Below are 72089 nucleotides of genomic sequence, written 5' to 3' on the forward strand. Positions count from 1 at the left end.
CGCTGCATACAAGGATTCCATCAGGCTCGAAAAATTCATCCAGTTATCCATCAGATTCGCCACTCGTATGCAGCTGTGTCTCGAAGACCACTATCCTCCGCCAGCCAGAATCCGATAGCCACCCAGAACCAGCCAACGAACCCATGCATGTTGTATACTCATGTCTTTCGTCCACTGAGCGACAGAGGAGGCTGCCCCAGAATCTCTGTTTGTATTGCAGCCGCTCTGGGCATTACATCTCTGAATGCCCCACGCGTCCAGTGCGGCCAATTATGAGTGTTATCCTGCCTCGTGGAATAAGCTGAAACCACTCACTATTGTTGTAAACCTTACTGCTGTTAATTTCTGTCTTTCAGTCAAAGCGCTCCTCGATTTTGGGTCAGCTGGAAACTTCATCTCCGGAGCCCTCTGTCGCCAGCTCAAACTCAAGACCATCGCCACGTCAAAGATTTACCAAATCTACTCAGTAACTGGAAAATGGGACTGTGCAATCAACCTCATCCATGGTGAGTCAGTGCCCAGAGGGAAAATTTACTCCCTCTCCATCCTGAGGAGAAGGCCATGGAGGAGTACATAAATGAAGCTCTGTTGCAAAGCTACATATGTCCATCTACTTCCCCTGCTGCTTCAAGCTTTTTCTTTGTGGCGAAGAAGGACGGAGGCTTGCGGTCCTGCATCGACTACAGAGCTTTAAATAAGATCACCATAAAATTCCGGTATCCACTTCCTCTCGTCCCATCAGCGCTGGAACATCTATGTGGCACCACTGTGTTCACCAAGTCGGACCTCCACAGCGCATACAACCTCATCAGAATACGTGAGGGGGACGAGTGGAAGACAGCGTTTGTGACCCCTACTGGCCACTATGAATAACTTGTCATGCCGTATGGACTTGTCAATGCTCCCTCCGTATTCCAAGACTTCATGCATGAGGTGCCCCCGGAGTTCCTGCACAGGTCAGTCCTGGTGTACATAGATGACATCTTAATTTACTCCCGGAGCATGGCCGAACATCGCCAACATGTTGTGGAGGTCCTCCAATGCCTGAGGGACTACCATCTCTACCTAAAGGCCAAGAAATGCACGTTCCATCAGCCCTCAGTGCAGTTCAGTGCAGTTGGGTTATATCATCGATCACAGTGGCATCCTCATGGAGGAGAGGAAGGTCACTGCTGTCAAAGACTGGCCCACTCCTACATCTGTTCAGCTAGAAAGATTCCTGGGTTTTGCAAATTTCTACCGCAGATTCATCCGAAGTTACAGTTCCATCACCAGCCCGTTCGACCAATCTTCTCAGAAACAAGCCCAAGTCTTTGTCCTGGACTCCAGCCGCCACCCAAGCATTTGAAGCCCTCAAGACCGTGTTCACAACCGCTCCGCTCCTGGCTCATCCAGATGCAGATCTCCCTTTCGTTGTCGAGGTGGAGGCCTCAAGATCAAAAGCGAACAAACGCGAACATGGCAAGTTTTACAAAATGTGTACCCCTGATGCAAATGCCACGGAACAAGCTTCCACGAGTAAGGAAAAACTTGAGAAAGCAGAAGAAACAGTTGAAAATTTTAATTATTTTTAATTTAAATACATATAAGTAAAAACAAAACAATACATTTAGAGTTTGTAAAATACACACTGATGTATATAGAACCGGCAATAACAATTATTTTCATTATAATTAGAGGACACGTTTTATTCATATCAGATACACATTGTGTAAGTAACTTTAAAGTTTACTCTATTCTTCCCCAGTTCACCACTTACTTCGGGAGAATTGGATGAATTCACATGTTGTAAATCCAACAGAACCTGCGGCACAAACTAACATGGCGGCGCACATAACGTGTATAGCTCAACTAACAAGATCATTATAAAGGTGCTCATATTTGAAAATCGGAATATCAGATATTTCATGTTATAGTTAACAAATTTGTGAATATTTTGAATAAAGGAAAACTGAAATAAAAGCAGATCATCAGTCATACAGCACTGCAGTGTGACATGACAAGCAATGACGCGTCACTATGGAAACAATAAAGTTATACGTTCTCAGGGTATATGCAGGAATCTTGAAGTTAATTTTAATACCTTTTAAAGACTTTTCCCAAGACCTTCTCAATATTTTTTAATACCTCACCGCCACTTCAAGCTGTAACCATTTACATCAGTGATACTTTTAACTTAACAGTTTTAGTTTGTGATAAAGACTATAGACCACTCTGATACAAAAAAATCAAATAGGCTGGGATAGTAAATCAAAGCAAAGTTTATTAAAAAACAAAACACACTCAACAACAATCATGCTGACATGTGCCTCAGTTCCTCTGATTTTGTTCCCAGCAGCTCTCGGTTCTCAGTTTGGACCAATTCGTTCCATTTTTCTTTACTACGTTTTCTGAGGATGTTGAACTTCATGATCAGTTGTGCCATTAATGTCCCAGGCTTCCCCTGCTCGGCTAACTTATCAGCATCTGTTTGGAGGGAGTCGCACACCTCTGTCAGAACCGTTCGTTTCCGTTTCAGGTCTTCTATCTCCTCTTGCACTGCTTTTCTTTTGAGGTCCTGTGTGGAACTCTGTTTCTTCTTCCGATCATCTCCCAGGTAACTCCTGTACCTTGACCTTGCACAGGCTACTGAAGCCATGAGCTCCTTTGTGAGAGGTACCTTCAAAACACCCCCACAGACACTGATCTTGTCACATATCAGCCTCAAAGCTTCCATCGACTTTTCAAGGATGTTGCATGTTTCAACCTCCTTGTTGATGGAAAACCCTCTTTCCACCGTGGCTTGTCCGTGGGACAGAAGTAGAAAGCTCTGAGAAAACTTATATAGCTCTGGATAAGACTTGCAGAGGGCTGAATGCAGGAAGACATCAAGTCGCTCCTTCACTGGCTGGAAGGAGGAGAATCTCTCATCTCTCGCCTCAAGAGAGAGAAAGCTCTAGAACTGTTGTATGATTACATCACCTGGAATAAGAAAAAATAAAAATAGGTAAAATATAATTCAAGTCATTTTATTAATCTTTCATTGGACAAATACACAGCACAGAGTCTGTACACATAAAAAGGTAAGCAGTGTACTGTAGATATCTTCTGTGTTGAAAACAATCTTAGACACTTTCACACTAACACAACAGTAACTTCTTCTCTCCCTAAGTTTTTCCTACCAGCAGAGACGCCTCCTGCCAACTTCTTGTCCTGCAGCATTGTCTGTACTACAGTCTTAATCTTTGTGAGGGATCCTTCTGCATCGCTGTGCATGCTTCTGGGGTCCAGACATCCAATGGCCCTGACAACTGGAATTTTCAGGGGACTTTTCACCTGCACTTTCTGAACAATCTTAACCAGGTCCTGCATGCACTCTTTCCTGAAGGTGAGAACTAAAAGCTCACCTCCCCTGCTTCCTGGCTTGCTCTGAAGTGCCTGACAAATAAGCAACATAGACTATAGAATGTAAATGACGAAGAAGGTAAACTTAATCGTCTAAAAATAAGTTTCTCCATGCCGGCAATAATAATAATAATAATAATACAAATTTTACTAGTTGCATTGTACAGAGAACAAAAATCCATCCCAGAAAAGAAAATAGTCAATATCAAAATTACCTTGATGGCAGATTCAGCACCCAGTCCTATGTCAACATTCTTGTAGGATACCCTATTCACTTCATCAGCAATGTCAATTTTGGTCAGCCTCAGGGAAGTGGCATCTTGCAGGAACTCTTGCTTTACAAACCACCGCAGGAGACTCTTAAAAGGATGTAAGTAATCAGTGACAGAACCATCCTACTAGCCTACCTTTAAACAGATCATCTTCTTACTGCTTCTTTCTAATCATGAAAAATGTTGGTTTAAAATGTGTGTTATGAATTTATGTCTTAATTTTATATTGTATTATTGTGAACAACAGGAACAAATAAAATGAAAGGAAGTAATTGTTGTGTGTGTATGTGTTTGTTGGCATCCAGGTTTTATCTCAAGTGAATTCTATGTAACAATCTATGTAAAACTGCACACATTGCATTGATTTTACAGAGTTGTGGACCACCACACATCCACAGGTAGATAGTTGAATTAGGCCCTATTGTAATGATTACCTTCAGCAGCTCACTCAAATCTTTGGCAAAGAAAGGCAGAACTGGCTCATCAGTTTGATAGTTGGTCAGGAAGAGGCTAAAGGTCCTGGATATTGCCAGGAAGAACTGGAGCTTGGCAATCATGAGGGGATCTGCTTGTGCTGCCTCAATGGTGTCGTAAGAGGCAGTACTGGGGTTTGGAAGCTTCTTCTGCTTAACAGCATCTACATACATCATGACCATTGGCCACACTTGAACTGCCCTCTCTGCCACGGGGACATTTTCAATCCACCTATGCAAAAATGAACAATGTCTGCTCACTCCAATTTTATTTCACTTTATTGTTGCAAAATAAAAGCAGACATTTTGGGCCAAATTCTTTTGCAATGTGTATGGCAAACAACTCTCAACCCACCTGTGGCCACAGAATGGTAGCGAAAAGGTGTAGGACCCAGTCAAGGCAGTCAAATCTTCCCTCCTAGCTGGAACATTATGAAAGAGGTAGTGGAGTGCTCGAAGGAGCTTGTCCATCTGCCACATGGTAAAGCCTGCCTTCAGTGCATTGTGGAGGGTGTGAAGCCCACAGCTTCCAACATTAACCAGATGAGCACCATACAGCTCAGCATGCTCAGTCTGGAGGAGGTCTGCAAACTTCAAGTTGACATTTGGGCCGTCCATACTGATGGAGAGAAGCTGCCTCATATTCAGTTTTGCAACACATTCCTGAGAATAAACACAAGTATATTAATGGCAATATTCCTTTTATGTTTGTTTTTTTTAATACACTGGCATTCAGTAAGGTATTAGCCTGATTTTCACTCATATTATATGTAAAATGGTTATAAGAAACAATGTTTTGGGTGTGCAAATTCCTGGAGCAAAAAATACAATATTAGCACACCAATATGTTTTTGTAAGTGAAACAAACAAGTGGTACTAACAAACATGAATGAATGTTCTTCACTGTACATCCAGGTAATGTGCTCCAATTACTTCCAAGCCATTCAAGCTAAACTGAACTGCTAGAACCAACTTCAGACAATTTGCTAGTCAAAGAACCCACAGCAACCACACACTCGCTTAATCAAATACATGTACGCAGGCGCATGCACACACACACACACAAGCACGCAAACACACACAAATCTCAGTTCTACACAACAGTAACCTTTATCACACCACTGTGTGTCACATTTATACATGTTTATACTTTCTGACAGACAACCAACCTCTTTATCATCCATGGCTCCTCCTCCCCAACCCCATCAACCTGTTTTTAGTCACTTGCCACATCCCACTCTCATCTATTAATCTACACTTTAGCCACACGATTGTCCATAGGCCTAAGTATCAAAAATTAAAGTTGAAATGCTAGTAAGTTAACTTACTTTGATGTGATGCAACAGGTCGATAGTTTTTCCGTGTCCCAAGAATTGAGAGCCAAGGTACCTAGACAGAACATATCTTTATTAATATGACACTCCTCAAAACACATAACAGGTTGAAAATGAAATATATAAAAATATAGTATATAGAGTATATATAATATATAGTACTAAGCAGGAGGTACCTAGATTGGACATGGTCATCTTCCCAGAATCGAATGTGGACATCAAGCTGTTTCTTTTTTGTTGGTTGAGCGACTCGTCAAACATTAAAACAAACTGCCCAGCCTTGTTGATGGTGTTGATGAGCTCCTGCTTGAAGTGTGGTGCTAACCCGAATCGTATGATGTATCCAGTTTTGTCCTTGCCACAAGTGAACGATTTTGCTATATCCGAATCTGGAAACACAGCCTTGAAAACTTCAGCCACATTTTCGTTTGAGTTCAGTGAATGGTGTTTCTCCGCCGTGTGGAGACACCACAACACCTCAGCACGCAGTGTTGCTGTGCCGCCCAGAGCCACTCTGATGTCGGCTGCAGAAGATGAGGAAGCAAAGATAGCCCGGGTCGTAGCTGTAGCTTCAGCTGCGACTGCCGTTGGTGTAACGACGTTGGCACTGGGTTGTGGTGGTGCAACGCGATTACCACAGAAGCTAGCGATGGAGAGCTGCCGCTCTCTGCAGCTAGCACAACACATGTGGGACTTTAACTAGTTAATGCCCATTGACACAATACTTATTTTTTTCTTGCATAATGTACAATATGCCTCCTTGACATTCCCCTCGACTGGCTGCAGCCACTCTTTAAAGTCCGGCATTTCCAGCCAGGACGCTGCAAATTTGCACTTCCCCATTCTGTTCATGCGTTCACCAACCTAAAACATTTTGTGCGTTGTAATACTCACTGGGAACGCCAGAGCGTACTTTGTGGTTTTGAACTTCGGCCCGCCTGCCCGCTCTGGTGCTCTCTCAGAGGCAATTTACGAACGCACCCACAATAGCCTAGTTTATGTACCTGTTCGTTTTTTAATAAAAATGACTAAATTCAAAAATGTAAGACTTTATAAAGCCGTGATAAGACTTTTTAATACTTTTAAGGGTCTTAATTTCCCCAAAATTGATTTATCACCTTTTAATACTTTTCAAGACCCCACGGATACCCTGGTTGCCAGAATATTTTAAACTTACGTGCGAAAGGGTTATTTTATTTCCCAACTAATGACTCATACAGGCTTTCCAATAGGTATGCCTGACACGGTATTTCCTAAGACTAACACGCTATGTCTCTGGCATAGACTACAGTATTTAAAATAGCATATGTTAATATGCTATTTTAATACCCCCCCACCCCCCACCCCCACTCCTCTGATCGTGGACGATGGAGCAGCCTACCTGGTCAAAGGAACTTTGCTGCCGTACCATTGCTGCAGCAGGCGCAATGATATTACGCAGCGTCTCTCACAAACGTCTCCATGGTTGCAAGGCACGTTCCCTGTGCAAGCAGGGGCTCACAGGCGCTGCGTAATATCATTGCACTGCTGCAGCCATGGAACGGCAGCAAAGTTCCTTGATTATTACGCCTGAATGAGAGTATAGTTCCTAGCCATATCAGCCTAGAAAATCACAACTTTTTATTTTCCGTCGGTCTTAGTACACGATTTAACTACAGAAGAGTCAAGTTTTAAATAGGAAAAATATCAAAACTCTTTGGTCATTTTTAAACGCGATGCTAACGGTCTAATCAGATTCAATGAACTATGCTAAGCTATGCTAAAAGTGGTACCGCCAGAACCGGAGATCGGCTGAATGGATTCGAAAACGGTAAAACTCAACTGTTTAACTCTAGGGGAGTTGGAAAATGAGCCTATTTTCAAAAAAAGTGGAGTGTTCCTTTAAGCTTTCTAAGTAAACTCAACTAATTACATTTTACAGTGTATGAAAGCAATTATATGTCCATTTGAAAAGAACTCACATGATCTGGTTGGCATGAAAACGTTTTATTTACAAAACAATTACAAAACTATATTACATCAAGTAACATTAGTTGTTATACAATTATTGTAACCACACTTTGAAAAATGACACACTGGTATTTACTTATTCAATTTTACACTCTGTGTATAAGTATAGACAAACTTAATGTTTTAAATACATTGGTAAATGAAAAAAAAAAACTGCTGTTGTACTTTGTACACACAAACATGGCAGATATCCCCCACCATCACAGGTACGAGACCCCTCCCCCGCCGCGCACGTGAACATGAATGAATCACCTGAGCGTGCAGTAAAATGCGTTTAAAATACATGAAAGCGTATAAAATAATGAATTGCTACATTACTTATAAATAGATTTGATATTATACATATTAGAGAATGTTCAATTACTACATGCTATCTGGGATGTAACCTCCCAGGAACTAACAGTCTTCCATCGCTATGCTATGCTATATAATCCTATGCTATAATCATCTATATTGTGTGCAAATCGACACTTTTGGAAGTAATAAATACACAATTGTGACGATATGTGGTTTATCTGTGTCCTTCGCACCTTGTCAGGTATTTATAATAGTAGATTATATTTATAATGCAATGCAAATCGAGATAGCTTTTCTCATTGTGCAGACTAGCATTAAATTATATATTTTCTGTCTGATATTTGATCCGAAGCCACATCACAGAAGGTTATGTAAAACACGCGACTTATACGTTTGTAACGAAAACGTGGTTTTAATCTTATACATTGTCGTGTTTTGTTGGTGTGCTAAGCTAACATGCTAACAAACCCAGAGATGCACTTGTTCTGAGCTAATGCAAATAAATCATTTTGAATTGTACAGCTCACTGATTTATTTATTTATTTATTTATTTATTTTCCAAGAAGGGCATTAGATACAGTTTCAAAGAAGGTGAAGTGAGAAGTTTTCTGAAGGAGACGAGGGATAAAATCATCTTGAATAGAACATCAGTAATTATAATAGAGACAAAAGAAAAGTATAATTAGAGCCATAAGCTGGCCGGAGAGGTGTGAATGTGTTCAGGGGAGACTGAAACTGAATGGGGCAGTTAGCACTACAAAACAATATAGACAATACACTTGAATAGATGTTTAGATGACGACAATAAACATCAGTTAGCACTTTAGAGTCTTTTCTAAATAAAGTCTTGTGACATGGTCTTGAAAAACATTTAATAAAACTCAGAGTTTTAAACTCATCATCTTCAGATTTGTTATGTAACATTGCCAGACATGTGGCTTTAGCTGCAGTGTATTTCTAGATTGCTAAAAGGCCAACTTCACTTTTATTTCAATAAAGATATTTCATAAAAATACATTTCTAATAACTTTTAAAAACTTTGAAGCTATTTTAAACTATTTTCTTCATTGTAACAACAATTAATTTTGATTTTACTGCACAGTGCTGATAAACTGCAAAGTGTCTGCTTTCAAATGAGACCTTACTTATGCTTTTAGTGCAAAGGGTTCATGAACTGTATCTGTTTTAGTTTGGGTATGTCATTTCTTAGGATTTTTCCAAAAGCGGGGGTGCAGGTTAACAGGTTAACACTTAACTATAAATATTTGAAATACTTAAAAATATTTAGCTAACATAACATTTATTCTACAGGCTCATCTTACCCCATTATCCTTTATTAGGATTTTATTTCTTGTATATATAAACTCTACATTTCAAACAATCACGTCATCCTCGTGACTATAAGCCCACACACACTTGACATTAAGTAAAGTATAAAAGCAGAGCTGTTTCTGGAACTTCACAAAATCTTCCTCTGAGATTCTTCAGGCAACAACCAAACCAAGGTGAGTTTTGGGAACAAAACCTACTAAATAACATTTCTAAATGATCTTTGTCTTTAAAATACACAGAGAATCCACAGTGTGCAGTATATGAGTGCAGACATCTAACTTTTTCTGCTTATTCATTTTTAGGTTCATTTCATGTTCATCATGGTAATGCTGAGAAGTCTAATGCTTCTTTTTGTCATCTTCTCCATGGGGAATGCAAAAGGTAACCAAAACATTTAATTGTAAAAACCCTTGCTATTCCATTTACTAATATTTACATGATTAATGAGGGATTTACAGTGTCAAAGTACATCTAATTTAGGCACAAAATCACACAAACATAAAATAATACTTTGCTGTGAATATTATGAAAGCCCTAACATTTATGTACCCGATGCAGTTGATTTAGTCATAAAATGCCCCGCTGGATGGTCAAGTTTTGGACTCCGGTGCTTCAAGTACTTCTCTCCGTCGGTTAACTGGATCACAGCAGAGGTAATGTGTTAAATTACAACAAGGTGATTTGGTCACACTTTACAGTAGGTGTCTTTAACTATATCTAGATAAATAAATAAATAGGGTACAATGTACTTATTGTGATGATGTTGTATTGCAAATCACTTTTGCTGCTATTGAGGTGGATACGGGTAAGGTTAGGGACAGTTATCCCTGTTGAAAAAAACAACATGATTAGGTATGTTTTGAAGAATGGAAGCAAGTGCTTAGGATCAGCATTAACCGGCTCATGACCAGCTGCCATGCTTTAATGACAGAAATTTTTGTATGTTAATGTATGTTTTAATCACTCACCTTTATGTCGCTCCAAAGCTGTAAGACCTTCATTCATCTTCAGAACATAAGATAATTTGATGAAATCTGAAAAGTTTTGCACAAACCCTGAACCACTATAAAATGTGAACCACTGTGGTCAAATTGACAATTTTAATCTAACTACCTAACTGTGTGTTCACACCGCCGGCAGCGAGAGCGTCAAAGTGACGCTAGTCATTAATTTTCAATGAGAGCCGGTGGCGAGCTCCGGCGAGAGCGGGGCGACGCGTCTTGGACGGTGAGAGCGTCGAGGAGAGTTGAAATCAAGTCAACTTTATGGTAATGAGCTATGACGCGGTTCGGCGGCAACCAATTGGAATGTAGAGGTCTTCGCTTGAGAGGCTTCCGATTGGTTGACGCGACTTGTCATTTACTTTGACCCTCCCATCGGTGTGAACGCACGGTAACAATTTTAGTCTAACTACTTTGTGGACCTTGAATGTGGTAATTTTGTTGCTTTCAATGGAGGATAAAAAAACCTCTTGAATTTTATCAAAAATATCTTAATTTGTGTTCTGAAGATGAATGAATGTCTTACGGGTGTGGAACAACATGAGGGTGAGTACTTAATGACAGAAATGTCATTTTTGAGTAAAATTACCCTTTAAATACACTTAATACAACATGTGGATGGTGATTTTTATTATTTGTAAAGTAAACCCTTTTATTGTAAATAAATAATACAGAAAACTGGTACTGAGCAAATGATCGATCAGACTTTGTTTGGAAATGACTTAAATGTTGTTTAAAAAGTCACTTATGCTTTATGCTAAAACGATTCTATTTTGTATTGAGAATAAAAAATCTGTCTATTTAGAGAAACTGCCAAAGTCTTGGTGCGAATCTCGCATCTGTGCATAATAAACTGGAAAATGAGTTTCTGCTGGGTCTGTTGCCGCCTTCTTCCTCACGTGGTTGGATTGGTGCTCATGATGGTGAACAAGTAAGTTAAATTGTGTGTACTAAAGAGATCTATTTATTTGTAGACTGGAATTTCAGTTTCATTTTATTTTGATGGTCCCTTTAACACATTGACTAGGGATGCAAAAATACAGTTAGTCCACGGTTCCTGTAACGTTACACCTACGTGTAAAAAAACTCTCATTAAAGTGTTAGTCAAGAATTATTAGACTAGTAGGGTTACAGTAAGTTGATATGTAGTTGCAAAATTACTTATATAACAAGTAGAATATATTTTGGGGACCATCACAATAAAGAGTAAGCAGATATTATAGTATTAGTTCAATTTCAAATGAAAATTTCCTGATAATTTACTCACCCCCATGTCATCCAAGATGTTCATGTCTTACTTTCTTTAGTTGAAAAGAAATTAAGGTTTTTGATGAAAACATTCCAGGATTTTTCTCTTTATAGTGGACTTCAATGTTGCCCAAACGATTAAAGGTCAAAATTACAGTTTCAGTGCAGCTTCAAAGAGCTTTAAACGATACCAGATGAGGAATAAGAGTCTTATCTAGAGAAGCCATCACTAATTTTCTAAAAAAATAAATAAATACATTTTTATAAATTTTAACCATAAATGCTCATCTTGAACTAGCTTTCTTCTTCTCTATTTGAATTCCAGCAGTGTAGACACTGCTAAGTGTATTACTGCCCTCCACAGGTCAAAGTTTGAACTAAATTGTCATACAATATGCTAGTGTAAGTATATAACAATTTTATTTTATTTTTTTTTTTGAAAATGAGTGATAGTTTTTCTAGAAAAGACTCTTATTTCTCGTCTGGGATCATGTAGAATGCTTTGAAGCTGCAATGAAACTAATTTTGACCTTCAACCGTTTGGTGCCCATTGAAGTCCACTATAAGGAGAAAAATCCTGGAATGTTTTCATCAAAAGCCTTCATTTCTTTTCGACTGACGAAAGAAGGACATGAACATCTTGGATGACATGGAGGAGAGTAAATTATCAGGAAATTTTAATTTAAAAGTGAACTAATCCTTTAAGTAGACAGTCTTCTGTTACTCTAATGAGAGTTAGTTGAGAAATAGGTGCAACATTACTTATAGTCAGCAGAATGTTTAAAAGGGACCATCAAAATAAAGTGTTACTGGAATTTCTACTCTATAGAGAAAATGCAAATGTTGATGGGTTAAATCTGAAATTAATTAGCTCTGTACTGAAGTCTGAGTACAGTAGTGCACTCTTATAATCATGTCTTTGCTCTTTAGGAAGGACAGTGGTTGTGGACTGATGGAACTGTGTATGACTTTACCAACTGGTGCGCTACAGAACCTAATGGTCAGAATGGCGAGAACTGTGTGGACATCAGCTGGTCCTGTAAGCATGCAATCTGGTTTTTTAATAATTTACAATACTTTAATTTCATATCATACTTAGGTTGAACATTCTGTTTTATTTTGATTCTACCACCACTATAATGATCAAAATAACTTACTTCATTTTTCCACCCTACAGCTAACCGTTGCTGGATCGATATAAGCTGTGCAGAGCAAATAGGCTATTTGTGTGTTACAGATGCTTGAGATCATATGCAGGCATGCTGCTCCACAGTTACATTGATTTTACACTTTCTGATCTTATCTTTACAAAAAAATATATATATATTCTAAAATTAAACTTTATTTGAATCTTTTCTAAGCTTTAATCTCTTCTAAATACATTATCTGAAACCCTCATCTAATCAATAAAAGCATTAATAAACAAATCATGTGTGTTGTGGAGTTAAATCAAATAAATGTATAAATAAATATAAAAATATTGTGTTGCAAAGTTTGAGGATATGGTTATTACAGGGGTGTCCAGTCCTGCTCCTGGTAATCAGGTTTGAGCCAACATCCAGTTTCATAGAGATACACTAACTAACAGGATTGCAGTCATTTGTTCAGTCATTTATTTGCAGTAACACACTGGATACATCAAAGCAAACTCTTCCATTTGTCCTGTTGCAGCAGGCACTCAAGCGTGTGAAGTACTGTATGTTAGACATTAAACAGGCATCTGTTTGCTGTCTGTTTCCTGTGTGTAGACAGTTCCAGAGATTATAATCACTCTCAGATCTATTTGCTTTTGATGTGACACAATGCTCAATGATTGTCTTTCAGAGAGAGTCAGTGAGTGTAACAAAGGTTAAAGGAACACTCCAATGGATTGGAAATTGGCAAAACTCAACTGTTTAACTCTAGGGGATTTGGAAAATGAGCCTATTAATAAAAAAAGTGGAGTGTTCCTTTAAGGGAAACAGTAGGAAACCATTGAAAGTGTTTTGTTTATTCTGGTTATCATATATCCTCCTGCCAGACCAAAGTCTCACATAGACAACATCTCCAACCTCCAGGATCAACTGCACGCAAATGTCACGTCTTTTAGTCCTGTTCTTTTTACTGTTGGACTTAACCTTTTTTTGAGGACGGCTGCAAAAGATCTCTCACATTCTGATTTTGATGTAGTACAGTCGTTTCAGTGTGCTGGGAGCACATCCTTTGATTTTTACTGGTTGGAAAAATAGTATTGAAATCATACTTTCCTTATTCACTATGCTGTTTTAATCACTACAACTTAAATGAAGGTGAATTGTCATTTTTATTTACAATATGTTTTCAAGTAAAAATATCAAGTTCCAATTCAGCCAGTTCATTTAAGCATCATGTTTTTGTTTATTTACTTTTACTTTTATCTGGTAATTTTTACCCTAATCCTGGGCCTGGTTATGTGAGTACTCCTGATGATTTTAAATCTAGATTTGGAATTGGTTTTATTCATTTGAACATATGTAGCTGTTACAACCATGCCTTCCCAGACTCCAGTTCCCACGATCCTCTTTGTCTGCACACCTGAACTCACTTCCCTCATCAGTCTTCCCACCATTTCCTTGGATTCCCTGCACCGGTTGTCCTTGTCAGCACTCCCTTTAAGTTGGACTCAGTCCTAGCACTCCCTGTTCAGTCTTGTTATTAGTTATTATTATAAATGCATTTCGGAGGGAATTTACACCTGGGGCCTGTACCATGATGGTAGTTGAACAAACTCAGGGTTATAGGATTAGTTTTGAGTTGACAAAACCAAACCACTCCAATCCGGCTTTGTTGGTACCATGATGCTGATCATCAACTTTCTCTGTCAACTCAGGCTTTGATCGTTAAGCTATGATTACTCCTCTCGCGCGTGCACATAAAAGAGTGACGTCGGCACCAAACAACCAATCGCGTTCAATATGGAAAGAGCGAGAGCGTTGTATTTTTCAGCGGAGGAGCAGGAGATAATAATGCAGAAATATGAAGAACATAAAAATGTTTTTCAAGCGCGAAGCAACACTGTCTCTGCTGCCAAAGCAAGAGAGGACTGTTGGAGAAAGATTGCTGATAGCGTTAATGCGTAAGTTGAAGAAATCCTCCCTCTCTCTCTCTCTCTCTCTCTCTCTTTCTTTTATTTTATATATATATATATATATATATATATAAAATGATATAAATCCTAAGAAAGATTAATATTTATTTATTTTTAGATGCAACCCCAACTCCAAACGTTCTTGGCAGCAGATCAAGACAAAATATAAAAATATAATACAGAGTGGTGAGTATTTATCACAACTTTTTATTATTTTTTGTAAATATTTTATCACAAATGCTTGCTTGCAGCCAATAGAAAAAAGTGTGAAATCCGTAAAACTGGGGGAGGGCCACCTCCTCCAGAATATACTGTGGCAGAGGAGTTGGCCCTGAGTTTTAATAAGGAACGGCCCATTATGGATGGGGTTACAGGGGCTGTACAATCAGACCCTGGTGCTGGCTCCTCTAAGCAAGTGACGCTTGGTATGTATGCAATACACATTATTTTTATTTTTTCAGTATAGGAGTTTTAAATGTGAATGACTTGTTTATTCTGCAGTAGAGGGAAATACAGTGTCCTTGATAAAGCCAGCACACATGCACACAGTCTCTCACACAGAGGTCAGTATACAGCAGACAGAACACTGAACACAACCTGCTTCACAACAGTTATGCTTTACATTGGCCTACTTTTATTTATTAGGGTGAAGTAAATGATGAGGACACTCTGTCTGTGTGTTCTGAGACTGTTGCTGAGGTGAACACTTTGGGCTTTTTATAGCACACACTTTTTTGTTTGGCAAGTGACTGGCCCTCATCATTATTTTTTTTTTTTTTTTTTTTTTTTTTAGGATTTTGCACAACCTGCCACTGAAACTGAGGCCTCTACCTCAATGGGCTTCAGAAGAAATGTGAACAAAGTAAAACCTTTACATAAATAGGAAGACATGCCATTTTGTGATTTCATTAACCTCCAGAAAACTTGTAATGATTGTTTGTGGTGGAATTATGTTTCAGGTAGAAACGGACTCTGTCAGGGCCCTTTACAAAAGGAGCCTTGAATTGGACTGCACACTGAAGGAGCTAGACTGTGAGCTTAGGAGACTCCAAATTAAAAAAATTAAACTGGAGATCAAACAGCTTGAAACGAATATCTCAGTATGTGAACTTTATTAACCATGTTACACTTTAGTATGAACACAATATATGAATATTTATTCATGCAACTTTCTTGCTCTTTTTCCCTCCCATAGCCACAAAACCAATAAAACACCTACACAAAAGACCTATGCAGTTTCAATGTGCTTTTATTAAGTGAAATATTGTATGGTAATTGCATCTCTGACAGCTGCGCCAGCTGGGTGGTCAAGTGTGATTGGGTCAATTTCATCGGGGAGATGTTGGTTCTGTGGTGGTAATCGCTCCTTTCTGATTGTAGCTATATTATGCAGAATGGCACATGCAGCTACAATCTGTGATGCTCTCTCTGGTGACACTCTTAAATGCCGAAGGCAGTTGAAACGTGCCTTTAGGATGCCAAAGGTCATCTCGATCTTGACCCTGGTTTTACTGAGGGCCACATTGAAGCGGTTTTGTGGCCCTGGCTGAGGGTCAGGATAGGGGGTTAGCAAAAACCTCTGGCATGCATAACCCCGGTCTCCTACCAACAGGCCATCAAAAAGCCCTGTCATAGAACATAAAATGGGAAAATTGTGTAGGATTTGCTGTCACAATTTAAATGGACACTTTAAGTGTACTGTACTGTACTAAATGTAGCTTACCTTCCTCAAAGCGCTGACACAACACAGACTCACGGAAAATTCTTGAGTCATGCACTGAGCCAGGCCATTTGGCATCCAAGCTTGTGATCATACATTCATGATCACAAGTCATCTGCCGATTAAATGTACAGTACATCATTTTCATATGTTAATGTTACTATTCATTTAAAGATTCATCTCACTGAAAATAAAGTCATCTCACATGTAGGCCTACCTGAACATTAAGGCTGTGAAAGGATTTTCTATTCACATAATCTGCCTCATGTTCTCCTAGAGCTGTGGAGATTGCAACATGTGTGCAGTCTAGTGCTCCTATGACTCTAGGAAATCCTACCAAAAGTTTAAAATAATAATCAACATTTAAAATCATTAACATGTACTTTTTTGTATAATACGTTTAGGTAGCTACTCAAAGTGATTTTTTTTTTTTTAAATGTAAAAGGTTAAATTTGTTAATGTGATGTCACTCTATCAATAACCTATATCTTACCGGCAATTTTATAAAAGCCCTCTTTTAAGGACATGGTCGATAAATGTCCGGGGAACACAATGAAGCTATGTATGTACCCCTGCAGAGCGAGGACCACCTTGCGAATGGTTCGACAAACCGTGTTTTTCCCTAGGTTCTCCGCATCACCGACTGCATACAAGTATGTACCACTCGCAAAAAAACGCAACGCAATACATACCATTTGCGGTACAGTAAGTGCATGAATTCGACGTGTTAAATTCTTTATGTGCGGCTCAAGAAGTTCGCAAAGATAAGACATTCCTTCCGCGGAAAATCTGTATCTTTCATACAAATAACTATCAGGAAAGGCAAGGGGATTTTGTCTGGCTAAAAACTCTTTCTCTACGAAGTGCTCGTCAAACAATTTGCGCTGAGATGTCCACCGGATTTGGAAGAAAAGGTGAAGTCATTGCAACAGACACTGGGAATAAGTTACGTCACCTATATGTTTCTTTGCTCTCAGCTGATTGGTCAAACTTCAGTCTGAGATCTTGAATCCAGAACATAACCTGCCCCGGAGCAGGTTAGCCGTGCAGCGTAAGATACCATGGCAACGAAGACTGATTTAAGACGAGCAACTTTCATAGTACCTTAAAGCCAGGATTGGCGCAAACTAATCTGAAACTTACCTGGCTAGCCAGCTAATCCAGCTTCATGGTACAGGCCCCTGGTCTTTTAACAATCTGATTTGAGAAAAGTGACCAGGTGTAAACAGGCACAATGTGTTTAAATGTGGTGTACTAAAACAAAATTACAACACTATTGCTTCCAATTTGAATGAAATAGGATTGAATACGTTTATGGATCGTTATTTTTCAGAATTGTATACAGTTGATTGCTCTAGTCTAAGGCGATATCACATGGAAGATGCGGAAAGAATTTCCACCAGCCCTGTTTTGTGGTGATAAGCAAAGTACCACAGAAATTAGGAAAATTTTTGTGACTTCATGGACTTTCGGGAGGAAGGTTGTTACGGCCAGCTCATTGCTGCAACAATAAAAGAGATATCCAAAACAAAATGTTGTTATTATGAATAATGTTTATTACAGAATTGTAGGAGCTTCACAGAATATGCTAAACAAAATTATTCCATGTGAATGATTCCAATAAGAAGACAAATCGACGAGCTGCCAACAGAGAGCTGTAGTGTAGCTTTTCTCATTTCTGCTTGCCTTCAGCATTCTACATTCGCGGCAGATAGACGCAAGAGACGTTATGAACAAAACCAACGGTTCAAAAACAAAAATAGAAAAGTGAGGAGAGCAACGTTATGCATTTTGCCGCCTTCTCCTGTGCTATTGTTACTAAGCAACGTAGTAAACAGCTGCTGGCTTGATGACGCAAACGAACCGCGGTTCGGACCCAAATAATATAATGTGAACACAGTCCAGTGGGCACAGGGGGAGGGGGGAGCAATCGAACTCGGGTTCGGTCCAGGCAATCGAACCAAGTGTGAAAGCACCCTAAGAGGCCAGCCCCCATACATAAGTGTGTAACAGGAACACTTCTCTACATCCTAATTTGGACCAGGTGTTGTCCATCTCTCCTGCCACCTACAAGACAACAGCACAAAGGCAACCTAGAGAAAGCAAAAACATAAAACAAAACACACCCACACACTGTAACAAGGTCTTGATAAAGGACACACCCTGAAGTTTTTTAAAATCTTTCTGCACTCAAGGAAGCTCATTCTGCATATTTGGTTTTGAAATGATGCTTATCACTCCACTCTTACTTATCAAAGGTAAGATTGGTTTGTATTGCATGATATATCAATAAATGTAAATACATGATTTTTTAAATGTTTTTAATAAAATAAAAATGTTGGGATTCTGTTATATTTAAGCTGTTTATGTTGTTTTTATGCAATTAAGGAATGAATGCATCATATTGTGCAATGTCTTTCAGATCAATTATAAAAATTATCACATCAGTTAGAGGTTTGCATGCATGATTCTATGTCTCAATACATGTTGCACTGGACAATACTGAAGCTCCCAGAGGCGGAGCAGAAAATTCAGGACTTGCAGCGGTGGGTTAAACTGTCATTTGCAATTGATTTCCAAAATTCCAGATACTGGATATATTTTATATTAATTTTTAACTGTATAACACCATAACATCATAAGGTTGTACTTAACACTATTACTTAATTATTAATCAAATATTATTTCATTATTATTTTATAGAGCTACTATGTCAGATTTGGTAAATCCCTATAATGATGATGATCGCTCCAGCCAAAAGGACATCAAAAAGCCTGAAGAAGAGGACAAAAACCAAAATGTGTATGTGGTTTCTAGAGAGTATGTAGACATATTGCCTGATGTCACAGCTAACAAAGAAGAAGAAGAAGAGGAAGAAGATTCAGACTCTCTTGGGTCAGAATTACAGGAAATGATAACTGGTTCCCCATCTATAGAAAAAACGGTAACACTTTACATTAAGGTTCCCTTTGTAAAGGGTTTATAAAGGTGTTTGTTAATGAGTAATAAGTCATTTACAAATGCATTATAAATCATTAATAATGCAGTTATAACTGCATGAATAAAAAGGCGACTTTAATGCAATACCTGCCAAATAGTGAGCCGTTTTTAACTCACATGTTATAAATGCTTAATAAATGTATTTATTAACATATTTAACTCAAAACCAGATTTCTGGTTTATTTTATGATGCAGCAAAAATTGACTATCATAATTAGACTGAAGGTTGTTGTATTTGTGCTTTCTTATTAATATCTCATGACTGCCACTTGTCTTACTATGTTGCTTACCAGAAGTTTTTGTCTTACCCATGATACTCTCCAAAAAGGTCATGATGCCTCTCCACAGCAGTGTATAAAAACAAAATTATTGTTTTTTTAAAGACAAAATTCCAACTTTATTTTGAAAATAAAACAAAAGATAATAACCATAACTTGATTAGATATTAAAGTCTGCGTGAACCGGAAGTTGCAAACGACTCTTCTCCAGTGTTGTGACGTATTTCCAAGTGAAACAGAATATTGAATAGAGGGCAGAGTTTTACTTTAGTGCTCCTCCTTTCCATCTCTCGCACTCCTCCTCTCCATATCTCACTCATAGCAGACGAACGGTTGCAGAAGAGTGGTTTACACGTTTTCAACCCAAGCCGTCAAACTGACGTTATCAGAGAAGGAACGCCATTCCAGACCAGAAGTAACTTTTCAGATTTTGATTAAAGATTACTGTGACAAACAAGTTTTTTCTGTGTTTTAACTTGCACGGATTCATTGTTCACCACAAGACCAGTAATATGACCAGTAATAATATTAATGTAAAGTGAAAACCTGTGAACCATTTATTAATGAGTTATGAACATTAACAACCTATGAAAAGGAACCTTAATGTAAAGTGAAAACCTGTTAACCATTTATTAATGAGTTATGAACATTAACAACCTATGAAAAGGAACCTTAATGTAAAGTGGAAACCTGTTAACCATTTATTAATGAGTTATGAACATTAACAACCTATGAAAAGGAACCTTAATGTAAAGTGAAAACCTGTTAACCATTTATTAATGAGTTATGAACATTAACAACCTATGAAAGTGAACCTTAATGTAAAGTGAAAACCTGTTAACCATTTATTAATGAGTTATGAACATTAACAACCTATGAAAAGGAACCTTAATGTAAAGTGGAAACCTGTTAACCATTTATTAATGAGTTATGAACATTAACAACCTATGAAAGTGAACCTTAATGTAAAGTGAAAACCTGTGAACCATTTATTAATGAGTTACGAATATTAATAACCTGTGTGAACCTTAATGTAGTGTGCATCGTGTTTATTAAAGCAGACGCAGATCTCTTTTGTTTTTTTCCTGGTGACATATTTTATTGTTGAAATATTAATAAGCAATTAATAATTATTCTTGATATCATGATAAAGGATACTGTAATTTTTTGGGAGTGCCAGAGCGGTTATTTATTTAATATAAAAAGCTAACACCGCGAATAAACATATAATATACAAACTAACACAGCGATTATAATATAAACACTTGAAAAACATAGTCTGCAATGTCACTTCAGTTAGCTTACCCATCAAATCAGTAACTTTAAACACAAATTTTACTTTAGAGCATGCCCTGGTAACTGCATGACTTCTTCTCATGATAGTGGCAAGGCTTTATTGGATGCTCACTAGCGCCAACTCCTGTCACACGCCAGAACACGCATGCTTAGTGATGTAACCCTGAAAGAGTATATAAGTATACAGAGTATATAAGTATATAAAGAGTATATATAAAGAGTATATATTAGTATAGCCTAATATATTATTGTCATGTCTAGTTTTCTATAACTTTCTTCATAATAAAAAAAAATGCTTCATCTGAATCCTGCTCCCTGACTGCTCTTTACACCAAATGTGACAATAATGTATAATGAGCAATGCATTCTTCTTCTATTTATAATTATTATTATTATTATTATTATACGCAGTAGTAGTAGGCTATATACTTTATTATTCTCTTTCGGGTTCTCATCACTATGCGTGTTGATTCTGGCGTGTGACAGGAGTTGGCGCTAGTGAGCATTCAATAAAGCCTTGCCACTTTTGAGAAGAAGTCACACAGTACTGTTCCAACATGCGTTGAAGGGAATTTGTGTTTACTGATTTGATGGGTAAGCTAACTGAGGTGAAATCGCAGACTTTGTTTTTCTAGTGTTTATATTATATTAGTAATCGCTGTGTTAGTTTGTAGTTATCTTAAACAAATAACTGCTCCGGCGCACCCGCGCATGTACTGTACGGATGACCAAAGCCAAATAACGTACTCAAGTTACAGTGGCCTTTATCATATCAGAAATATCTATTAAATGCATATTAATATGCTGCTAATGTTCTGTAATGGTGCATTAGGTCATTGATTTAATGGTTTACACAACTGTTAATTAAAAAAAATACATATTTAGGTGCCTTTATTCAGCTTGTATCAAATATGTTTGGCTTATAGGTGTGATGTTTATTATCTTTTCTGAATACTTGATTGTTTCTCTGAATGTTTTAATTTAAGTTTACCTGCATAAGCCACTTTTCATGAGAAGTCATGCTCTGTAACTTTGTGCTGTAAAAGATTTTTTATTTTTTTCAAGTTTAAAGTTGTGTTTACTGAGACATTCATCAAAAATAAAATATTTCATCTGAAAAAGATATTATCTTCTGTGTACATTAATAATTAATAAATACATGATTAACGTGTGTTCACACTACATTAAGGTTCACTTTAATAGGTAATTAATGTTTATAACTCACTAAATGAGTTCCACTTTACATTAAGGTTTCTTTTCATAGGTTGTTAATGTTCATAACTCATTAATAAATGGTTAACAGGTTTCCACTTTACATTAAGGTTCCTTTTCATAGGTTGTTAATGTTCATAACTGATTAATAAATGGTTCACAGGTTTCCACTTTACATTAAGGTTCCTTTTCATAGGTTGTTAATGTTCATAACTGATTAATAAATGGTTCACAGGTTTCCACTTTACATTAAGGTTCCTTTTCATAGGTTGTTAATGTTCATAACTGATTAATAAATGGTTCACGGGTTTCCACTTTACATTAAGGTTCCTTTTCATAGGTTGTTAATGTTCATAACTCATTAATAAATGGTTCACAGGTTTCCACTTTACATTAAGGTTCCTTTTCATAGGTTGTTAATGTTCATAACTGATTAATAAATGGTTCACAGGTTTCCACTTTACATTAAGGTTCCTTTTCATAGGTTGTTAATGTTCATAACTGATTAATAAATGGTTCACGGGTTTCCACTTTACATTAAGGTTCCTTTTCATAGGTTGTTAATGTTCATAACTCATTAATAAATGGTTCACAGGTTTCCACTTTACATTAAGGTTCCTTTTCATAGGTTGTTAATGTTCATAACTGATTAATAAATGGTTCACAGGTTTCCACTTTACATTAAGGTTCCTTTTCATAGGTTGTTAATGTTCATAACTGATTAATAAATGGTTCACGGGTTTCCACTTTACATTAAGGTTCCTTTTCATAGGTTGTTAATGTTCATAACTCATTAATACATGATTAACATGTGTTCACACTACATTAAGGTTCACTTTAATAGGTAATTAATGTTTATAACTCATTAAATGAGTTCCACTTTACATTAAGGTTTCTTTTCATAGGTTGTTAATGTTCATAACTGATTAATAAATGGTTAACAGGTTTCCACTTTACATTAAGGTTCCTTTTCATAGGTTGTTAATGTTCATAACTGATTAATAAATGGTTCACGGGTTTCCACTTTACATTAAGGTTCCTTTTCATAGGTTGTTAATGTTCATAACTCATTAATAAATGGTTCACGGGTTTTCACTTTACATTAAGGTTCCTTTTCATAGGTTGTTAATGTTCATAACTCATTAATAAATGGTTCACGGGTTTCCACTTTACATTAAGGTTCCTTTTCATAGGTTGTTAATGTTCATAACTCATTAATAAATGGTTCACGGGTTTTCACTTTACATTAAGGTTCCTTTTCATAGGTTGTTAATGTTCATAACTCATTAATAAATGGTTCACGGGTTTTCACTTTACATTAAGGTTCCTTTTCATAGGTTGTTAATGTTCATAACTCATTAATAAATGGTTAACAGGTTTTCACTTTACATTAAGGTTCCTTTTCATAGGTTGTTAATGTTCATAACTCATTAATAAATGGTTCGCAGGTTTTCACTTTACATTAAGGTTCCTTTTCATAGGTTGTTAATGTTCATAACTCATTAATAAATGGTTCGCAGGTTTTCACTTTACATTAAGGTTCCTTTTCATAGGTTGTTAATGTTCATAACTCATTAATAAATGGTTAACAGGTTTTCACTTTACATTAAGGTTCCTTTTCATAGGTTGTTAATGTTCATAACTCATTAATAAATGGTTCGCAGGTTTTCACTTTACATTAATATTATTACTGGTCATATTACTGGTCTTGTGGTGAACAATGAATCCGTGCAAGTTAAAACACAGAAAAAACTTGTTTGCCGCAGTAATCTTTAATCAAAATCTGAAAAAGTTACTTCTGGTCTGGAATGGCGTTCCTTCTCTGATAACGTCAGTTTGACGGCTTGGGTTGAAAACGTGTAAACCACTCTTCTGCAACCGTTCGTCTGCTATGAGTGAGATATGGAGAGGAGGAGTGCGAGAGATGGAAAGGAGGAGCACTAAAGTAAAACTCTGCCCTCTATTCAATATTCTGTTTCACTTGGAAATACGTCACAACACTGGAGAAGAGTCGTTTGCAACTTCCGGTTCACGCAGACTTTAATATCTAATCAAGTTATGGTTATTATCTTTTGTTTTATTTTCAAAATAAAGTTGGAATTTTGTCTTTAAAAAACAATAATTTTGTTTTTATACACTGCTGTGGAGAGGCATCATGACCTTTTTGGAGAGTATCATGGGTAAGACAAAAACTTCTGGTAAGCAACATAGTAAGACAAGTGGCAGTCATGAGATATTAATAAGAAAGCACAAATACAACAACCTTCAGTCTAATTATGATAGTCAATTTTTGCTGCATCATAAAATAAACCAGAAATCTGGTTTTGAGTTAAATATGTTAATAAATACATTTATTAAGCATTTATAACATGTGAGTTAAAAACGGCTCACTATTTGGCAGGTATTGCATTAAAGTCGCCTTTTTATTCATGCAGTTATAACTGCATTATTAATGATTTATAATGCATTTGTAAATGACTTATTACTCATTAACAAACACCTTTATAAACCCTTTACAAAGGGAACCTTAATGTAAAGTGTTACCGAAAAAACAAACAAACTGAAAAATAAACTGAAGGAATTGGAGAATGTTGCACTTAAAGGGTTAGTTCACCCAAAAATGAAAATTCTGTCATTTATTACTTACCCTCATGCCGTTTCATACCCGTAAGACATTCGTTAATCTTCGGAACACAAATTAAGATATTTTAGTTGAAATCCGATGGCTCCGTGAGGCCTCCATAGGGAGTAATGACACTTCCTCTGTCAAGATCCATAAATGTGCTAAAAACACATCTTAATCAGTTCACGTGAGCACAGTGGTTCAATATAAATATTATAAAGCGACAAGAATATTTTTTGTGTGCCAAAAAAAACCCCCAAAATAACGACTTTTGGGTTCACAATGCTCCGATGCTTTATGAAACAGTGTTTTGAAATCAGCCATCACTATATAAGTCATTATTTTGTTTTTTTGGCGCACCAAAAAAATTCTCGTAGCTTTATAATATTAATATTGAACCACTGGGCTCACATGAACTGATTAAGATGTGCTTTTAGCACTTTTGAGGAAGGAAAAAACTGTAGAGTCATTAATTAAACTTTGAGGCAAAACTTAACTTAGAACACAAGACTCAATGGAAAAGAAAGGAAACTAAGTACAAGAAAGATAAGTGAGACGAGAGTAGTTAGATGGCTTGAATGAAAATGTTTGTTCTTAACCCATTTTCATCTGATCCTGAAAAGCAGTGGCCATAGTTCTCCAAACAGACTTTCCTGCATTAATTTATAGATTAACTGATCTATAAATTAATATACATCCCAGGAAATGGGGGTTTATTATTGAAACACATGATTATGACTGTTTTGTGCAGCGTCTTCTGTATGGTATTTGTTTTATGCATATTTTATGATACAAACCAATGATTAATGTAAACTAACCTATACCAAGTTTGGTGCCTATGAGTTTGGTGCCAACTCTCTCGCTTCTTCGACAGTCTCAAGAAATCTCCTGCTGAGTTGGATCTCAGGGCTTAATAAACTAACTTTTGTAAAAACCTCAAATTCAACCGAAATTTTTGACTTGTAGCTCGAAATCAGCTCCATCCCATAATGACATGAGTTATTTGTTTCTTGCTTACTTAAGCCATAACTTACTGTTTACTTGGATATTCTGAAAGTTGGGAATTTTTGAGACAATGTCTGAATTTGTCCATTTAAGTGCAGGGAGACGTGAAAGAGAATTAATTTTATTATTTGCATGCTGTCTGTGAGTGTCACAGACACACCAGGCTCTAGTCTCACCCAATCACAATGCACTCCCTCACCAGAATACTAACCACGCACACCTGACACTCATCACCATCCTCATCAGCTGCACTACAAAAGACACTCACAGGCACTCAGTCACTGTCTGGTCTTGTTAACGCATACCTACCTGCTATGCTCTCCTCAAGGACTCGTCTAACGACTACTTACCTGTCTCCAGCGTTCTCCAAGATCCCTATCTCCTCGTCTGTTCTCCTCATCTCCTGTGAGTGTCTCTGTGTCTTGTTTGCTCCACGTCTGCCTCCCATCCATGATCCCTGGAAAAACAAGACTAGTATCACTTACAAGAATATCATCTGGCATGAACTTCACCTGCATTCACTTACCTGCACTCTACATTCCCATCTGGTTGTTCAATAAAAGACTCTTAACTTTATATCTGTGTCTCAGTCCCCTTCTGTACGTAACTGAGCTTCGGGTGTGCGCTTTAATATTGATAAATTATACATTCATTTTTATTCACACCTTCTTATCAAGGAAAAGCAATAACACTGCTAAGGCTCAACTTCCTGCTTAACGATACAGGTTCTTTGTACAGCTCTAAAAGTCTTGGCACCAAGGCATCTAGTCCATTCAAGCCATCCAACCCCACAGTCTGCTTTCGTCTCCACTAGTTTGTCTGCCTCAGCTTGGTGTGTTCCAGTCTTAAAAGCATGGTCTTCCGATTCACATCTGATGTAACTGCAGTTTATCTTTGGGTGAATTTAACAAGTGATGGATTTCTTCCTTCTTTAACTTCTTGACTGCCTTGCATCTTATGTCAACTTCAGGGCATCCAGCTGCCATCAACCTCTGACGGTAATTGCCCACCTTGAATCTTAAACTGAACACCCAGCAGTACCATCCTTTGATAGAAAGCTCTGGAGCTTTCCTACAAGAGCTTTGACTACATTTTCATAATGGTCTTTACTTGGATATGGAGTGTATTTTGATATCATATCCATATAGTTTGTCCGGTATTTCACTCTTAACACCCTTGAACATGATCCTCACTGTTCCATCTCTGGCATAGGAATCATTTGTTGCTCTCAGTTGAAGTTCAAGATCATGGGAGGAGTCAAGAATTACAAAAGGATCAGGCCAATCCACTGATGAAGCATCAGTCTGTGACCCGACGCAACTCATTCACTGTGTCTGGGCCAATACCCCCGCCTTTATCCAGGTCTCCTAGGAATCACAACCTCTATGAATGTTTCCAATCCGGCTTTCGCACTCACCACAGCACTGAGACAGCACTTCTCAAGGTTGTCAATGTCCTCCTTATGGCCACAGACTAAGGGCTCCATTAGCATTTCAATTCTGTTAGACCTTTCCTCTGCTTTTGACACAATCTCTCATAGTATTCTCATTTCACAACTCTCTGCTCTTGGTATTTCTGGTTCTGCTCTATCCTGGTTCATTTCTTACCTGTCTGAACATCAGCATTACATCTCGATTCACCAAGCCAAGTCCACTATTGCCCCTGTTTCTTATGGTGTTCCCCAGGGTTCTGTTCTTGGGCCTTTACTGTTTATCATCTACATGCTCCCATTAGGTAACTTTATCCGTCATCATGGCTTCAACTTCCACTGCTATGCAGATGACACTAAACTCTATATTAGTTTTCAACACAACTCTCATTTTCTCATCAATTCCATATCTGCTTGTATTCATTACATTAATACCTGGATGACCAGTAACTTTCTCAAACTCAACACAGATAAAACAGATCTACTAATTATTGGTTCACCAAAATATGTATCTCATTTCTGTCTTGACAGTATTAACATTGCAGGAGTCTTGGTTCAACCTTCCACCTCCGTTAAAAACCTGGGTATAATCTTCGACTCATCACTCTCCTTCCTTCCACACATCTCTTCACTCACTAAGTCTACCTTCTTTCACCTCCGTAATATTGCACGTTTACATCCCTTCTTACATACCAATGATGCTGAGACCAAGTTCACGCCTTCATTACTTCACGACTTGACTATTGTAATTCTCTTTTTCTCTGGTTTACCAAACACAACAATTAATAAGCTCCAGTACATTCAAAACTCTGCAGCTAGGGTCCTCACATATTCAAAGAAATCTTCTCACATTACCCCCATTCTACACAGACTCCATTGGCTACCTGTTTGTTTCCAAATTCAATACAAAATGCTCCTCATCACATTCAAAGCACTTCATGGTCTTGCCCCCCAGTACATTTCTGATCTCATTCAAACCTACTCTCCTATGCGCATACTAAGATCTTCTGATACTGGTCAGTTGTTCATCCCACGTCACAAACTCGCATCTTTTGGTGGTCAGGCATTTTACATCTCTGCCCCCACACTCTGGAACTCCATTCCGAAGCACATTCGAGACCTATCTTCAATACATGATTTCAAAACCCACATTAAAACTTATCTTTTTGTTTCTTGCTTCTCTGACTTCTGATTGTATGATGTTGTGTGTTACACCTTTGATGTTTTGCACTGTTTACCTGTCTGTTGTCATTTGTTATATTATTGTACAGAGTCCTTGAGTTTGTAGAAAGGCGCTTTATAAAATAAACTTATTATTATTATTTCTCCTAACCGTCTGGTAGGCTTGCAGCACAACTCTGCTCAGATTACATTTGGTTCCTCTCTAAATAGTGTTAAAATAACACTGAATCAGAGTTAAAGTTTGAGATAATTCGGCTATTAATTAAGTGATGATTAAACATTAATGATGAACACTTAGAGTTAACAAGCAGAATAGTAAAACTCTTCAACAATTTTTATTCATCCCAGCAAGCCACTACAGATTCTTATTTACAGGGGGAGCTTGGAAAACATTAAACATGTCAATAAATTAAAGTTACATGCAAAAGAAATCAGCCAAACATCATAAAAATCCATATAGATCTGTTTGAGTAACAAGTAAATTAAATAAATAAAAATGTAAGGGGGTTACTCACCGGTTGCAGTTCTCCAAAAGTCGAGAAGGAGGAATCAAGATCCTCCACAGGAGTCCTTCCAGTCTTGTTCATAGAGGACAAATAGTTATTCTCTTCAATAAATTAAAGTGCAAATACATCAAATAATTAACACTATCAATCAGCCCAACATCACAAGTTTCTACAGCTCTGCTTGAGAAACAATGAAAATCAGAGGAACTTACCTTTTGAGCAATAATGGCGAGGTCACTTTTCATTTGAGGGATTTCTAGAAAGAGGTTATATAAAGAAAAACAATAATTACAGTCACAGGATCAAAATAGCACCCAGCAACTCCATGCCCTTACTCTTTGAAAGACATTTCCTGCAGCTGTGAATGCAAGCTACAACACTCCAAAGCCCATTGATAAGGCTCTGCAGAGGAAACCTGGTTGTGAATGCAATTTTCTTTCTCCAATTTTTCTGAAATTCAAATTCCCCAGGTTTTTTTTTTTTTCTGGATCCAATTGCCTTCTTGAGCCATTGAAGGCAGAGAAGCATCATTTATTCTCATGCATTTTGTTCTCTAGGCCATGGCTTTTGTTAACCCTCTACGAATTCCTCCAGAAAGAGACAAATAAATATAATTCTAATTTGAATCTTATCAATGGCTAGATGTGCACCCACACTACCACACCAGCTAAAAACATAGCATTTATTTTGAAAACCAAAAGTTTTCCAAACACATGTATCCATCTCCAGAAATAACCTTGCTAATAAATATTAGGAATACTTACGATTGATGATAATGTCTTTCAGACGTGCATTTTCATTTTTAAGAGAATGGACTTCATTTCTCAACTCCTGCATTTGGTTGAGTTTCCTTCTCTCCCACATCTGTTCGTCCAGGTGTTTTCTAAATTCAGCAGCTGTCTATGAGAAAGAGACAGAGAGAAGAGCTAATTGTTACAACAGCTAATTGTTATGTAACTTATTTTGTAAAAGGTTGATTCTGATTGGCTGGGAGGATGTTACGAGAGGTGTAAGAGGAGGATGTTACGAGAGGTGTAAGAGGAAGGTGACAAGAAGTCTAGGGCAGAAATCCCTCCACTTGGCTATATGTAACTGGTTGTCCGGCCTCCTGGTGGTTATTCCCTACTTAAAAGGAAAGCTACACCGTTTTTTCAATTTTTTACTATGTTCTTACCTCAACTTAGACAAAATTATAAATCCCTGTCTATTTTCAATGCGTGCAGTGCATCGTGAATGTGTTAGCATTTAGTCTAGCCCATTCATTCCTTAGGATCCAAACAGGGATGAATTTAGAAGTCACCAAACACTTCCATGTTTTCCCTATTTAAAGATTGTTACATGAGTAGTTACACCAGTAAGTATAGGGGCACAAAATAAAACGTGGGGATTTTTTTAAGCGGATAAAAAAAATGAGAACTATATTGTATGGCGGAAGAGCACTTAGTTTGCAGCACTTCAACCTCTGGCGCAGTAACATCATCACTCCTGTGAACTCCCCCCTCTCATTCAAACTCATTGAGAGGAAGAGTGATGTTGTTACTGCGCCAGAGGTTGAAATGCATTTGTGCTTTAAAACATGAATCTTGTATTTCATGTAATGTATGTATGTAATACACCACACACTGGATGTCATCATTTAGGCTACCTTTTTCTTAGAGGGTGGTACTATGTCCTCTTCATCCCCAATACGCTCCTCCTCTTCGCTGGCCCGCTGGAAGGGAGAGAGAAAGAGAGAGAGTTGCCTACTGTGCTGGTGTCATACCTTGTAACAGCTACTGGTAATGCACTTTATTATAAAAGTCTTACTTATCTTTACTGTATTGCAATGTAATAAAACACACTGGATGCAGACTGGTAGTGTACCTTGTTCTTTGAAGGTCTGTCATGACGCGCCTCATCATCCTCCTCCTCCTCCGCCGCCGCCTCCTCCTCTTCCTCTTGGTTATATTTAGAAAACCATCTCTTTTTCACGTTAATCTTCAGAGGGAGAGGGAGAAACAGAGGATAAAGTTCCGCATTGTGCTGGTTTCATACTTTATAACAGCTACTGTTAAAAGCAATTTAACGGCAACAGTGGCGCAGGTGGCGAGTCGTCTCATGATTGGAAGGTCGGGGTTTGAATCCTATGTCTATGGGCAAGACACTTCACCCCATCCCTATGTGTGAATGTTTGGTGGTGGTCAGAGGGACCATTGGCGCAGATGGGAGCAGCCTCGCTTCTGTCAGTCTACCCCAGGGGAAACTGTGGCTACAAATGTAGCTTACCACCATCAGCATGGAGTGAATGAACCACCCTCCCTTTCATGTGAAGCGCTTTGGGTGTGACTTGTGTCTTATAAAAAACGCTATACAAATAAGATTCCCCTATTCCCCATAAAAATCTTACTCATGAATGTATTGTAATTGTTGTATTTTTTACTTCCTTCGATTAATAATCAACTAGATAATAACACATTCCCCAATAAAAGCTGATCAATAAACAGCCCTTACCTCCAGAATGTCCAGGGTCGATGATAGAACCAGCTGATCAGTAATGCCTAAGGAAGGTCCAGCCACACTCAGTCTGGATTTGTCTCTTGGAGCTCGCAAGGAATTAATATATATATATTTGTATATATATCTTATATATGATATATATTTATATTCAGGTTCCAGTTAATAGGTTTATATAAGAATAATTCACTCTGAGACTTGTTTAAAAGAGTTTACAAATTACCAATTATACTGGTATCTTTTAATGACAAAGTTCAGAATAAAAAATCTTCATACAAAACAGAGGAGTGGAGTCTTCACCAATCGGCGCACTTCTGATACAGGTTTCACACTTTATAATCATCAGAAAGAGGAGGATCTTAATCGTCTCCTTATTTGGTAAAAGAAGAGAAAACATACATTGCAAAAAGAAAAAACAAAAACTAGGCTATAGTATAAGTGCACACCTAGGCCCCCCCAGTTTCCTGTTGACCTTCAAAATCCTATACTAAGCATAAGTGAGAAGGTATAGATAACACCTTTCTTCTGCATTCAACCGTTGGTGGTTTTCACACCTTCTCAATCTTCAAAGCATAGACTACATATTGGTTGCAACAGGTGCAACGCATAGCATAGCAAAAGCGAGTAACCTTTATTCTATTAAACTAATAACCTTTTTCAACCTAAGCATGGCCCCAGTTTCCAAAACCACAACAGGAAAACATTTGTTCATTCAGTCAGACACAGGAGAATTTGCAGGCGCCTTGCTCGTCAAGAGCGTTGCAAGTCCTCCTGTGATGCAAGTTAGATCAGCATGAAAGTTATTCAAAGCAAAGGATTTTTTAATCAATTTAACATTAATTCTCTGTTGTTGTCTGAGCAACTTAATTATTTCCTTGGCTGTAGGGCTGATACGATGTTCAAGGGTTGCAGCCCTTCGCTTGCGACGCCTTTTTCTCCATCTTGCGGCAGAGCTTGATTTGTTGGCGTTGGATTCCTTGTTGAATCAAAGCATTCATATCAATTCTAAGTTCATTTGGTCTGCATAAGGGTCTGTCAGCAGAACACATTTTACTTGGATTTGGGCTATCAGGATTTTGATCCTGATAGGCCGATTGCAAAACATAATGTAACAACACACACAGGATGCAGACTGGTAGTGTACCTTATTCTTTGAAAGTCTGTCATGACCCTCCTCCTGCTTCTCACCCTCCTGGTGCTTGTATTTGGAAGCCCCTCCCTTTTAATGGTCAACCTTGAGAGACAGAGAGAAACAAACTGACTTTTAGCCCAACTCTTATCAACTTATTTACACCACCTTGCATATACATCTTGTCAACATAAAATCATCATAGATGACACAATTACAAACCTACACACATGCCTACACATTAAGAAACAAGAGAGAGAGAGAGAGATAACCAAGTCAATTGCCTTTTTCTTTAAGACCTTCTCAGTCTGCCCCTGCTGCTCACTGTACTTTGAGTTTGGGATGTGAGGACGTTTTATTTGCCATTGTGTGAACTCTTTCTCCATCTCGATCAGTTTAATGTGGAGAGTTTTTTCAAGTTCTGGTGCAATAAAATGTATATGTTATCATGAACTGCAAACGTTTGTCTAATCATGTTTACCAAATCTAACATTAGTCCCAACTGGACTTCGCTATCATTAGCAAATTAGGTACGTTAGCTAACATGAAAGCTAAGCTATATCCAGGTACCTAGCAAGATTCATTTTATACTTCAAGTGCGAGCAAAACCATTTAATGTGGTATTTAACTACATAACGTCAGGTAAAGTTTGCGTGTAACATACTGGCCACGTCAATAATTCTGGCTCGGTGCACCGGCCAGGGTTGGCGGCCTTTTTGCCACTCCACCAACTTCTCAGTTTTATCAGTCCTTTCAAAAAAATCTGCAACTGAAAAATTCCGGACACAGTCGAGGGGCAAAATACTATGGGCCCCTTTATCCTCACCCTCAGTCCATTCAAGTAGGACATGGCGGATCCCCAACGCTTTTATTGCCATTTTACTCCCAGCCACTATCTTTGGGCGCCAAAGACGAAATATAGCGCGCTGGATGCGTGCGGATGATGTCATCAACTACGCAGTGCGCTGGGCCGCATGAGGATAACGTCATCAACTACGCAACGCTGTAGCGGTCGATCGGTAGCTGTAGAGTGGAGAAATGCTTGCCAGTATAAAAAAGTTATGGAAATAAAACCCAAGAAAACTAAAAGAAGAAGAAGACGCTAGAAAAGCAATAGATATGGATCCAGTACGTTACAAAAGGTACCTCGTTGACGAAGAAACACCCGTTCCAGAAAGAACAAAGAGAAGACGTCAACAAAAGTAAGTATTGTAACAAAACGTGCTAGAAGCTATCTTGCTAAGTTAGCCAGCTAACAAAGCTACCAGCTACAGATATTTCCTATAACGTTACCATGTAAACGTATATGGCATAATTTCCCTTAATGTATGTTAAGTAACTTATGTTTGTAGGTAAAATTTATCTTTTCATTTCCACTGTATAATTAAAAAAAAAAAAAAAAAAAAAAACAGTTAAAGTTGGAACTCTAGCCAGGAAAATATTTCACTTTGTGTGTTTTGAATTTACAGTCTTAAAGGTTTCCCCTCATGAATGGAATTTACCTACTTGTCTTTGACTTAATCAACAGTCGTATCAATCCTATTATATTGAGTGATGCATGAAGTGTTTTAACATTACCACAAAATTTACCAAAACCAAATATGAACACCTACATGTTACAGATCCCTTGTTCCCCTGGACTCCATTTCCCAGTATTCTCCTGTTCTCCACACCTGCACTCACTTCCCTCGTCATCTCCCCATCATCACGGATCACCTGCACCTGGACTCTCTCATTAACACACCCTTTATATTGCACTCACTCCATTCACTCCTTGTCGGTTCTTTGTTGTGTACATATGTATGTTGGTGTTCCTGCTTGTTTATTGAAGTAAAGAGTACATATTTGTGGAAATCCGTATCTGCCTCGTCTCTCAACCAGCATACCGTAACAGAAGAACCGACCAAAGACGTTGGATTTCCACAGAAAAAAAAAAAAAAAAAAAAAAAATGGAGACTTTCCCCAGCTCCCTGGATCCAGCTCCTCCATCGCCTCTCACCCTGACAGCCAGCGATCGCCTTATCGGGCTCTTGCAGGTAGGACGTTCGCTGGAGAGGTATGTGGAGGAGTTCGTTGAGCTTGCTTACTTGACTAACTGGCCCGACGCTCAGTTGATCGCCCTGTTTTTGGATGGATTGGATGACGACACTATCCGTTTTGATGAACCTGTTTTTTGTTTCTCCTTAAGTGAAACTATCAATTTAATTTTGTGGTTAAATGGCTCCAAATTCTTTGTGGATGAGGTTCAGGATAAGTGTTGTCGTCCAGTCCATCCAGAAACACGGTTGACCGGGCCAGTCAGTCAACCTCCGTCTTCCTCCGCATACCCCTCCAGCAAACTCCCTGCCTGCCCCTTGCTGGACCCACATTTCTCTACTGGGCCCAGTAAGCGGAGGAGGAGGAAGAAAGCGGCTCCAGTATCTCCAGAGCCCGCTCCAGTATCTCCAGAGCCCGCTCCAGGATCTCCAGAGCCCGCTCCAGGATCTCCAGAGCCCGCTCCAGGATCTCCAGAGCCCGCTCCAGTATCTCCAGAGCCCGCTCCAGTATCTCCAAAGCCCGCTCCAGTATCTCCAGAGTCCACTCCAGTATCTCCAGAGCCAGCTCCAGTCCCCACAGAGCCAGCTCCAGTGCCTGTGGGGATTTTAATTGTATTTGAGGGGATGAAATGGCCCTCAACCCCAGTCTCCTCCGAGCCAAGTTCTCCGCCGCCGAGCGAACAGCGCCAGTCTCCGCCGCCGAGCGAACAGCGCCAGTCTCCGCCGCCGAGCCAGCAGCGCCAGTCTCCGCCGCCGAGCCAGCAGCGCCAGTCTCCGCCGCCGAGCCCTCAGCTCCAGCCGCCGCCGAGCCAGCTGCTCCTATGAACTGTGTGTCTGAACCCTCAAGCCCAAAGACTGTTTTCCCTCCCTGCCTCCCTCTCCCACCTCCATCCAGTTATGTTTACACGGAACCTTCACCTCAAGCCCCCTCGCCCAGATCTCCACCTCGGACCTCTGGGCGATTACCTACACCCCGGCTCCAACCTCCCTCTGCTCCACCGTTACCCATTAGTCCACCAGCGTCACCAGTATCCATCCTGCCTCCACTCACACCTTGTGCACTCGTCAGCCTGCCCTTCCCTCTGGACTACACTCCTCCGTCTCCGCTCCGTCACTCCGTCCCTCAGTTTCAGTTGGCTTCCTCACTCCCCCCGGTGTTCTTTTTGTTGGCTGTCCTACTGCTTCTACTGCGGCCTTCTGGAGTCCCGGCTGCGCTTCGGTCGGCAGAGCCTTTCGTTCCGCCATCTCCCGCCGGTCCTTCTGCGCCGACTGGGCTTGACGGCGTGAGCACTTCAGCTCCTGACCCATCATGGTGGCCCGCTGCACCTGACCCGCCATGTCTACCCGCTGCATGTCTGCCCGCTGCACCTGACCCGCCATGGCTGCCCGCCACACCTGACCCGCCATGGTCGCCTTCGGCTCCTGACCCGCCATGGCTGCCTTCGGCTCCTGACCCGCCATGGTTTTTGGACCTGCCCTGGAGACCTCCACTCCAGTCTACTCCTCCCCCTGCTCCGGTTTGAGGTCTCCAGGGCGCCCGCCCCCCTCCCGGTTGTTACATCTACGGCGCGAGGACGCGCCTACCGGGAGGGGGAGGTACTGTTACAGATCCCTTGTTCCCCTGGACTCCATTTCCCAGTATTCTCCTGTTCTCCACACCTGCACTCACTTCCCTCGTCATCTCCCCATCATCACGGATCACCTGCACCTGGACTCTCTCATTAACACACCCTTTATATTGCACTCACTCCATTCACTCCTTGTCGGTTCTTTGTTGTGTACATATGTATGTTGGTGTTCCTGCCTTTGTTTATTGAAGTAAAGAGTACATATTTGTGGAAATCCGTATCTGCCTCGTCTCTCAACCAGCATACCGTAACACTACATGGAACCATTTGTCGATGAATGCATAGAGTTGTACTCTAATGGTCTTATATGGCAAAGTGAAAGTGGGGAAGTTGTCTCAAGTAAAGTACTGCTTACTACCATGGTGGCAGATTCAGTTGCTCGGCAACTGATTCAGAACTTTAAACAGTTTAATGGAGAGTTTGGGTGTTCTTTTTGTATGCAGAAAGGAACAAGTGTGTTAAAACGCAGGGGGCGTGTAAGGGCTTATCCGCATAAAAAAGCAAAGTTGAGGAATCCCTCCCAGACTGATGATCTGGTAGAAGAGGCTCTTAATGGAAACCCCACTAAGGGAGTGAAAGGGCCTAGTATTTTGTCTTGTCTACCTGATTTTAATATTATTGATGGCTGTGTTCCAGATTATATGCACAGTGTGCTGCTGGGTGTAGCAAGAAGCATCACCATGCTGTGGTTTCATTCTGAGAACTACCTATCGCCATGGTATATCGGACGCTCAACAGAACAGATGGATGACATTTTAACTTCAATTAAACCGCCCTGTAATGTTTCCCGCGTCCCCCGCTCAGTGAAAGAGAAAAAGTTCTGGAAGGCACACGAGTGGAACATGTGGTTGTTTTATTACAGCATACCTACATTGAAAGGGGTCTTACCTGAAAAATATCTGAAGCACTGGTTTAAGTTGGTAAAGGGGGTTTCTCTTCTACTCAGTGAGAATATATCACCACTGCACATATCAGAATCTGAGGGGTTGCTGACAGAGTTTGTTCAGGAAATGGAGACCCTTTATGGGATCAATAATGTCACTTTCAATGTACATTTGGGCCTTCATCTGCCCAATACTGTGAGGAACTGGGGTCCCCTCTGGGCAAAAGTCTGCTTTTGTGTTTGAGTCATACAATGGGATCATTTTAGATATGATAAAGAGCAGCCAGGGAGTTTCTCTTCAGATAATGCAAACAGTTTGGTTACAGGTTGCATTTCCATCATTTTCCCAAAAAACCATGGTCGCAGCTTCTGATGATTACTTGGCTCTCTTAGAGTCTTTTTCAGTTGAGAAAAAAATGGTGCAGGAAGTAAGTCGCTCTCAAGGGCTTACATCTCTGGGTAGGCCTAAAATTTGTATGATCAGAAATGATGATTTTCTGGCCTTGAACAGCATCAGCAACCTAGGAAATAGAGTCACTGTGAAGTATTTTTGCAGAGTAGTGGTTAATGGTGAAATAGTTCATTCACAAAACTACTTGCATACTTTTCGGAGAAACTCGTATACTGTCATTCTTTCTGATCGAGAGGAAAGTATTTTCTCTGTGAAGACATTCATTGTCTGTGATCTGGGGCAGGGGGAGACATGTTATGCAGTGGGGAAGTACTACCAAAAAGTGAAACGGGACATCTGCGGTCAATTTAAAAATCCTTGTTATTTCATCCCTGTAAAGAAAAGTCTGGGGCCTTTAGTTGCTGTACAAGCATCTCAGATAAAAGAAAAGTGTCTGTTCATTAAAACTGTGAACAAACATGTTGACATTGTCTTCAAATTCATTAACCACAGTGAAATGCTTCGATAGATGGGATGAGGATGATGATTACTTGAATGTATGTTCTAGGTATTTTTTTTTTTTGCTACATTTAGACTATAATGACCTTTCAGCCATATTCATCTAGAAACTGCATTAAGACAATACAGAAAACATTGCGTTTGCATTGCATTTGGTGGATGTAACGGTGAATGTGTGGATGTGTATGAGCTGTGATGTGAATCTGGAAGTGACTTGAAATTGAAAAAAAAGTTTGACAAAATAAAAATTAAAAACCATTTTGTTATACATTTCCTTCTTTTCCACTATCTTCATACAAGAAAGAATTGACCTTGTAAATGTTGGAAAACGTGTAGATATCATAGTTAATATATCATGTTAATATATTGCCATAGTTAAATTCCATAACATGCCAATTACATGTGATACCAAATTTCACGTGTTCGCACATACATAAGTTCTTGCATAATTTTTTTTCCGTTAATTCTTAGTTTTTGCCTTGATAATAGAAAATATGAGCTAGGCATCATGTATGACAGTAAAAAATGAGATATGACATATCTTGTATGTATAGGGCATATATATGGATATGAAGAAGCAATACAGGAGACCTATATTTCCTGTATATGCACATATATGCACCTCAATTTTGCCTATATGTGGCATATATACGCATATATGCAGCATATATATAGCATATATGCAGTATATACGCATATATGCAGCATATATCCACATATAGGTTCTTTCCATGTGGGATAGCATGATATTTTTACTGATATTTGTAAATTGTCTTTCTAAATGTTTCGTTAGCATGTTGCTAATGTACTGTTAAATGTGGTTATAGTTACCATCGTTTCTTACTGTATTCAGGGAGACAAGAGCCGTCGCTATTTTCATTTTTTAAACACTTGCAGTCTGTATAATTAATAAACACAACTTCATTCTTTATAAATCTCTACAACAGTGTAGCAATAGCCGTTAGCCACGGAGCACAGCCTCAAACTCACTCAGAATAAAACTTTAACATCCAAATAAATACTTTACTCACATAATTCGAAGCATGCATGCAGCATACATGACGAACATCTTGTAAAGATCCATTTGAGGGTTATATTAGCTGTGTGAACTTTGTAAATGCGCTGTAATATAATTGACAGCTCATGTGGCAGAGTGCACGTGATTTAAGGGGGCGGCGCTGAGTGTAAATCAGTGCATTGTTAATGATGCCCCAAAATAGGCAGTTAAAAAAATTAATTAAAAAAAATCTATGGGGTATTTTGAGCTAAAACTTCACAGACACATTCAGGGGACACCTTAGACTTATATTGCATCTTGTGAAAGTACGTTCTTGGGCACCTTTAAATATCACAAGATCTGATTAAAAGATCTGATTAACTTATTACTGTCATAGACGCGCCATGCTCTACACGCACCCAATCACAACGCACTCCCTCTCCTGAGTATTAACAAGCCACACCTGACACTCATCAGCACCAATCACCACAGCAGTACAAATGACACTCCAGAACACTCAGTCACTGTCCGGTCTCGTTAATGCATACCTACCTGTTATGCTTACCTCAAGGACTCTTCTAACGACAACTTACCTGTCTCCAGCTTTCTCTGTGATTCCTAGTGTATCCTCGTCTCCTGTGAGTGTCATTGTGTCACATCTGCTCCACGTCTGCCTGCATCCACGATCCCTGGGAAAGACAAAGACAAGTATCAGTGCCAGTATCATCTCCAGTCACGAACTTATCCTGCTTTCACTCACCTGCACACTGCCTGCCATCTCTGGTTGTTTAATAAACATACATCTAAACTGTACCTGTGTCTCCGTCCCCTTCTGTATGTAACAATTACTAACCAGATTAACTTTATTTCTGTCACAAGTTTAAAGATGTTCTTACTGAGAATTAACAGAGGTTTAGATATTGCTGTTTTATTGGTTAAAAAAGTATGCCACCATCATAGTGGTCAGGGTATGTTTTAGTTGGGCTCTTGACCATTTTTAGTTTTTAAAAGAATTTGTGTTCAAGCAATTGCAATAGTGTTTCATAGCAAACACTTGTACATTGCTGAATCAGAAGACTAAAGGAGCAGATCAGCTTGAATTTGCTGCTTGAGAGCCATTTAAAATTAGTATCAAAAAGAGGGCTCTTTCTCTTTGGTTTCTTGACAGCTATTACAAAATTGCAACAAACAGATGAAACAAAATTCCATTAAACAAATGCCACCATAATGCTTTAGTGCTAAAACTATTACTGCTCAGGCTTATACATGAAAACATAGCATATAATCCTCAATGGTGGTGACAATAATTATTCATATTGCAGTGCGTGATGGGAGTTTTGTCCTATGGTGATATTCAGCATGCATTGCAGCGTGAAGCATTTTTCTTTTTATCACCATTGAGATTCATATGCTGATTCTTGATGTCTCTGTGTGTCTAAGTGATGCTTAAGTTCAATTTTTTATGCACTGCATGGTTTTAAAATTAGTCCTATCTGTTTGCTGCAGCACTTTTTCTTAAAATGTACAAATGACAAAACGTGATCAGTTGCTTTGGATGCAATCAGGCAATCTCACAATGACTACATCATTTAAAAGCAGCTAATACCCTCTCAATATAAAGCACTGACTTCACTGCTATCCAACAAAATTATGCATTGTTGGAGAGAAAAATCTAGTCAAGAGCCCAACTTAAGCAAACACTGATCTCCTTGATGTTGGCGTCTTTTTCTTTTGATGATTTTTATCTTCAGTTTATTCAGTTTTTTTATCTAAGGCTTATTTAAAGGTACAATATGTAAAATTTTTGCAGTAAAATATCCAAAAACCACTAGGCTAGTGTTATATATTTTGTCCAGCTGATTACAAACAATATCTCTAATGTTTTCAACTACTTGTAAATCATGAGAAAATTCCCATTCTAAACAGTGACACGGGGCAGTGCAGTCGCCTGTCAATGACGTCAGTTACCTTTGTTACCGCCTTTACTGACGTAGAAACCACACGACAATAGTGCCGTGGACAAATGCGGAAGTAGTGTCTAGCGTCCAGCAAACCACTAGCTCGCTTCAAGCAGTTCCTTATTTACTTCTTGCACGTTTTATGGTGGATTGTGTTACTTATTTATGGAACATAATTACTGTTTACCATCTGCCGCTGGTTCTGTCGACAAGGACAGCTCCCGTAAACTCATGACCGGAAAAGCGGAAGCGGCACCGGCGACTGTGTCATAATAAAAGTCCCGCTGCTCGTGAGGCGTGTGTTGATCAATCGCTCCAGCTCCTCGTTCAGCTCCCGCAACACTCGGTCCTGCTCTGCTTCATACTACAATAACGTTAATAATCGCATCCACGAACATGAGTTCTTCCAGACTCCAATCCCTATTCTTTTGCACCGTCCGTTGAGATGGAGACCACATGTCCCAAGTTTCCGCTTTAAAACTTGGCGTCATCAAACTACGCCTTTGTTTTGAAAAGGCTTCTAGCGACCTCTAGCGGAAAAAAAAAATCACAAATTGTACCTTTAAGACTGTGATTGATATCACACGTGCTTGACCGGAGTTATTATTATTATTAAAAACGGTAGCCCGCAAGAAGCTTGCAATATGAATTGCTGATGCACTGATTTGCAGCGAAAACAAGAAAAAGAAAAAAGGAATATGGAGGAGGAAATGGTTGGGGAGACTGTGGATTGTGTGTTCTGCAATGACAGTTGGAGGTAAATGCATAACTTTTCAATGTGCTGCTGTTGATGGTCAAGCAAAATGTTTGTGTTTTGTTTCTGTTTGATAGAATTGTAATGTTTATGTGGATGAAGCCATGCTTGCTGATATTGTGGTCTATAACTCCTCCCCGAACTCCCCGCTGCTCTATATCTTGCTCTCTCATTGGCTGTCGGTCATCGCCGATGTAGTTTTCAGTCAGAACACTGCATGACTATCTTGGCCAGCATTCAGTCGCTGCTGCGTTCATACTGCACGATGGATCGGCGACAGAAGGTTTCACACTGCATGACTTTACAATAGGAAGAATCGCCGACAACTCTGTCTGGCACGCAAACTACGTTTCACAACCAAACACACGCGAGACCTGACAAGGAAACAACGCGCGCAAGACCAGAGTTCTCACGTAAGACTGGCCCTGCGTCTCAATCAGCTCCCTAGCTCCCTAGGTAGTGAATCAGTACATAATGAAAGTGAATGTGGCTGATACCCTGATCAGTGCCCTGACTACTGAACTAGGGAGCTGATTGAGACACACGGTGGGATTATTATTAAAAATAGAAGCCCGCATGAAGCTTGAAATACGAATTGCCTGTGCGCTGATTTGCAGCGAAAACAATACAAAGAAAAGAAGAATATGGAGGAAATGTTTGGGGAGACGCAAAGTACAAGGATTGTGTGTTCTGCAATGACAGTTGGAGCTAAATACATAACTTTTCAATGTGCTGCTGTTGGATGGTCAAGCAAATGTTTGTGCTTTGTTTCTGTTTGATAGAATTGTAATGTTTATGTGAATGAAGCCATGCTTGCTGATGTTGTGGTCTATAACTTCTCCTCGAACTCCACGCTGCTCTGTATCTTGCTCTCTCATTGGCTGTCGGTCATCGCCGATGTAGTTTTCAGTCAGAACACTTTTCACACTGCAGGATTTTGAATCGCCGACAGGTCCAGATATTTAGCATGCCAAATATCTCACGGGTGTCGGCGACTCGTCTGCGATTCTCTCAGATCGCGTCTTTGCTCATTCACACTGCGTGATTGTCACTCGCGTGAACGAGCACCGATTTGCCTGTGATTTCGGGCATTTGTCAGCGAGCCAAAATCTGGGCTAAAATCGTGCAGTCTGAACTCGGCTTTAGAGAGGGACCAAATGTAATCTGAGCAGAGTTGATTTAACTCTGGGAATTTTACTGTGTAACTTAACACTTAACTATAAATATTTGAAGTACTTAAAAATATTTATCTAACATAACATTTATTCTACAGGCTCATCTTACCTCATTATCCTTTATTAGGATTTTATGTCTTGTGTATATAAACTCTACATATCAAACAATCACGTCATCCTCGTGACTATAAACTCACACACACTTGACAGTAAGTAAAGTATAAAAGCAGAGCTGTTTCTGGAACTTCACAAAATCTTGAGATTCTTCAGGCAACAACCAAACCAAGGTGAGTTTTGGGAAGAAAACCTACTGAATAACATTTCTAAATGATCTTTGTCTTTAAAATACATTGAGAATCCACAGTGTACAGTATATGAGTGCAGACATCTAACTTTTCCTGCTTATTCATTTTTAAGTTCATTTCATGTTCATCATGGTAATGCTGAGAAGTATAATGCTTCTTTTTGTCATCTTCTCCATGGGGAATGCAAAAGGTAACCAAAACATTTAATTGTAAAAACCCTTTCTATTCCATTTTAAAACCATTTTGGAAATGTGCAATATTCCATTTACTAATATTTACCTGATTAATGAAGGATTTGTGATGATGTTGTATTGCAAATCACTTTTGCTGCTATTGAGGTGGATACGGGTAAGGTTAGGGACAGTTATCCCTGTTGAAAAAAACAACATGATTAGGTATGTTTTGAAGAATGGAAGCAAGTGCTTAGGATCAGCATTAACCAGCTCATGACCAGCTGCCATGCTTTAATGACAGAAATTTTTGTATGTTAATGTATGTTTTAATCACTCACCTTTATGTCGCTCCAAAGCCGTAAGACCTTCATTCATCTTCAGAACATAGAAATAGAAAGATAATTTGATGAAATCTGAGAGGTTTTGCATAAACCCTGAACCATTATAAACTGGGAACCACTGTGGTCAAATTGACAATTCTAACAATGTCTAACTACCTTTCAATGGAGGACAAAAAAACCTCTTGAATTTTATCAAAAATATCTTAATTTGTGTTCTGAAGATGAATGAATGTCTTACGGGTGTGGAACAACATGAGCGTGAGTACTTAATGACAGAAATTTAATTTTTGAGTGAAATTACCCTTTAAATACACTTAATACAACATGTGGATGATGATTTTTATTATTTGTAAAGTAAACCCTTTTATTGTAAATAAATAATACAGAAAACTGATACTGAGCAAATAATTGATCAGACTTTCTTTGGAAATGACTAAAATGTTGTTTTAAAAATCAATTACGCTTTATGCTAAAAAGATTCTATTTTGTATTTTAATAAACTGGAAAATGAGTTTCTGCTGGGTCTGTTGCCTTCTTCCACACGTGCTTGGATTGGTGCTCATGATGGTGAACAAGTAAGTGAAATTGTGTCTACTTAAGTCTGGAGGAAGAGAGGAGAGGCACACAATCCACGTTGCTTGAGGTCCAGTGTAAAGTTTCCACAGTCAGTGATGGTTTGGAGTGCCATGTCATCTGCTGGTGTTGGTCCACTGTGTTTTCTGAGGTCCAAGGTCAACGCAGCCATATACCAGGAAGTTTTAGAGCACTTCATGCTTCCTGCTGCTGACCAACTTTATGGAGATGCAGATTTCATTTTCCAACAGGACTTGGCACCTGCACACAGTGCCAAAGCTACCAGTACCTGGTTTAAGGACCATGGTATCCCTGTTCTTAATTGGCCAGCAAACTCGCCTGACCTTAACCCCACAGAAAATCTATGGGGTATTGTGAAGAGGAATATGTGATATGCCAGACCCAACAATGCAGAAGAGCTGAAGGCCACTATCAGAGCAACTTGGGCTCTCATAACACCTGAGCAGTGCCACAGACTGATCGACTCCATGCCACGCCGCATTGCTGCAGTAATTCAGGCAAAAGGAGCCCCAACTAAGCATTGAGTGCTGTACATGCTCATACTTTTCATGTTCATACTTTTCAGTTGGCCAAGATTTCTAAAAATCCTTTCTTTGTATTGGTCTTAAGTAATATTCTAATTTTCTGAGATACTGAATTTGGGATTTTCCTTAGTTGTCAGTTCTAATCATCAAAATTAAAAGAAATAAACCTTTGAAATATATCAGTGTGTGTGTGTGTGTGTAATGAATGAATATAATATACAAGTTTCACTTTTTGAATGGAATTAGTGAAATAAATCAACTTTTTGATGATATTCTAATTATATGACCAGCACCGGTACTTATATTCTTATATATAAGATATACTTATATATACGATATATTCAGAGATGAGTGGGACAATCATCCACTTTCAACAGAGGGCAATCTCTCTCCCAATCTGCTGTGGCAACTGGGGCAGCAGTACCAGTCTAAAGAGAGTGTGATGAGGTAGTCATATCTAACTCTTTTTGTTTTGTCTATTCGTTCATATTTATTTTTAAACTAATTCATAATTTCTTACAGATTCCACAAATAGACTGGGAAAGCAGTGGTCTTATCCCCAGTCACACAAATTCTGACATCCAGGTTCCTGAAATTAAATGTGGAACTTGATGGACTGAAGTCTACTGTGGACCCAATGCAGCATCAGCCAAACCTGGGGTAAATATTCGCATAGCTGCACTGCAATACATGAATAGAATTGGCTACAGTTAAGAAACTGGAAGGATCAACAACAACAAAAAAAAAAAAACTAACAGGCAAAAACGTTTTATTCAGTGTTTAAGTAACTTTTCATTTTACTACAACAGTAGTTGCCTCAAAAGTTTTGGCATTTTAAATGCAAAAAGAATATGAGAAAGTGGCAAGGGTTGATGAATACTGAGTCGCTGTTCTGACTTAGAACCTGGAAGTGCTGAACGTAAACAGCAAAGGAGAATGACAGGGGAGAGATGAATTTGTTGTTATTTTTGTTTATTTTTTGCGCACAAAAGGTTTTCTCATCGCAACATTAAGGTTGAACCACTGCAGTCACGTGGTTTATTTTAACAATGTCTTGTCTATATTTGTGTTCCAAAGATGAACAAAGGTATTATGGGTTTGAAACAACAGGGTGAGTAATTAATGACAGAAATTTCATTTTTGGGTGAACTAACACTTTAAGGGGATTTTCCATGACAACTTCCTTGTTTTGACTCTTTCATAAAGAGTTTTTGCTTTCATCTAATGGTGTAATAATGTAACTTTACTTAAGTCCATATCACAATCCCTTTCTCAATACCAAATATGACATTTTATTTATATAAAATAATATTTATTGAACAACAATATTTAAATTAACAACAAAAGCCATAGACAACAGGAAATAAACACAAGCAAACGGACAAAAGCAGTGCTCTAGTACAGGATTTAAGTTAAAGGGTTAGTTCACCCACAAATTCTGTTCTGTTCCACACCCGTAAGACCTTCGTTAATCTTCGGAACACAAATTAAGATATTTTTGTTGAAATCCGATGGCTCAGTGAGGCCTTCATAGGGAACAATGACATTTCCTCTCTCAAGATCCATTAATGTACTAAAAACATATTTAAATCAGTTCATGTGAGTACAGTGGTTCAATATTAATATTATAAAGCCACGAGAATATTTTTGGAGTGGCAAAAAAAACAAAATAATAACTTGTATAGAGATGGCCGATTTCAAAACACTGCTTCAGGAAGCATCGGAGAATAAATGAATCATCTCGGTTAGTCCAAAAGAATTTATTTCGACCTGCACTGTTCATGCATTTGACCTGGGCGTAGTCAGCTGCACAGAGTTGGATTGGAGTTTGGTCACACAGAAAACTAAAGAACTGGGAGTCAGGACATTGGCATTCAAGCCTCTTCATAGCTACACACATGCAACTGACATCATGCCAGATCAGGCTATCTCTTGCCAGTGTCACAACCTGTTGTAGGTGCATGGGTGAGGGGAATGGGAGCGTTTAGCGGAAGTTCTACCTGGAAGACTCTAATGCACGTCATTGCTCATTATCTAACCAATCATTACACATCACCTCATACCATCGCCGCTGTTCCTCACGATGCGTGTACAGGCCTATTGTGATTATCTAAATATTCACACAGACAATGTTAGCGGTAGTCCGATGTACTACAATGTTTATTTTAGATGGGATTTAAGTTCATGTTAGCCTATCATTTTGAACGTTCATTGAAGCGGTCGCGCTATGAGAGTGATCGTATTCGCCGTCTCTAAATTTAAGTGTGCAGGTCCACCCGCGGATTCCATTTTCGAATTTCGTTTCAGCAGTATCACCAAAGGGCCTAGCTATCATCAAAGCAATCTTCAATATTCTCTCGTCATCACTACAACAGCCACTTCATCTCAGTGATAAGTATTTTCATAGTTTTATGCATTTTGATGTCGTTGGGTGTATAATCATACTTTTTTGCTCTTTACATACATCAGCAGAGCCGTACAGTGCAGTCGCACGCATTTATTTGAGACAGAACGGTGCTTGTTCGCATTGTTACATTCATAGCATGTCGTAATGATCCGCTTGAAAGCGGAGTTGGACTCGTCGTCTAACAGCAGAAAGAACGACACGCTTTGTAACTTGGGCATGGCGCATAGTGTCGAGTGACTTCCCTTGTAACGTTATAGGCAGAAAACATGATTTATGTCCTGCGTGGTAATAAGGCTATGTCGTTTGCATACTGCTTATAAACAGTGTTGTGGGTAACGCGTTACAAAGTAACGCGTTAGAGTACTCTAATTACTTTTTTCCTGAAATGTGTAACTTAACGCGTTACTTTCGTGCTTAAGTAATCAGTAACTTCGTTATTTTTTTTAAAAAGTAATCCATTATTTTAAGGTAGTGACCATTCCTAAATTCAAACTGCGCTGGATAAAAGATGAGACTAGAAAAGACGCCGCCAAGGTGCTGCTTGCTGCCGAGTGCCGTGCGCTGGGGCATCCGCCGCTTGACGAACTGCCACCTGCACCCGTCAGCAGCGGAGACGCCTTCGAGACCGACTTCTTTTCATTTACAGAGGACAGACAGGTCTCAGAGACAGTGGACACTGAAATTGCTGAGTATTTTAAGTCAGGTGTCGAGATCGATATGTTGAACAAGTTCCCCAGGATCAAGACAGTGTTTCTGCGCTTCAATACCCCACCACCCTCCAGCGCACCCGTGGAGAGGCTTTTCAGCCTCGAGAGTCTCGTTCTTACTCCCAGGAGAAATCGACTGTCGGACAAACGTTTCGAAAATCTGCTTCTGCTACGTTTTAATCACTGCTTTGAAGAGTAAATGTAAGAGGACTGTGTTAAAGCGAATTTAGGCTTGTGACTGTGAGTGACACTTTAATAATAATTAGTTCGGCTATTAAGCGATTTGTCATTTGCCTGTGTGGCAGTGAAGGATTTAATTCGGTTTGTTATCATTTTTGTTTGACAGGCAGCTGTTAATTTCTGTTAGATCGTTGGCTGGCTGGTTGTTCATCATTTCTAAATGGATTTAAATCTGCAAGCCTGTTTAAGGTTGTGTTTACAAGTAAGCATACTTGTACTTTGATAACTGCATTATTTAAAGTTAAAGAAAAATCAGGAGTTATCTTGTGGTGCTCATAATATACAGTAGCCTAGGCTACCCGGGCTGGGTAGGTGCGAATTTTGATTAATAATATGTTCTGTGATAATAAATAAATAAAACGGCATGTGGAATAGCCTATTGCTGACTGTCTTTCCTGTTATTGTTATCCTGCAGTGTTAATTTAGTCGGATGACTGACGTTATTCATTGTCGGGAGTCACGACTTCTGGTGCATTTAAAGGGGCCGGGGGCTGTGTCTGTCATGTGTGAGCCGCTGCAAACGGCTTTTAATTTTTGGTAACACTGTATCATAACTGATTACTTTTAATTGATGGTAACGTTGTAACCTAACTAACTACTTTCCAAAGTAACTATACCCAACACTGCTTATAAACGTGTTTATTCTGAAAAAAAAAAAAAAAAAAAAAGCCTACTGGTACGTGTTACATTTCTGCAGTTAAAGTCTCCGTAGATGTCCTATGTGCTCAGCTTCATGCACGTGCACCAGATTTTCTTTGTGCAAAAAAGGGACAGTCGATTTTATTCCATAGATATTGCCTTATATTTCTGCGACTAACGTCATATATTGTGATATGACAAATTTAACAGATTATTTGAATAACCCTTTTCGGAAAGTAGCCTAATTCTAGAACATTTAGGGTGATTTAAATGAAATAAAGGGTGTTTGACATATTTCAGGTAAGTATTCAGATCCAGGAAACGATTCATATAAAATGACACTGCATAGTCTATACTGTATTAAATGAATTTAATTTACCTGTGCTAAAGGCACAATCTCGGCGTGGAATCGCGGGCGCGGTTGCAACGAGAGACTGATTTCAGTGCCACACGCGAGTTCCAGCCTGCACTTCCAGGAATAGGAATGAGTCAATTCATTCTACTGAAGTACTTGCAAGTGCTTAAATACTAGTCATACAGGTAAGTTTATTTTATGAATTAAACTGAGGTAACGCATCGCTGTTTCACTTGGTCTAACGTTACACTATCATATTAAACTGCATTTGAGTGTTAAAGTTGTAAACTGCTATCTATTAGTCTGTTGACCGTATGCAAGATCAACAGCATGATTGAGCCATCTATGGTGTTGAGCTACAGAACATTAATTCATTCGTGTACTTTTGCTCACCTGTCCATTAAAGGGGTGGTTACATGCGATTTCACTTTTTTAACTTTAGTTAGTGTGTAATGTTGCTGCTTGAGCATAAACAGTATCTGCAAAGTTACAGCGCTGAAAGTTCAATGCAAACGGAGTTATGGCATTTTATTGCCTACAAAAACGGGCGGTTTGGACTACAACAAGCTTCTTCCCGGGTTGGTGACATCATAAACCCTTGCTATTAACATAAACACTGCCCCCGGGAACACGCAACAAAGTGGGCGAGGCCATGTGGCGCAGCATAATGAAAGCAGAAGAGTTGTTTACACCGAACGTGAGCTGCGCGACGCGATGCGTCAAAAGATATAGAACCCATTATAATCTGTGATATTTTCTACACTGGATGCGGCGCTGAAGACAGATTCCAGAATCTACACGAGTTCAATGCTGGATTTACACAAAGGCTTTTACTGAAAGATGAAGCAGTTCCTACTTTAAAAGCAGAAGCTGCTGTTTATTGTCTTCAAACTGTAAGTACATTTTATTGTTTGTAACTTACATGTATTTTAAACGTAATGTTATAGTTCTGTTGCTGTTTTTAATGCATCTAGGACATATACAAAGAGCAACTCGTTTTTGCTAGCCAGTTAGCTAAGTTCTAGTGCAACAAACACTAACAAACTTCTATGTTCATAGACAAACAGTTGTTCATGCTATAAATTAAAAGATAACTTTACAAAAATGCGACTACTCAGGCATGTATTTACTACAGGAAAGCTTTAATCAGGATAAAACTGTATATTGAAAGCTAACAAACAGCAGTGACAGCTTATCTAAACACTTTGACACAAATACTAAATGAAATACCATTCATAAACATCCTTCAAAAGCCGCGATTGGAGAGGTTCTGCTTTATCCTCTTCATCTGGGTCTGATTCGGCTCAATTTGATACAGCAATAGGCGCTTTTATTTACTTTCCACCTAAGCGCGTAATAACGGATGGTAAGGGGCGTGGCGTTTCCAGACGCTTCAGCGAATCACGATAGACTGGGCCAGTAACCAACCTGCTAACCAATCTGAGCACATTGCGTATGTCGGAGGGAGTGGCTTCATAGAAGCAGGAAGTCAAACGAGCTGTTCATATGACAGTGGAAACAGAGGTGTAGAATCAAGATAAAATATATGAAAAATACAGCGTTTTCAAAAAAACAAAGCATTAAGACATGTTATACTGTGCCCCAAAAACACAATCAAGCCTAGAAAAAAACCATGTAACCACCCCTTTAATGTGCTAGAGCGGCATCTGTTAAGTTAGTCGTAAAGCTGTTGCATTTCGTAAACACCATGCTGATGTTGATCCTCGCTCCAATTCTTATTCCAGTTTGCTTGCCATGTTCCATAGTGTTGGATGAAACCGCGTGCCACTAGACATCACGCAACTGTCCATGCCTGTTTCCACGGTTACTATCAAAGACTATAGAATAACACACGACGTATCACTCGTTTTTGAATGGGAGAAAGTGTATTGCGCAATATGGCGGAATATGTCCGGCCTTCTAAATAAGAGCCAATCGCCGACTGCTAAAGTCATCACGTCACAGCAGCGGCTCTTAGAAGCACCGGTTTCTATAGAAACAGTCAGACACGCGCCTCAGAAAGGTCTGCGGGCGGTCGACATACGGAAGCTGCAGCTTTAAAGTTCTCGTTCTCACTTATGAGATTCCCGCTACAAGCTCGCAAATACGTGACGGCTCGTGAAAGTAAACCGTTCGCTTCGCTTAACTTTAATAAAGTGATAACCTGAAGAAAGCCTGCAGTATATTTATTGTAATATAAAAAATCGTAACATTGACATAGCATGTAACACTAAGGCTACTCATTTTCATAAATACATGCGGTGAAATAAAAATATATAAAAGTATATGAAAATAATGTCTAATAATTTGAAAAATCTTTTAATAGGTTATGACATTTGTTTGTGATGTTATGTTGTATTTATTGTGCATTAGCCTTATAATATGCTGGGGCAGTCAGTTGAGCTACAGGTTTGCAGCACATCTCAATTCTTAAACAATACGTCTGTGTCCTTGCGTCCTTCCGAGTTCGTTCTTTCAGGTCACTGGCAAGTCCGCAACTCTGCGTTCTTGGAATTGAGAAACGGCCCGAGAGGCATTTCAAAGATGGCCGCCGAGTGAAATGACTGTCTTAAAGGGACTTGTTACTTTGCAGTACAAAAAGAATCCAGGGATAATGCAGAATTGCAGTTATGCCATTGACGGGCGTTATTTTAAATTTGTGACTTTCTCTGAATTTACAAATCTTGGTAACATTAGGATATGTACGCGCCCAATTTACATAGTGTTCTATATTTTATAAAAAAAAAAAATAAATAAAAATAAAATCAGAGCAAGTGGTTTTATCTTTCATATCATGTCTAAAGCTGCAAAGTTACTTCTCTGTACTTTGTTGGTTAACATGAATGACACAGACAGCAGCGAGCCTGCTGTAAGTTAAGATCGAATGCGTGGAAACCCTATAATGATACACATCAGTTCTTCACGTTACCCAAGTCATATGCACTGTGTACAAGGACATTTTTACATAAATCTGCATGTGCGTGTCTATCCAGGCAAAAATAGATGCATAGGTAAAGCAATTCATCTTTAACGTGTACACAGAATAGCGCATAAACTGACAGGACCTAAACGTGCTCTTATGCTATCCTTGCGTCATGATTTGTGGATGCGCACATTGAATCATATCTAAAGTGGTATATTGTGCTGCCTACTACACATCGAACATCGGAGTTACTGTGCTCCGTAGGCTACTCCGCACCCGCCTGGTCATAAGCATTTCACTTGTGCTCATGTTGGGAAAATTCATTGATTATTAACGTATTACCAGTAGAGAATAGCTTGTATGAACAACACTGGAAAGCACCGGGTTTTCTGCACAGAGAGCATCAAGCGTAAATGAAATATAAGTGTATTCAATGCAAATTACAATAGCAAGTTGTGGAAAGTACCAAAGAAACCATTAAAACATGCTTTTTTTAAAAATATAGCGGCTGGCGATCCGCCACCATTAAAACCAAAGCTGAGGGGTATTCATAGATAATGGTGGCAAAACGCCAGGGTGGAGCAAAAAGAAAAAGATAGCTCATTGGCTCTGTAATGATAAGAAAAACATATAAAATGAGCTGATTAACGCTGTTTAGATCAGATGCGATGCCTGATGAGAAGCTGACATCTCACTTTGTTGCCTGGCAATAAAGAATATCTTTTGGAGACCTGGAACTTCTGACTCTGAGAGCTTTTTTGAGAAGGAAACAGAATCATCTTAGGACACTGCAGACTGGCCACAACATAATTGGCGAGCCAGCCAGGAGCAGCGAGAGGTCAGAGGTGGCCCCCACGGCGGGACTGCTGCAGGAGGCCCTACAAAACAAAAAGGCGCCAAAACAAAGAGGTAAGCACTTTTGCTTATATTTGTTTTGTATGGCCCCTTGTGAGCTGGTGCGTGGGTGGTAACTATAATACCTCAGCCAAACGAACCTAAAATTAATTAAAATGACTTATTTTGAATAATTAAATGAGGAACAATTTCCAGGTCTTTGAAGATAGCGCATGCGTAGATTAGTAGTATTTAACACGCAGAAGTGCGTTGTGCCAGAAGTTGGCTTTAGAGGTATTTAACACGCAGAAGTGTGTTTAGCCAGAAGTTGGCTGTAGAAGTAGTATTTTACACGCAGAAGTGCGTTTTGCCAGAAGTTGGCTACATAAGAAGTGTTTTATGCAGAAGTGCATCTCTGTCTGCCTGAAGGAGGCACAGAGGAATGTGTGTGCGCAGAAGTGCGCTTGTTGTTTGATGTGTGTCAGGGAAGCCTTGTGAAGAGTGGGAGCCCAGTAACTGTGTTGTATAATAAGTGTATAAAAATAAGGTGGATAGAAAAATTCTTTGGCTTTCTATAATTTGCATTGAAGAAAAAGTATGCTTAGAATTGATGAAAGTATTTAAAGGTATTTTTGTGAATTGGGAAAACAAGCTTATTAATGGATAATGAAAATAAAAATAAAAATGGAAATGTAAAATGTGAGAAAATTTATGTGAGAACAAAAAATACTCCAAAGACTTTGTGTTGCAGATTATTTGGACATTTTCCAGATTGCAGACGCTGTGATCCAGATAAAGAAACACAGCCATTGATAAATAAAATAATTAAACAAGACTGAATTGTTTTCCCACTGTCACAAAAAACAGAAAAAGTTAATGTATTGTAAGTATATTGTATATGAAGTGTGAGTGAAATCTCGGGTGTGTGAGTGCGCATTGAAGTGTCCGTGAGCTTGAGGAGGGGAGAGAAGTGTGTGCGTGTGTGAGTGTGCAGTAGAGCAGAAACCGAGAGATTCCTTTCTAAGAAGCAACAGTTGGCCAGGATCCATGTTTGAATTACTTGTCTCAGAATATGAGAAGGATAGAATGAGGGAGTGTTTGAGACTAGATAGAGAAGAAACCAAATTTAGACAAGCATTAAAAGAGTCCCAAGGGATACGAAATCATTTTTGGCTTGAAACTGAATATATAGACATTGACGGGCAGAGAAGGGAATTCACTGAACAGAAAAAAGAACAGTTGCTGAGAGATTTGGTAAAAGTCACCAATGCAAAATTGATTGAAAAAGAATGGCCTTTAGTAAATTGGAGTGAAGAAATTAAAAAGCAAATAACGCTTGAAAAACTAAGGGCATATTTAGCTAAATTTTGCCATCCCAGAACAACACTTCTGGAGACATTGCTGACAACAGCAGAAATAGAATTAGACCCAATTCTCATTCCCTATTTGAAAAAAAATGTTGGGTATCGCTGGCCTCAGGATTTGGGGGGAGCAACTATACTGAAAAACATTTACATCATTGTAAGTACATGCACAAGGCCAGTACAGTGAGAAAGTGACAGGATTTTTAAAGTAGGGAAAAAAGGAGTCAAAAGTGTCAAAACCACTAATTGGACGGTGGGAAAACTGACAGTGTCAGTGGTGCTAAGGAACGACCCAGAGCACATACATCACTTATGGGTGGAGATAAGGAGGGGCAAAAGGGAAGTGGAGGAGCAGCCAGTGACTGTGGAAGATGACAGACCTTCAAGCAGAGAAGCAGAAGCGAAAGAGGGGGAGGAAGGGGAGGAGGATTTTGAATACTAGGGAAAGAGAAAGTTTGATTGAATTGTTTGAGCCATTGGATTTTATTACCTTTCCCAAAACATAATTACAAATTTCAATAACAGTAGTAGGAGGATTTAATGCAAATTTAACCCCATGTCTCACTTATTCATATTGGGCAGGAGGAATAACAGCAATTGGGCGGAGAGTTGAGGAGAACGAGCTCTGGAGTTTTGAATTGATCTGCTTGGGGGAAGACATTATTTGGAAACGCAACAATTACAGTTGGCTGGATCTGGAAGACGTGACTCCGAAGCCATTGACTGAGGTACAAATAAAAGCAATTTTAAAATACATGAGAAAAAGAAAGACCATCAAACTATTGTTTTAAAGTCCTCAACCCAGTGCAAGTCCGGTGAAGGTCAGTGGTCGGATACTTTTAGTGGTCCTCATCTGACTAATCCGGTGAAGAATTAAAATGAAATTGGAATATGATTTAACTGGGGTTAAAGAGGTAAAAGATTGGTCTTAAGACACAATGGCTTCGAAGTCACCGGAAACAGACATACCAGTAGAACGAATAATAACACAATACCCCATATGTAGATATATTATTAAGAAATTATCAAAAAAGTGGGAAAAAAGGACCAAAAAATTAAAAACAAAATGGCCAGCAGAAGGAACATTTGATGTAGCAATGTGTAGAGAAATGAAAGCATTAATAAAGAACCATACACCACATGACAAAACTAAGAAAAGAGAACAAAAGAGACAAAAAGAGCAGGAGGTTTTAGATCTCTTCATACAGCAAGCAATAAAAGATCATAAGAAGAAACAAATAGAAGAGCAGAAAAAGAAAATGGAAGAAAAGGCGGAGCGCCCACCTCCCTATGCACCTCCCTATCAGGAAGTAAAAAAGCAAATGCCTATGGTAAGAGGTACATTAGAGGTGGATGGACATATAAGTATTGATGAAACTGATGAAGAAGATGATGAAGAACAACAAATGAGAGAAAGAGAAGAGGAGTACGCCCACCAAGAAAATGATGAGCAAGGAGATTATCAAAAGAACAATGGGCAGAAAAAAGCTAATAAGCCTATACCAATGAAGAGAAGGCTAACAGCGAACACAAAGACACAACAACAACAACAAGAACAAAGGGAAGAAGAACAAAGGAACCCACTGATGGATTGCTCCTATGTAAAACAAAAAAGACAAGAAGAAGAACGAAAAGGAGGAGGAAAAAGAAATCCATTATTGAGCAATCCCTATTTCTACATGGGGGAAGCCATACAGGAGCTAAACAGAACTGGAAGAGATGACGACAATGAATTCATAGCACAAGAACAGGAAGAAAGTGGCGGTGTGGATTTATTGGATCATGAGTTGAACAAGCTTCAGGAAGCTGTAGAAAAGCTAAGCCTGGAAAAACAACAGAGATGCCTGACTAGAAGGGCTCGACACCTGAGAAGGAACCTTGAGGAAGATGAGGACGAACATTGGCAAAGAAGAAGAGCACGCTCAGCCAGCCCTGTAGGAAGACACAGAAGAAACAGCTCACAGGAGGAATATAGAAGGGTCTCAGGAACCCTTCGACTTGAGAAAATACCTCCAGAAGATCCAATGTGGAGAAACAGTGAAGAGAGACAACTCATATCCCCTGCAGAGTCCATGCCAATCCTAACACCATACCAAAAAGAAAACCTGACAGGGAATTGGGGTGATCTAAACCCCTTTTCAGCACAAGGGAGATACTCTCAAGGAGGACACAACTCAATGTTGCAACCGGAGGTCACACATGACTTGACGACCCCTGTATCCCAAGTACCTATGCTACAAAAGAAGAACAAGTAGGGTGAAGATCAAACTGCAGTAATGGCCACAGTGAACATGTCAAGCCCACCTATGCAAGCTTCAGTTGTGACACCAGCACAGGCTCCAGTAATGGCAGCAGCAGCAGCACCAGCATCAGTACCAGCACCAGTCCCTCAGAACACGCCTGCACCCGCAGGAGGTGTGCAACAACCAAATGCACCAATTGTAATCTACTTACCTGAACAGCAAAACAACAGGAACCCAGCTGAACAACAACAAAGAGGAAGAGGAAGAGGGAGACAGTTCAACACTCAACAGAAGAATGGTCCTTCAGGAATGTGCTGGGGATGCAACCAATTCGGACATAACAAGAAGGACTGTCCAATCAACCCATGGCCATTGAATATGCCACCTACAGGACAAATGCAGCAACCATGGCAACACAATCCTCAGAGCCCCACGTCAGGCCCCGTCAATCCATGGCGAGGCCCAAATCAAGGATATAAGGGATGCCCAGAGAATCCTACGGGGAGGAATCAGCTTCCAATGATATCTTCTGATGCTGATCAAGAACCTATGCTGCAGGTTAAAGTAGAGGACAAGATAACGCCTATGATGCTTGATATGGGGGCCACTTTCTCTTGTCTAAGCCCAAAATATGCCTCTCACCTCCCCAAGTCTGGCAAATTTGTCAAGACAGTAGGATTCTCGGGACAAACGCAGCTAATCCAAATGACGGCCCCTGTCACCATAAAAGTCAAAGACTCTGAAATAAAGATTCCAGTCCTGATATCAGAACAGACACCAGTTAATTTGTTGGGAAGAGATGCAATATGCAAACTGAAACTACAAATATGGTGCTCTCCAGAAGGAATATATATAGATGACAAGGGAATTAGACAGATGGTAGTAACAGAAGAACAAAGCTCACAAGAACCACAGGCAAATATATATTGGCTAGGAAATCTGGAAAAAGAAGTAGGAGAAACTATTAACAAATGGGGAAAATATATAAAAGAACAACTTAAGAATCCAGTCATACCTGAAACTGAATTTCATTGCACAATGAGATATGACCCTACCAGAGACCCTGAGCTAGAAAAACAGTGGTTAAATCAGACCAAAGAACTGGAAATACCCTTAAACTCTGAGTATTTAGCAGTGGGATCAAATGGAGCAGCCTTACAAATTGAAGAAAATAGGTTTATCCAAGATTGGTTTAAGGTAGATAATTCAACTCCACATGTTACTCTGTACATAAGTGAGGGATGTCGACCTGAGGACTTAGGACCAATGATGCTACATGCAAAAGGGAAAGCATGGGAGGCCACAGAAAACCCATTTATCTTTCAAACTACAGATATGATGTATCTTAAAATTCTCTGTCAGACTAAAATGAGGGGAATGCCAAAAATGATAGTGGAAACTAGGGAAACGAAAAGAGAATTGAATTCCAAATTGGATGAATTGATGATGGAAATGGAACAAAAAGTACCACAAAAATTGTGGTCCAAACATGATACAGATGTAGTTTTAGTAAAATCTGCCAACCCAGTGAGAATTAAGACAAAGCCAGGTGTTCAGTTACCCAGGAAACAACAATACCCACTCAAGCCTGAAGCAGTGGAAGGGATTAGGAAAACAATTGAAGGGTTAATTAAAGCAGGGGTGTTAATTGAAACAGTTAGCTATTGTAACACGCCCATTTTACCTGTTGAGAAAGCCAATAAGTCAAAGTGGAGGTTAGTCCATGACCTAAGGGCAGTGAATGAGGTAGTGGAAGATTGGCCTGCTGAGGTCCCAAACCCACACACGTTGTTGACGAATGTTCCACCTGCTGCTAATTACTTCACAGTTATTGATATCTGTTCTGCGTTTTTCAGCGTTCCTCTAGCGGAAGAGAGCAGACACCTTTTTTCCTTCACTTACCAAGGTAAACAGTATACATACACCAGGATGCCCCAGGGGTTCAAACACTCACCACATGTATTTAACCAAGTGTTAAAGGTTGATTTGGAAGATCTGAGACTGGATAGCACACTGATACAATATGTGGATGATTTATTGATCTGTTCAACAACATTGGAACAGTGCCATCAAGATTCCATCAAAGTGCTCACCAAATTAGCAGAAGGAGGTCACAAGGCCTCAAAAGAAAAGTTACAGTATTGTATGACACAAGTAGAATATTTAGGCCGAATCATTGCTCACCAGACAAAAGCAATCTCTCCAAGCCAATTAGAAGGAATTAGCAAAGCACCACAGCCCCAAACTGTGGGCCAAATGATGACCTTTTTAGGTATGACAGGGTTTAGTGCTGATTGGATTGAAGAATATGCAATAAAAACAGCCCCATTATGGGCGATTGTGAAACAAGCTGGTCATCAAAATCTTAGAGCAAAACTTGTATGGGATACTGAGGCACTGATTGCCTTTGAAACATTAAAAAAGGAGCTCCAAACTGCTCCTGCACTTGCGACACCAGACTATGGTAAGGTATTCCATTTATATGTTGCTGATAGAAAAGATGGCTATGCTTCAGCAGTACTAATGCAAGAGACATGCAGTGGCAGGAAAAAGCAGCCACTTGCTTACTATAGCACTAAATTGGATAGTGTAGCCCAAGGCTACCCGCCATGCTATCAGCAAGGCTTAGCAGCTGTATATTTTGCTTATGACAAAGCATCCACTGTGACAATGGGCTACCCAGTCATTATATATACACACCACAAGGTGGCTGAACTGTTAGAAAAAGGAAGATTTGTTTTGACACAGGCAATATGCCTTACGTATTCTAGCCTGTTATCATATCCTGACATTACTATTAAACGATGTACAACAACAAATCCAGCAAACTTCATCCCTTTGGAGGGAGAAGGAACCCCACATGAGTGTGTGACAGAATCTCTGGCTTTCACTCGATTGAGACCAGATTTGGAATCAATTCCAATTTCTGATGCAAATGTTGACTATTTTGTTGATGGATCATGTTTTAGAGATCATTTGGGGAACCATGCTGGATTTGCAGTTGTAAAAAGAGAAGGAGATGACTTTATCCCGGTCTTACTCAAACATTGTGAACAGCCATGCTCAGCACAGTTGGCAGAATTACGGGCACTTACTGAGGCATGTCTATTGGCAAAAGATCAAGTACCAAACATCTATACTGACTCTGCATATGCACATGGAGTATGCCATTTATTTGGAGCAGTATGGAAACAAAGAGGGTTCAAAAAGAGTGATGGAACACCAATCCAACATGGAGACCAAATTACTAAATTAATTTCGGCTATGATGTACCCAACAAGGTTGGCTATCATTAAATGTCAGGCACATAAGAAAGGTAATGATTTTGTAATAAAAGGAAATAATGCTGCGGACTCTTTTGCCAAACAGGCCTCAGGGTGTCAGTTGGCTGTGATGGCACCATCAGTTTTAATCCAACCGGTTCCAACTCTTGAGCACATAAGTGAAATGCAAAACAGAGCACCCCCTTATGAAGTAGCAATATGGCAACAACCAGGGGCAACAAGAGATGCTAATGGACTTTGGCGCTCCCATGAAGGATTCATGATAGCTCCAAACCCATTATTGAACATTTTAATCACGGATGCGCATGGGTTTGCCCATTGCGCAAGGGGGGAGATCTTAAAGAAAATAAAAAGACAGGGATTCTGGTCACCATATATACAACAAAGAGTAGATGAGTACTTAAGTGAATGTGAAGTCTGTGCACAAAACAATGTTAAAAGAGGAACAGCAACACCACTAGGCTCAATACCAGTTCCAGAGGGACCCTTCAAACACCTAGTACTAGATTATGTGGACATGATTAAATCTGTAAGGGGAAAAAGATACATGCTAGTGATAATAGATTGATTTAGTAGATGGGTGGAAGCGGAACCCTCAGCAGATCAAGGAGCTAAGACAGTAATCAGATTCTTGACCAGAGAGGTTATCCCAAGATTTGGCATACCATCCCAGATTAGTTCTGACAATGGCTCAGCCTTCATTCAAAGAACAGTAAAGACAGTAATACAACAGCTACGAATCAAGCAGAGATTGGGCTGCATTTACCACCCTTCCTCCCAGGGTATTGTTGAGCGTGCTAACGGCACCCTCAAGGCCAAACTCAACAAGATTTGTGCAGATACAAAACTTAACTGGGTAGATGCGTTACCCCTTGCCCTTATGAGTTATCGCATGCAAACTAACAGAGTGACAAATGTGACTCCCCATGAGATGTTGACAGGGAGACTCATGCCTGCGCCCCATTTGAGAGGCCCGTATGAAGGACCGCCCCTAGAACAGCTTGAGACTGAAATAAGGGCCTATATGAGACAATTGACTGCCATACATGAAGCCATACATACTCAGGAGAAAAATAGGGGGCCAAGAGAGGAGGAAGAGGCACCCTGTCCTGTGCTTCCTGGAGATCAGGTCTATTTGAGAGTTTTTAGGAGAAGATGGAATGAGCCAAGGCGAGAAGGACCTTATACTGTAGTAAGAGCAACTCCAACTGCAGTCCAAGTAGAAGGAAGAACGACTTGGTATCATTTGAATCATTGTACTAGGGTGCCAAGGCTGAGACGGAGAGAAGAAGAGGCAGACCAAGATGCCCAAGAAGGGGAGGGGCCAGGGGATCCAGGTGAGGGATCTAGTAATGTTGTGGCTGAACTTTCTTCTAGGGAAGCTGAGCAACCTGAGACACAAGATGAGATGCAGGGACAGGATGACGCCCCACAAGCAGGTGAAGCTGGGAAGGAGGGTCTTGACATTGATCCTGCTGCTGATGTACCTGCTGAATCAGCTACCACTGATCCAGAGCCGTCAGGTGACCAATCTCCTGAGGCAGGACCCTCCACCAGTGAACAACCTCAGCCAAATGGATTCCTCACCGAACTCCAATGTATTGACCTGCCCACTGCAGACAGCGGATCCCCAGCCAGTGACCTCCCAGGTCTCAACCTCACAGGAGACTTTCCCACCCTCAATCTTCAAGACCTTGAGGAGATCATCGGAAGTGTTCCAACTCAAAATGATTAATTCAACTCAAGGTACTGTTGTAAATAGATCTATAAGGAAACGAGATGCTGAGCTGAATGACACTGACTATGAAGGATTAGGGTATGATATGGCTTTAGAAATGCACAAAGAAAAATTGTTGGACATTGCTTATCACAATGAGTGGTACAAGTGGGCAGAATATACTGCCAAACAATCAAAGAGAAAGACTTGTTTGTTGTGCTCGCCATCTCCCTTGAAAAAGTTAACAGTGGTGCCTGACGAATATAGCTTTGCACACTGTGCCAGATTCTACTCGAATCACTGTGTAAATATATCAGGGCGAGTTGCTCCTTATTGCCCTACAGAGTGTCTGGCATTACTGGGAAGTAAATACTATCACAGGTACTATGAGCAAGAATATTGGGGAGATGAATGTAGAAAATTAGATGTAAGAATTGATCTAAGGCAAAGAGAAACTCCTAGTAACTATGTTTTTGATCGAACTTTGATATATGAGTGTTTTAACAAATCAAAAGGGGATGTAGATTATGGAAGCTTTCAAGGACAGTGTGGAATAATCTGGCATTTGGATAGGGACATGTATTACAAATCAGGTGTACATAAAACACATAGTGGAATATATGAAGAGTTTATTTGCAAAAACAGATAACTCCATTTTTATGAATTCTCACAAATCATGTTTTTTTTTATTGTGCATTCAAAGTAATAACAATCAAACTGCAGTTGGGCTGTTTTGATTAAGTAATGATAACTCTAAAAAATACATGTAAATTAAAAAATTAAAATTCATTGAAAGTATGTTTTATATATATATTAAAAGTTTGTTTTTTAGCAAAAGCAGATAACTCCAACATTCGTTTTTTGGCAGAAGCAGATAACTCCACATTTCATGTTTCATAGTTAAACAAAACCCAAGTAATTGCATTTAAAACACTTTTAAACACACATGTGCACACAAACACCCACCCACGCGCACACTCACACACACACACACACACACACACAAACAGATCGGCACACACACACACACACACACGCTCTCTCTCGCTCTCTCTCTCTCAAACACACACACACAGATCGGCACACAAGTACACACACACGCACTCATCCATACACGCACGTGCGCGCGCGCGCGCACACACACACACACACACACACACACACACACAAGCAAAAGGACAACCAATTTTTCAGCATGTAAGTCGTGTATGGTGTACAAGGACTTACAGGAGTCAACATTTAAAAACCTTGATCACTTTTAGTCAGCTTTGATAAAACTTCCCTCAGCTAGCGCGTCTTTTTGAAGTGACTAGAAGCCTTGTCACCTGACCTGAATACTGCGCGTTGATTCGCTAAAACGGACTTATCGGTTTCTGTCTGTACACAAACAAGGGCGCTTGTCGGCTTCTGCTGTAAAACGTGAACTTGCGATGCCTGAAAGTGGGCAAAACCGGCTCTTCTGACAAAATGGATTTAGGGTACAGAACGTGCTATATATGGAGAATAATGCACAGCACTTAGTTCATTTTTTTAAAAAATGGCGTTTATCGGTTTTTGCAAATGAACTCTTCATATGCTACAGCTACTGTAAATATTAACATGACAGTTATTACAACTAAAGAAGCCTGTGAAAATGCCACACTAGCCTTCCCAATAATAGATCAATTTGAAGCAATAGATGAAGCAATTGCTGATCATTTTTGGATTTGTGGAGGCAAACGACTAAGAGCCACCTTACCAAAAGGGTGGAAAGGGATATGTGCTAGAGTAAGACTAGCTCAAGAAGTAACAATGATTGATTGGGACCCAGATGATGAAACACCAAGCCAGCATGTAACTCCCAGACATAGAACCAAAAGAGCATACAAACCAGATCCTAATGTGATAATAGACGCAATAGGCCAGCCTAGAGGCATACCACATGAATTTAAAGCAAGAGATGAAGTGAAATCAGGATTTGAGTCTATATTTGTCTGGATAACCCCAATTAAGAATGCTGAATGGATTAACTACATTTACTATAATCAGCAGAGATTTATTAATTACACAGATGATGCTCTGAAGGCTCTGGGAGAACAATTGAAATACACCAGTAAAATGACCTGGCAGAACAGACAAGCGCTGAATTGGTTACTCGCGGAAAAAGGCGGGGTTTGCGTGATGTTTGGAATTGACTGTTGTACCTTTATCCCAAACAATACAGCACCTGATGGATCCTTTACCAAAGCCATGGAGAAGCTAAAGAGTCTGAGAACAGAGGTCACTGTAAATGCTGGAAGAGATTGCTGGAATGCTGGAAAAAATGCTGGAAAAATTGGAGAATGGTTCGACTCTCTCTTTGGCTCATGGAAAGAATGGCTGGTAAAGGTGGGAGTAATAATAGCAGTTGCTATTGGAATTTTTGTACTGTTGTTCTGTTGTGTGTTACCTTTTCTCAGATCAATGATGGCAGGTGCAGCAGCTAAGCAGATGGTGAATGTGTCTGTAAAACAATCTGGGGTTGACATTGGATGCACCACGACAACTGGAGTGTATCCAATAGGTCCAGATCTGGATGAGCTGGACGAATTCCCGTGAAGAAACCCTTAACTGGGAAAAATAGAAGGGGTGCCACTTTTTTATTTTTGACCCTGAATTTGATACTGTTTTTGATAGAGAGGGAGGTAGCCAAGAACATGTATTTTCTTTTGGGGCAAAAACTCAAGTAAGCATTTCAGACAATGGGTAGAGTAGGCAGTTAGTAAGTGGATGTTTTGTTTGTTATTTTGGCATAAACCCCCTTCCGATTTTTATTTTCATTTTTGTTTTTCCATTATTATAGAATACCTGCACACTATTAAATATCACTTTAAAGAATGAGAGGGGACGAATGAAGGTCAGAAGCAGGCCATCATCCGGCACACCACCGAGGGATGATGCAACCCGATTAAAAAGAAAAGAATATGAAAGTTTTTCTGTTTTTGTCATTTAACCTCTAAAAATTTCACTTTTGAATGTAATGTGCACTCACGTTCCACTGGTGAAAAGAAGAAGGATCGACGAGCACCTCAGTGCTTAGCAGCAAGGGCTGACTCTACTGGTGGTTTAAAAACCCGCTGTCAGTTCCAACTCCAGATAGTACCTTAGGCAGGTCCAGGTACCTCTGGCAACGGTGGAGCAGCCCAGGTAGCGCTCCAGGCCACTGGAAGCGCCTGAGAGTTCCTCTGGCATCGTGGGACTATATATACATATTTATATATGTGCATTCTACTACTGCCATTATTGTATTACTGTATGTGTAATCACTGAAGTGCATTAATCTACTGATATAACCAAAGCTTGTGGATCAGTTGAAATGTGAAGAAGTATCCACCTAAAAGAAGGTTTTAGGTAGGGAGATGGGATCTTTTACTCCTCTCTAGACAAACAAAGGGGGGAGATTTTTGGTCTCATTCTCCTCTGGAGTGTGTCCCCATGGGAAAGTCACTTGGTAGAAAAAGATGGGTGACTATTTTGGTCACTAAGAAAGAAGAAGGAAACAGGCTGACCTATGAGGACATGCTCTGGGACAAGGGCATAGAGGTGGGGCTAAAGAGAGCCCCAAAGGGGGGATGTGTTGGGAAAATTCATTGATTATTAACGTATTACCAGTAGAGAATAGCTTGTATGAACAACACTGGAAAGCACCGGGTTTTCTGCACAGAGAGCATCAAGCGTAAATGAAATATAAGTGTATTCAATGCAAATTACAATAGCAAGTTGTGGAAAGTACCAAAGAAACCATTAAAACATGCTTTTTTTTTAAAATATAGCGGCTGGCGATCCGCCACCATTAAAACCAAAGCTGAGGGGTATTCATAGATAATGGTGGCAAAACGCCAGGGTGGAGCAAAAAGAGAAGCTTATTGGCTCTGTAATGATAAGAAAAACATATAAAACGAGCTGATTAACGCTGTTTAGATCAGATGCGATGCCTAATGAGAAGCTGACATCTCACTTTGTTGCCTGGCAATAAAGAATATCTTTTGGAGACCTGGAACTTCTGACTCTGAGAGCTTTTTTGAGAAGGAAACAGAATCATCTTAGGACACTGCAGACTGGCCACAACACTCATTGTGCCCCTTCTGTGCAGGGCACTCCCGAATGCCTCTTATCTCTTTACTAAGGTATTGAACAATGATGCTCATGGTGTTATACTTTTGCAAAGGTTTGCTAGCTTCAGCCAGGTTCAACATTGTCAAGTAAAGTGCTTCCCTTTTGCAAGGGCATCGTACGACTAGGTTTCTCAATTTTTATCTGCCCCATGCATTATGTAATCTTCTACTTGTGTCATTCTGAACTGGTTAATTTCTTTGGGGGTTCTTTTAGCAGGTTCTGACAGTTAGATTAATTCTCTCTGCTTAGTTCTGTCTAGCCGTGAGTGGGAGTCACGGCCAAGTATATTGGATAAGTCTTTCCTATAGAAAACATATATACCTTTTCATTATTTACTTAAAATGATTCATGATCATTCACTCATAGTATCACATTACGTCAACTATTGCTCGCTAGCTACCTGCAGTGGTGTCATTGTTTTCTACTTTATCTTCAGCTTCGTTCTTCACAATTGCATACCTTTATATCATTGGCTTATCGTGACCTTTAATCTGTATTCATAATGGGCCTTTCGTGGCCTTTACTTATAACGGCCTAATCATGGTTTTCGTGTAACATAGCATATTGTTGCTCTGCCCAGAATGGCCCCTTGACTTCTGTGTTGCATAGAATATATCATACTATCACACTAAATTGCCTATTATTGCCTTTGACTTAGTATTATAGGTATATCGTTATGTTGACATCTCATAAAATCACCTATTATGGCTTTGCATTAAATGGCCTCTCGTTGCATTCACATTCGATGGCCATCATAACTTTTAGCTTTACATGGAATATTTTTGCCATAACATTAATGGTTTATATTTGTCATCACATTATCATGGCCATCATGACTTTCAGCTTCACAGGGCATGTCGTCGCCATCAGGCATATTGTTGCCATCGGGCAAATCGTTTGCATCGGGCATATCGTTGCCATCGGCCATCGGGCAAATCGTTTGCATCGGGCATATCGTTGCCATTGGCTATCGGGCATATTGTTGGCATCACATAAAATGGCTTATTACCTCACATTAAATGGTTTTCATTTTTGCATCAAGTGGCATATCATGGTTCTACACAAAGGCCTGTCTTAGCACTTCATATAATTAAAACCTTTCACGGCCATAAGGTAAGTCTGTTTTATGTAACTCCAAGGTCTTCTCAAATTGGCCTATATTGACTTTTCAAGGTACAGGACCTTTGTGGTCTTTCCATGTTAATCAGATTAATGTAGCCTCACTCCATATCTTTATCAGTCAATGTTATGTATGCAATTTATTTGTCAAAATTTAATACTAGTACGTTACTAATGCAAACTACTGGTGGTGGTGTTTTCATATGATTTAATATCACTCGTTATGATTTCCCTATACTCACTCAAGGTCAAGCGAACCGCTAACTCTATGGACGATGGTCCTCATATGCAGTCTTCTAGGATCACAGACTGTGTCTTTCTGACCATTAGTATCAAATAACTATTCACATCACTGGTATTCTTTGGTGTTTAATCTAGGATTACCAAGGCTATGTTTATAACAAGCTTTAGGTAAGGTTATAGCTTATCATAAAATCCTATATTTAAATCTTCTTTGGTAAGTATACTATTGAGACAAACTACCTGTTAGTTTATATTCCTGATATTTACATCTATATGACTTGCTTATTCGGCTTATCTGGGCATCTCATTCATCTACATCTACTTCCCCTCACTATAGCCTATCGTGGCATCATACATGATCTACATGGCACATTTATACGCTGGCCTATCAGCCTACTTTGCTTTCATGCTTGACCTAATGTGGCAATGTTACATAATGATTCTTTCTGTTAATGATTAAACATTCATTAATGTCTGTGCATTCATTATCTCTTTCTCTTTGGTAATATTTAGGAACTCATTCAAAGAATCATCCAACTGGTGTGTATTTTCTTCACATTCTCAGTTCTTTTGGGGGTAGGCTCCGCCCCTGCCTTCATCTTAAGGCAGGATCTGCAAACGTCTGCTACCCTCCGGATTGTACTATGGACGGGGCCTACGCCAAAGAACTTTATCATTTATCAATGATATTTACATTCATACTGTTGAATAAATCGTATTCAAACGTTTCTTTGCTTCCCGAGTCTTTCTGGTAGAAATGGGAGCGTTTAGCGGAAGTTCTACCCGGAAGACTCTAATGCACGTCATTGCTCATTATCTAACCAATCATTACACGTCACCTGAGTATATAAGTTCTGTTCCCACCCACTATTGTGTTCACAGATACCATCGCCGGCGTTCACCCCCATCCTCCCCACCACCAGCAGGTTGGTCCCTGTCCATACAATGGGGGTAGGCTCCGCTCGCCTTCATCTTAAGGCAGGATCTGCAAACGTCTGCTACCCTCCGGATTGTACTATGGACGGGGCGTACGCCAAAGAACTTTATCATTTATCAATGATATTTACATTCATACTGTTGAATAAATCGTATTCAAACGTTTCTTTGCTTCCCGAGTCTTTCTGGTAGAACTGGTTGGATGTTTTGAGGCATAGCCTACATTTCCTTCTCTATATCCTCCTTCTCCACATAAAGCAGCTTGATGGAGGTTTATGTTCTGGACAGTGACAACAAGATCATCTGCTTGTCTCTTGAGTGCACCTCCTACTCCATCAGGAGCCCCCCATGCCATGGTTTCCTTCATAGAAATTCCACGTACCTTGTGTGAAGCCTCTTTTGTACAGTTATGTGCAAAATAGGTACAAGTTTCCATGTTGCCGGTATTGTGTGCAGGGACCATCGCTTAGAAAATGCAGCACCTTCACAGCAGATTACTCCTGACTGATGTAGTTCAGCACAGGCCTGAGATGTTCCCAAATTGCAGGTGGGTCCTTTTGTCTGCATGAGGACACAGTGCAGAAACAGAGGTGTGGCATTTGGTCCCGGGTATATGTAACGGTGTTTAAAAATAATGTATGTTAAATTCAGCATAAATTGGGAAACTCTCCATTGGCTGTTACGTCACTCGCGTTAGTGCACATGATATTGCGGGGCGGAGCTCTATAATCAGAATCTCATAGCTCGTCCTGCTGGTAAGTCGCATAAATGTTTGCTCTGTCTTAATAATTACATCTGGATCATTTTCAGGCAAAAGTTTGAATTATAAACCTCACAAAAGTTTGCTTGTTTTGTCTGTCAACTCCTGGTTGTGTAATCGAGTCAAATATGTATTATTTGTGACTATATGATTAAGAGTGTGTTAATTGGCCTGAATGTAATGTTCAAACTACTGTTCATTTCATTTAAGACGTTAAATGCGACATCGATGTGCTATATGCTGTTTGCTGATAAGCCTTTTGGTGCTGTTTTCCCAGGTATGTGTTTTAATCGAGTTTTGTCATGTTCTGTGTTAAAATACTAGCCCCAGCTGAGTGTTAGCTTTTAGCACATGTGCTGTATCGTCTCGCACGTGCTCTCTGCTGTGTAACTGCACCATCTAAGGGCTGCGTTATTCTCTCTCCATCTCATTTATATAAAATATGTAAAATGATGGTTACTTGAGTTTATATTTTCACTGTATTAATGTGAATTGTCTGTATTAGTGTTTTATATTTTATTTTAATGGATCTATCTTTATTAATAATTTTTCCCACTATATGTTCACACTCAATTTGAGAAAATGTATATAATCAGAATCTCATAGCTCGTCCTGCTGATGTTGTATGCGACATCGATGTGCTATATGCTGTTTGCTGATAAGCCTTTTGGTGCTGTTTCCCAGTCTTCTTGTCACAGATACAGTAAAGAAACCCTGAGTGACCATCCACCTGTTCTCCATGTGAATTTATTCCATCTACACACACACAGTCACATATATACAGGCTTTTGCTTCTTTGTTCGCAGACTCTTTTCTTTTTCTGTCTCGTCTTGCAACACATCATTCAATGGTAATACGTAATACATGTTATTTCCTTACTATTCTACAAGCATGCTTTTTATTAAACATTTTTACAAAAACTAGTTGTCTTGTCTTACTTAATAAGCAATGATCTCATTAAATACTTTTACAAAAACCAGTCTTTGTCTTTAATATGCAGTTATCATAAACAGCTATCTTCTCCTTATAAACCACCTATCTCATTAAGTGCTTTTTTCTTTCAAATCACAGTTGTGTCTTTTCTTCTTAAAGAACAATTATTACATTGTTTATACACAGAAGAGGTACACATGTCAGCTATTATCCCATTTCACATTCAGAATACACTTCCTGAAAACTCTAATGTGGAATTAACCACAAATTAGGAAATTATACATTGAATTTTAAGGAATCACATGAATTCGATCTCAGGAGAACTGAATCACTAAGACATGAATCAACTGTTTGTTCAGTTCCTTTGAACAATTCACAACTAAATAGGACTCAAATTAAATGAACTAAATCACCCTTCAAAGAATCCTGATCATACGACTGGTCTTTCAAACTTGGAGAAGGTACTCATTGGCCTAATATATTACTTTACACAATATAAATCAAAAATACAATAACAAAATGGTTTACATTACACGTTTGAAAAATAAATATATACGTGGACAATGAAACATTTCTCGATGTGTATATTTTCCTAAATATTGAGTACTGTACTCAGTGTTTTTAATAGTTTTCGTGGATCTTTGTGTTGCGGTGTAGTGTTGTAGAGATGAGACGTTAACGGATTTCCACAAACAAAGGGTATTTATTCAACGAAGGAGTAATGGTACAACACAAACACGTTTAACCAACAATAAGAACAGACAAGGAGTGAAGGGAGTGAGTCCATTATATACGGAGTGCAGATGATCCGTGATGATGGAGAGATGACGAGGAAGTGAGTGCAGGTGTGGAAACAGGAGGATGGGAAGTGGAGTTCGGGAAACGAGGGAACTGTAACACCATGTGAATAGGGAACATTTTGAAAACTTTGCATCTACGAGAAAAATGCACAGGAAAAACTCATTGTTGTGTATATGTACCATCAAGCAGACGTAAATGGAAATCAAATGCAAATAAAATACATCATTAGATGTAACTAACTAAAAATCTCTGACTATGATTACTAGAGGTTTCACTTTAGTGAGTGTTGCTGATATTGCTTTATTGAACAAAGAATAGCCATTATGGTGATTAGTGTCCCATTTGGTTGGGTAGTTTGACTTTATTAATATTAAATTAATTATCTTCTTATCTGTACAGCAATGTTACAAAAACACATTGTACCAAGGAAGAGGATAAATTAGACTACTTTTAACACTGAGAACGTTAAAATGTTGTTATCCTAATTGTAATATGTGAATGCAAGTCAGATTGTAGAGTTGAATCTATGGTTGTTGTAGTAATACAGTTAATGACGATATAGTGGAACTACAGTGAAGAAATACTAATGAGGTGAGCAGATACTGCTTCTGAAGGATGTAAAAAAAATGTAAATTTTTATTACACATGCATAGACAAACATTCATCATACAAAACTCAACAATGGTGGTACTCAAACATTTTTAATCATAAAATTAATGCAATGCATGCTGGGCACCATTGTTGAGTTGGCACTATGCTGGTACCCAGTATGCACTGCAGCATGAGAAGGGATGGGTATCATGAAGGTTTTAATGGTATTACTACTCTTTACCAAAACTGCTTATCGATCCGGTACTTTAACTGTATTCTTCTCAGCTACTTTTTGTTTTATATATATATGAGTAATAAGTCATTTACACATGCATTATTAATCATTAATAATGCAGTTATAACTGCATGAATAAAAAGGGCGACTTTAATGCAATACCTGCCAAATAGTGAGCCGTTTTTAACTCACATGTTATACATGCTTAATAAAAAGTCTTAACACTTATTTAACTCAAAACCAGATTCCTGGTTTATTTCATGATGCAGCAAAAATTGACTATCATAATTAGACTGAAGGGTGTTGTGTTTGTGCTTTTCTTATTAATATCTCATGACTGTCACTTTTACTATGTTGCTTACCAGACGTTTCTGTCTTGCCCATGATACTCTTCAAAAAGGCATGATGCCTATCCACAGCAGTGTATAAAAACTGATTTCTTGTTTTTAAAGATGAAATTCCAAATTTATTTTGAAAATAAAACCTAAGATAATAACCATAACTTTATGAGATATTAATAATGAAAAATGTAATTCCTGTATTAGTTACCTGTGAACCTTAATGTAGGGCGAACACTTGTGAACCATTTATTCATGTGTTATAAACATTAATAACCTGTGAAAGTGAACCTTAATGTAAAGTGAACCATTAATTCATGAGTTATAAACATTATCCTGGGAGGCATCCCCAGGAAGCGCGCCCAGCCATCATCAAAAGACAGGATTGTTCCTTGAGAGTCTCATGTTCTAAGTTAAGTTTTGCCTCAAAGTTTAATCAATGACTCTACAGTCTTTGCCCGACTCAAAACTTCAAACTTCAGCCACGAGGGAGACTCCACTCCTCCACACAACACTTAAATAATGAAATAAACATTCATTAAACAACAGATGTAACATAAAACCCTAATGAACATAACTGATAACAAAAACTATTAAGAAGCATGATTTTTTAAACAAAATACTTTACAATGTGGAGTGTCATAAAGGGAATTGTGGGAATGAATGACTGTAAATTAT

The 72089-nt window shown here is 39.2% G+C and overlaps 1 protein-coding gene and 1 pseudogene across 1 annotated transcript; one reads left to right on the forward strand and one right to left on the reverse strand.

The window, feature by feature from the left end:
• The first annotated feature begins 9232 nt into the window (after positions 1-9232).
• On the forward strand, positions 9233-12787 carry LOC137024802 (ladderlectin-like). Its single transcript, XM_067392690.1, has 6 exons — positions 9233-9275; positions 9405-9483; positions 9661-9755; positions 10909-11034; positions 12282-12390; positions 12529-12787. The coding sequence occupies exons 2-6, from the start codon at positions 9414-9416 to the stop codon at positions 12594-12596; spliced, it is 468 nt and encodes a 155-aa protein (XP_067248791.1). The 5' UTR covers positions 9233-9275; positions 9405-9413; the 3' UTR covers positions 12597-12787.
• A 2922-nt stretch (positions 12788-15709) lies between these two features.
• LOC137025169 (putative nuclease HARBI1) lies at positions 15710-17101 on the reverse strand (annotated as a pseudogene).
• Positions 17102-72089: the final 54988 nt, after the last annotated feature.

The sequence above is a fragment of the Chanodichthys erythropterus genome, chromosome 8, assembly GCF_024489055.1.
Source record: "Chanodichthys erythropterus isolate Z2021 chromosome 8, ASM2448905v1, whole genome shotgun sequence".
In the NCBI taxonomy this organism is placed as follows: domain Eukaryota; kingdom Metazoa; phylum Chordata; class Actinopteri; order Cypriniformes; family Xenocyprididae; genus Chanodichthys; species Chanodichthys erythropterus.

What these genes read in the sequence shown, in the direction of transcription:
- LOC137024802 (XM_067392690.1), top strand. Translation starts at nt 9,414, where the DNA reads ATGTTCATCATGGTAATGCTGAGAAGTCTAATGCTTCTTTTTGTCATC. An exon ending in CTCCATGGGGAATGCAAAAG is followed by an intron (nt 9,484 to 9,660) that starts GTAACCAAAACA and finishes TACCCGATGCAG; the next exon opens with TTGATTTAGTCATAAAATGC. An exon ending in GTGCTCATGATGGTGAACAA is followed by an intron (nt 11,035 to 12,281) that starts GTAAGTTAAATT and finishes TTTGCTCTTTAG; the next exon opens with GAAGGACAGTGGTTGTGGAC.